Genomic DNA, 72,089 nt, shown 5'->3' on the forward strand with positions numbered 1-72,089 from the left:
TTAAATTGATCTTCTATGCATGGATGTGAGAAAAGAAAATGGATTTTAAGTTTTGGAAATAGTACATCATGTAACACATTTTGGACCGTCAATTTTCAAGATTTTCAAGTTTTCATAGATCTGTTCAATCTACATTATTTTTCAAGCTTTAAATTTTATAATTAAAGATAAAAATATATTTTATGACTATCACAAATATTTTCATTATTGAAACCATATTTCCCAACATTATTTGAAGATGCACTTTACTTTGATTGTTTAGAACCTCGGCTCTATACAAACTGTACCCTTTTTCAAAAGACAAGTTTCAAATTGCTAAAGAATCAATTGATTTTCTTGGTGTACATATCTCCAAAGGACAAATACAAATGCAACTCCATATTATCCAAAATACTGAAAATTTTCAGATAAACTGCAAGATAAATTACAATGCTACAAGTTTTTGGTTGTCTCAACTATATTCTAGGCTTTATTCCCAAGCTTTTTGAGAAAACCAAGAAAACATAGAAACACTATGAAAGAAGAACCATTCAGATGGACCAAAGAAGCTGCTCAAGAAATAAGACAACTCAAAGCAAAAGTACAAACTCTAGCCCCTCTGGCACCTGTATATGGCAGTCCATTTATCCTTGCTACTGATGCCTCATCTAATACATGGGTGGCTATACTATTAAAAAAGGAAAACATAGAAGAAAAAATATGTGCTTACACTAGCGGCCAATTAAAAAAGCATGACCGAACTATTGGCTCACAGAAAATGAAACTTTGGCTACAGTACGGGGAGTTGTCCAGTTTCACACTAGTTTAATAGTATAAACATTTATCTTTAGATCTGACTTTTCAAACTTGGTCAGTGTAATGAAAAAGAAAATTAATAGCATTCCAAAATTACAGAGGTATGCATGGTGGCAGGTCATCCTTTCCGAATATAATTTTTTAGTTGAGAAAGTCCTAGGAACAAAACATCATCTTCCAGATACCCTTACAAGAGAAATGAAGATGATAAGAACACTTCAAAACGATGAGTGGCTAGCATGGCCTCTAGAAACCCCAGAAGAAAAATATAAATTCTATCAAAAAATAAGGAATTATTTTCCTCCTGAACCTAAGAATATTGACTCAGCAGCAGAGTCTAACACGAACATAGATTGTTTTCACACTTTCACATGAAGAATCAATATAGTTATAAATAATTTCAGATGGTCATCCTTAAAACCTGAACTAATTGCCTGGATTATTAATAAAGAAGTCCCGGATGATTTGATAATATTTGGAAAACAGTTATATATTAATAACATTGCCTGAGATTTCATGAAAACATTATTAAGATATACAAATTGGGAAAATGATTTATGTAAATATTTTCAAAAGATTAATTTCACTAAGCGAAGAATTATTCAGAGATATAATGATGAATTACTTTATAGCCATGAAGCATCTAGCATAAGGCCACCTACAACAATACAACCATTGGATCGCTTCTAAAAAAGTGTTAAAACATGCTATAGTTGCCAATTCAGAGAACATTTCTGTGTATAACTTCATGGAGAATATTGTAGCATAATCAATTCTGAAGATGAACTGTAACAATCCTAAAGAAAAAAAACTCATGGTTTTCTTAGTGATATTAGTTTAAGAAAGTGGTACTTTTTACAAATAGTTTTGCTTTTTAAATAATGGATGTACTATTTGCTTTTTTAGTAGATAGAATTTGCTTTTTAAATGGATGTAAGAATAAGTGACAAGTGGATGTATTACAGTGAGGTTTTTCTTTATTTAAGGGTGGTATTACTTTTTGCCCATAGTTTAAGCTCGTTGTTTTGTAAACCACTGTGTGGTATTCTAGGCTACTTTTTGTTTTTCCTTTGCTATAAATATGTATCGCTTTTGCATGAAATGAGATAGCATTGAAGTTGTGTTTGTTTGTACAAAACAAATTGGATAACCAAGCCTGGTAGAGTCTTCGTGCTCTAATATTCCGTGGTGAACTTGTCAATCCCGTTCCGAGATGAAACTCAAGATATTGAAGCTCTTTTTTAATGTGAGTGTAATATCAACTATGAACATTGTCATGTATTGTTGAATGTTTAAGTTGCTGATTTGACTGAGAGGGCCAGCAAGCTACAGCCTTTAAAAAGATATCTCGGCTAGCTATTGGTAGTTGAGCACATTACTCAACCCCCTTCATCTATCTTCTTCCCATGTAATTTATTTCTACCTCACTTGTTGAACTCAAATCAGTAGGTAACCCCCTCAGACAAAAAAAAAGTAGAAAGATCAGTTTTTCTCCTCTCTCTTCAAAGTTCATCTTTCTCTTCGTCTATTGATTCATCCGAGAAGTCGCAAAATGGTTTTGACTCTCTTTCCCAAGTTCTTCTAATTGTGATTAAGGAATATTGATTAAGTAATAATCTTTAATCCTTAATCAAGTGATTATCCTACGTCGTCTATCTCTCTCGTGTTTCTCTCTCTTTTACTATATGTTTCTCTGTTTTTTTTTTCTTTTTTGAAAACTCTGTTTACCTTATCTCTTAGGACTATAAGTCTCTATCTCTTCTACTGAAGAAGAATGCTTAATATGTTAGCCCCTTTGCTTTAAAAAAATATGCTATATTACTATATATCTCTTTGAAAACTCTCTAGAGACAAAGGGAAACAGAAAGAAGAATGCTCAACATATGCTTTCTCTAAAAATTTGGTATGGGAAAAAGCCCTAGTATGTCCATTTATAAGATGTTTAAACAAATATAATATTTGCACAAGCTTTCCAAATTTTTCTTTAAGTCTTAATGATGAGTTTATTACTAAAGCATTCATGGTGTGTCTAGAAGTCAAAGGAATTGATTTATTACCAGGGTCTGTATATGCTACCATAACATCTAGATGCATTTTCAATTTAACCAACTCAGCAATTACTTGTTCAAAATTAGATTATGGTGTCAAATTTCAAAAAATCTAAAATTTTGTGTCTAATGTTAGTCTTTGTAAATATTCTGAAAGTTTTATAACCATTTCCTAGCTATTTCTGAATATCTAGAGTCATATAAGTTTCAGAAGAAAAAAGCCGGATTTTAAATTGTTTCCCAAAAGTCCATATAGAACACATGTAAAATATTCTACGATTACCATCAAACCTATGAATAAATCTCTCCCTCATACTAGCCAGAAAAATGATTTGCCTCTTATTTCCCATCAATACAGGTTGATCCACTAGCTAGAGAAGTTTCAAATTCTCTTCCCATTTAACCAAGTGAATTATCCGTTCGTCACCCTTATTGCCTCATAAAAAATACCTCATCATTCCTTCTAAAGTTTCACCACTTGATTTGGCATCCGAAATAAGAAAAGGTATTACATTGGGAGGTTGGACAACGTTGATTTGATCAAAGCAATCCTCCCTACCAATAATAAATATTTCATTTTTCACTCTGGTTCTCTCTCTGTCTCTCCTTATGTGGGTGATCAGCAAATTCGTTAACATGATAACAAAAAAACTGTATTCTATTGTAGGATTCTTCTCCCAAGTTGCAAATTCCGGTACGGATGGACCATGGCTGGGATCATAGACTGCAATTGTTAGGTTGGATCTGTAGTTGCAAAAGTTTTGTTAGCTAGAGAATGGGAACTTCATGGTGTTATGCTGCCAGGGAATAGGGAAGAATACGGGAAAGTAACGGGGTTAGTTTTCAGAAGAGCGCCAGTGGAATTGGTTTTGAGTCACCACTGAAAGAGTTCCATGTAGGCATTATCCTTGGTAGAAGAGCCACTGGAAAAGTCCATGAAATAAGGTGTTTTTTGACACCGTTTGAAAGAAGGTTTCAAGTGTCAATTTTCCTAGTAATTATAACAAGTGCAACTCCTCATTTGATGCTTTCTTTTTCTTTTCTTTTTTCCCAATATTTTGCTAGCCAGTTTAACAACGCAACATCTAGAGTTCAATGTTTCTATCAATACTTTCTTTTTTGGGAAAATTATAGATCCCCCCTTCCCCCTTTAAGCCATGTTTATAATGTGCTGATATCGCACAAAAATTTGTTAGACCGACTTGTACCGAACCGACAAACCTTATGAAAAAAGTGCCAACCCAAAACAAAATGTGCCGAACTGGCTTTCGATATTAAAATTCTGCCAATCCAATACAAAATGTACCAAACCAACTTATATTGAAATTACACAAATTGTGCCAAACTAGCTTGCATATTCAAGTTCTGCCAATCTAGCACATTTTGTGCCAACCCGGCATAGAGAGAACATGAAAAACATGGATTAAAATAAGGGCATTTAAGTCTAAAAAAATCATATTTTTTGCTTGAGGGTGGGTGCAAAAAAGAAAAGTGTTTTGAGTTAACAATTTGGCATCAGAAGTATCGTTTAAAAAGTCCAATTTCAGAGGTATCTATAATTTACACTTCCTATTTCAATAACTGACGGTCACGGTGGGGGATCCAACATTTTACCCAAAAAAACACGTAAGGGACTTGACTGGGAATCCGTCACCATCTTAAACTGCCTATTCATATTTAAAATGTATTCTTGATGAGCTGCCTAATTGATACGCATCACGGGCAAAATCATGCATGCTAGCTTTCATATTCATTTGCAATTTGTTCACAATGTCACCTTAAAACTTGGTGCACAAGTCTTGAAAATTAAATAACAAATCCTGTTTGAATTGCGCTCTGAAAATCACGTTTGCATTGCGCTCTGAAAATATTGCCGAATATTTTTTTGGAGTTCTACGATCTCCACTAGATTGAAGGTAATGAATCCCTCTTACCAACAAAGAAAGAAAGAAAACTTCGAATCTCCTTCAGGATGCATTTGGCATAGACAGTCAAGGGGGATATTTCAAGAGCCAAAACCAAAACAGAGACCGAAAGGTGACTAAGTTTAATGCTTCATGCGAACAGTTCCATATGCAAGTACATGAGAGCAAACTATGGATTGACTGGGTTTACCACCTCTAGTCCAAATGAGGAACTCACAAATATTCTGCATATGCGCAACTATGGGCACAAGCAAGCAGATATATGTTTTTAACTGAACTTTCCAAGCATGACGAAATGTAAGTCAGCTTCCTTGGTTTTTCTAGACATTTCCATATTTCAAACCTTTGACGTTCCTCATCCAAACCAGGATGTATACTACTAAGCCGAGGCTGATGGACCATGCGACAGGTCCTACCCACCAGTTGCACGTGTTTCAGCTCATTCTCCTTTTCGATATGGCCCGTAATTAACAAAATGAAAGCTAAGCCACAAAATGACAAAAAAAAAGAAAAAGAAGTCTTGAATAGAGCTACAACACCAATAATCAACAGAAAAATGCCCACAAGGCAGCTGAAATTCAAAGAGCCGGGTCTCTCATCCAAACAGGCCTCGTGGAGATATGTGAACCCAAGGAACAGGACCTGGCTATAGAATTTCTAGACTTCCCAAAGAGGCAGGCTAGGGATATAAATCAGCATGCACATCCTCACCATCATTAGTAATATGGTCAGCCATCTGCCATATCTGAATAATGTTATCTGCCGCTACGCTTGCAATGACCCAATCATGATGGGGATTCCATGAGAAGTCAGATATCTTGTCTGTGTGACCTCCATGAACAAATAGCAATTCAGGTGGTCCATCTTCAGCATCTTCAGCAGCCTGCTCCTCTCCAATCCTGAAAATGATAACTGGAGTTTATCAAAGTGCAAGCTATCAATAATCATAAAATCAATATTATACTACAAATGATGTGAAAAAACTATACGATATATGGTCCTGTTGGAAGATAATGAAACAAAATGGAGAATTCTAGTTACCAGTGGAAGTTTGCTCTAATTTCAGATGGCAATGGTCCAAATCAAGGAATACAACCAACCCAGTGATCACATACAAACAACTTGATCCTGTCGGAAAAGATTGGCCCTTAATTTAGAAATAAGTTGAATTCAGTCAAGGAATTAGATGAGACGGCTGCAACAGTAAAGTAAGGGACAGTCACGGTGGGGCATATCAGTCATTGCTCCAACCAGGCATATCAGTCATTGCTCCAACCAGACCTAAAAGAATGGGTGTGCAAAGAGTCACACTTTATATACAATCCAAAGAGTCCCTAGAAATATTGTGGATAAACACTCTACAACCAGGGGCAAATGAATGCCAGGTTAACTGTAAAATTCAAAGATTGATTGACTATGGGAGATGGATTTTCTTGTTTACCAGGTACCATCTAGCTCAGTACCCTCACCATCCAAAAGCCAAAACAAAGTTTAATGCACATGCGAACTAGCTAATGTCCATTTTTGAATAATACATGGCCTTTGGGAAAATTGTAGTATTAACATAGAATACCATGGGTTCTAAGACAACCAACTGTAGAGCCTTTAGCAAGCCCGACCACAAACTATATCCAATTAGAGTAATAAGGTAGGACCAGTGAGGAGATGGAGAATAAACTGATTGAAGCAGTCCGGAACAACATTCCATGTAATCATATTTGTATCTTAGTAAAGTTAAATGTTGCCAGACCCTAACCACGAGCTCCAAATCTTAAAACATCCCAAGTATTAAAGGGAATATTTATTTCATGAGAATTAATAAGAACTTTTGCTGCAAGAAATGTCTCACCGTACAAATTCATCAGAATACTGATTTTTCAATAACAGGGAACAACTAGCAAGAAATCCACCCTGGTGTGGCTTTACATTCGTATTAGTCGAGAAGGACCAATCCTGACCCATAGAAAGGTCAATTAATTCATGCCACATCGTGAGCTCAGAAATGCGTGAAACAAGGAGGAACTTCAGAGCCTCACTTCTTCACAATTTGATTACATTAAAGTCACACATAAAAATCCAAAGATCAATCAAATACTTAAGCAAAATTAAAAAAACGCTCATCATAACAGTAATAACAGCCGTACAAAGGAAAAACCCTCCTGCACATCATATAAAGGTAATGGGCAGGGATGTTAAACACGGTTTGTACTAAAAATAATGATCGTTATTCCTTTACAACAGCCATTATATAATGGCATAAAGGCCATCTTAATGGGTTTTCAATAGTAATGAGACATGAAAGCAACAGCCCTAAGAGAAAAAATAACAGCCTTCATAAAGCAAAAAAAGAGATATTTTTTAGAACAGATATTTCATGCATTTTTTTAAGAGGGGCAACAGATCAAATTGTCCTCTCTTGTAGGTCCAATTTCTTCTATTCCTGTTTCCCTGTAGCATTTGGTGATCTTGAACCCTAACATATGCGTTGTAAAGAGGGCATTCCCACCAGAGGGATTCTCGAGCCTTTCATGATCCCAACCACTATGCTCTCTCTCTCTCTCTCTCTCTCTCTCTCTCTCATCTGAGTAACCCTTTTTGCTCCCTCTCTCTCTCCCTTAGTGTACTGAGACTCAGATTCAGATTCGGCTGAGTCTAGAGCGAGTTCGAGGTCCTCCGAGCAACCTGTACACCCATGGCGAGTGCTCCATGTACTCGCTCGAGATTCAACAACTCGGCCAAGTATTATTGAACTAGGTACAAGGCTGAGGCAAGTTGCACCTCATCGCTCTCTCTCTCTCTCCTCTTTTCTCTCTCTAAAATGAGGCCAAACCCCCCTTTCATCTCGCCAGAAGCCAGGTACTTTTTCTTAGCTGAACTTGAGGAATGAGAAGACTCATTGATGTGATCGTTGGAAACCCAGTTGACATTTTAGAAGGAGACCCCTGTTATCAACTTCGCACAAAATCCTTTAACGAATCAATTGCCCAGGGAGTTCATCATGCTTAGGTAGAGGGAAAGAGTTAGTGCCCAGGATTCTCTTTCATGCTTGGATAGAGGTAGACACTAGGGAGAAGAGAGGGGATAAAAGGGGCATATTTGAGGTTTTATATCTCTCCATTCTAGAGAGAGAAAATGCCGAAGAGATTACCACTCTCCACTCCACAGAGAGTAAACGTGAAACCCTAATTTCACATAATTTTGCACTTAATCCCCCCACTCAAACCCTCAATCCAAGCCATGAGTTATGTGACTGGTGCTCAAAGAACTGGAGCTGGTTTGGTGTGCAAGGCTGGCACCAGGACTTGCAAGGTTTGGAGACCTGGTTATGGATATAGAAATGGATACTTAAAAAGGTGTGGCCACTAATGAAATTCATGATCCAGGTCCTGAAGATCCTCTTAGCAAAGTCACATTTAGGCATCCAATGTCTGTACAAGCTTCAAAGGGAGCTCCTTGTTGCACCAGAGGGCATATACAAGCATCAGTTTGTTTATTGATGAAAAAAAAGTGAAGGTAATGGCAGCAACTATACTTCCGTTGAGAGTGATATTAGAGGGCATGGTGGTATGTAATGTGGAGCAAAATGTTGGAGATTGAGGGGTTTTTGGTGGGGGCTTCAGGAAATATACACGATCATTATCAGTCATAACCTTGGTAATGGGGATACAAGGATCAAACATCACTCCAGCACAATGAAGGTGGTTTCAAGTGGGTGCAAGGCCATTATAAAGCAAGTAGCAGGAGAGAGGACAGAAATACCATTTTAAAGGCAGACAAAGCATAGTAGCATACCACAGAGTGATGAGGAGCCATCGACTGAAGGCTAGAGGTGTGGCCGTGAACCCAGTTGAACACTGTGGTAGCCATCAACACATAGGTCATGCAAGCACAATGAAAAGAGATGCAAATGCACCTTTGGGTCAGAAGGTTGGGCTCATTGCTGCCAGGAGGACTGCATGGATTTGAAGGCTGGCTGCTGGTTTGAAGTGGCAGAGAGAGAGAGAGAAAGAGTTTTAATTTCTTCTGTAAATTCATGACTTGCAGTAAGAAAAATTATGTGGTTTGAGAGAGGAGGGGGGGAGGGGGAAAGAGAGAGAGAAGAGTTTTAAATCTTTATGTGACCTAAAAGCATTTTTTGGTTCTTATTTATCTTGCAAATTCAGGAACTAGTGACAATGGTTCTAGAGATATAGAAAGTGGCATAGAGTCCAGAAAAAACAAATGGAAAGAGGGTCAATTAAGTCAAATTGCCCCTCTAAGACAATGACATAGGGGTGAGGATACCCTAAGTCAAAATGTAATAGCTAGGATATCCAATGTCTCAAGAAAAAAAAAATATTAAATATCTTTTCTTTAAAAAAGCCCAAAAAATTAAGTAAATATATCAAGTAGATATTACCTCATTTTCTTCTCCATTTTTTTGCAATTTCTGTTTTCTAATTTCTCCTTTTTTCTGTTTTTATCCACTTTGCTACTGTTTTCCTGTTTCTTTGGAGAAACACTCTTTTTCCTTTATAACGGTTGTTACCTTCATAAAACAGAACCGAACCAGCCAATTTCTTTTACTTGAATTTGCCCTAAGTGTATTTAAACATAAATTGGGGGCCATACATAATACATTGCTAAGAGGAACCACTAAGCAAAGCCAGACAAACAGTCTAAACTTAAGAGAAACAGAGAACCTCCAGGTAAAAGCATCCTAACTTCACATCGAACGATTGCCTAAAATAACAAGAAGCATTCAAACAATCCCATGTTTACTTCGAAATCCATTGCTCAGGGTGGAGTCCTAAATGAGAATTGTCCCAATTTCAGGTGTCCCAGCCAGCAATATCAATATTCTACAAAAACGTTTAGGTTCCATTTCTCTTATTGCCGTTAGCCCTTGAAATTCAATGAGTAATCATCTTTTTAACTAGAAGCTGTGAGCATACCAGGAGACCTAAAGACCAATGCTACTTCACCAAGCACTCATGGGATTCTCTCAGAAATAAGCAAGAAACCATATTCTAAATCACCCTTGATCCTCTGCCTCTCCCTAATCCCCGACCACTTCAGTGTCCCCTACCTCAGACCCTTTCACTTTCGAAACTAAGTATGAACTATAAAAACACCATTAAGAAGCAATCCTTTCCCCAGTCCTTAAGCAGAATAATCAGCTCAAGCACCTGCACCTGTTTACCCTGAGACCAAGCTGATCAGCATGATTCAAAATATTATCTTCTTTCGAAGCGGGCCTGGACTCCAAGGAGAGGGGATCCATGAGCCCCTCCCAAGAACCAATGGATTCTGCAGCAAACTCTATCAAAAAGCACCTAAGAGATGAACTATATAACAGCCCATCCAATTTTTAAATTTAATTTCAAAAACCCTATATTTAATTTCATATAGAAAGGACAATTCCAATTTTGCCCCCTCCTAAAATTAAGTGCCTCTTAAGAAACCATTTGTTTGGGCTGAAATGTATATTTGCTCCTTTACAATACCTTCACTCGGATCCTAACTTTTGGGACATGACTGACTCTACCTAGCAACCATCATCAAAAAAAAAAAAAAAAACATTCAGCACATACTTTGGAACGTTATGACAGAAAATCAAGCCACAGAATTGCACACAGACCATTTAAATTCAGAGTTTTAGGGACTCAAAAACTGTCTTCTTTTTATGGGAAATTAATAAAAAAAAGCACTCACGATGAGGAGAAACTTCCTCATAATCCCCACAACCCTAGTGTGTGATTTTTTTATCAAATATCAAAGTGTGCGTCGAAGTTCTTTTTTTTCCCAAAGTGATCGCTAGGTTGAGTAGGTCATGTCCCCAAAATTGTTGGGGTCCGTGGCCTTGCCACTTAGTTTTTTATTTCAGCTCATGCATAGTCATGTATGTTTAGGTAGTCATTTTTTTGTGATCCCATGAGTGTGGCTATACTTGGGCGGGTAAGACGAATCATTAGAGCGATGAGTATTGCTTCCAAGGATGAAAGAGGCCATTTGAGAAATTTCCATGGATGAAACGAGCCATGAGAGTGCTTTTAGTCATGCTTTTATGTGTTCGAACATCTCAGTTTGAGTGGGAGTGTTGCTGTCACATAGATGAAACATAACATTTAAGTTTACACTATGCTGAAGGGAAAGATGGATGCAGGGAAGATGGAAAGAAATAAATCATCATCATCATCATTATCATCAAAGCCTTTTTCCAACTAGTTAGGGGCAGCTACACGAATCCTGGCCCACCATTCTGCTCTATTACAGGTCATGCCGTCAATGAGGCCATAAGTCCCCATATCTTTTCTCACTACTTCCAACCATGTTCTTCTAGGCCTACCCCTTGCCATTTTTGAAATGGAAATAAATAAAAAAAATAAAAATATTAATTAAGGGATGAGAGAATATATCCTCTCTCAAGGTTTGCAACGAAGTCCACCCCAAAAATCTCTTCACAAGATCAAAACAACAGTTTCTTTACTAAAAAATATCCAAGCTCTCAAAAAGGGACAGCCTTCCCCTTTAAAAACAACTGAAAGAAATAATTAAAAAAAATATGATAAAGAAAAAAAACAACAAAAACCTCATTTCCCACAATTTTTTTTTATCTCCTCTTTAATTTTGATGGATTTCTCTTAAAATCTCATACAAATCTCTCTCTCTCTCTCTCTCTCTCTCTCTCTCTCTCTCTCGCTCTCTCAATCCAATGTGACGCCCCATAAAAATCTCTCTACGTCTTCCTCTCTTAATCTTCACCTAAATCTCTCCCTTATTGCATATTTAAAACCAAGTCTAACATAGCCTAACCAACCCAACCATGCTAATCCCTATTTATATCCTCCAACCCTTCATCTTTTAAAAGAAAATGAATTTTCCAATTCTACCCCAAAATCCATACAATCAATAAAAAGAAAAAATAACCCTAAACCTACAAAGTCTTTCAAAAAAAAAAAAAATTGGTTGCATCATTTTCCTGGGGTTGGTCGAAGTTCGACCTCAAGATTGTTGAATTCATATTGTTTAGAGGCCTCCTAAAAAATTGGTGATGAAGTTCCACCATTCATCTGGGTACTTTTTCTTCTTCAAATAAACAATTGATCAAACACTCAGGTATCCGGCTTTAGTAGGCATCTGGAACACCGAACTTAATCTTGATTTCTCTTTCGATATCAGAGGGTGATTTCTTGTTCTACAACCAGCGTATCTTCTTCTCCGTAACTTTCAACATGTTGTGCACTGAGATTTCCTTTTCATGTTCGTCTTCCTCTTGTTAGAATCTACTAAATAGATCTTGTAGACCTTGTTGCATTATTTTGTCAATACGTTTTATTAGGCCTTCTTTGAGTCTCTCGAATTTTTTATCCAATCTCTCAAATATTTGATCCAATCGATCCAAACGCTCCATAATTGGATCAGTAGATGTTTGCGTATGGATCTTAAGGCACGAATCTAAGGCTCTGATACCAATTGATGCAAGGAAAGATGGATGCAGGGAAGATGGAAAGAAATAAATAGAATAAAAATATTAATGCACGGAAGATGGAAAGAAATAAATAGAATAAAAATATTAATAAAAGGATGCGAGAAAACACCCAATCTCAAGGTATATAAGGGAGTCTACTTAAAGACCTCTTCACAAGATCAAAAAAATAATTACTGTACTAAAAAATAACCAAGTTCTTAAAACGTGACGGCCTTCCCCTTTAAATACAACTAAAAAGGGTCCCATTGCTTCTCCCAACCCAATCATATCAGTAGGTTGTTTATTAGGTACTTTAAGAATCTCTTTTCTAAACCTACCTATTAGCGCCCTACACTAGGAAACTTAACCTTCCTTAGCTTGTCCCCAGTAGAGGCAAATAGCCTCTAGAGGCCTTTCTCCTTGGTAGAAATACAAAGAGCAGTATTTGATCTTCACAAAGACAAGGCACCGGGTCCTGATGGATTCCCGATTGCTATTTTCCAGAATTTTTGGGAACCAACTTCCCATGACGTCAGTGTTTCAAAAAGCGTTACGCGGCTCCTAAGCAGTCGAGGGGGTCCAGGCTGCCCATTGCCTAGGTGGGTGCCCAGAACCTGGGCAGCCCAGTAGAATTTTTTTTTTTTTTTGGGTTTTATCTTTCTAAAATAGCCTCTAATGGGTTTTAGGTTTCAAATTAACCTAAACCCACAATTTTGCTTCTTTAGTATTAATAAAATGACCCAAAAATGCCCTCAAGGAGCCACAGTTCCGCCCATGGGTGGGGCGCAAGCTCTGGGCAGGCGCCTAGGCGGGTTCTGGAGAGCGCCTAGAAATCCACCTAGGCGGCCGCCCAAGCGCTGGGCGATCCGCTTTTTGAAACAATGCCTGACGTTTTGGCTCTCTTCGAAGAATTTTTTCAAAGAGGCTGTCTCCATGCTGCATTAAACTGTACCTTCATATTGTTAGTGCCCAAACTAGAAGGAGTTAATAGGTTGAGAGATTTTCGTCCCATAAGCTCCTTAACTCCTCTTGCAAAATCCTTTCAAAGGTCCTAGCTACTCTTCTTCAGGCAGTACTTAGCTCCATCATCTCTCCTACCCAATCTGCATCTGTGGCCAATAGGCAAATTTTGGATGGGGCTCTTACAGCACATGAGGCCATCCACTCCCGGTCCCTTTCAGGCCAAAAAGGGCTCATCATAAAACTAGATTGGGAGAAAGAGTACGATAGGGTAGATTGGGACCTCCAGGACCTAATCCAAGCTAAGATGGGTTTTGGGCCGCTCTGAAGGAAATGGATCCTAGCTTGCATATCCAATCCTTCCTTTTCTATTCTTATCAATGGTACCCCAGAAGGTTTTTTCAAGCAGGTAGAGGGCTTAGGCAAGGAGACGCCCTTTCGCCTTTCCTCTTCACCCTTATAAGAGAACTATTCTCCATATCCATCTCTAGGCTTTATGATAGAGGGCTCCTGTTGGGTTTTAGAACCTCCTCTCTTGGTCCCATCATCTAACACCTTTACGCAGATGATACTTTAATCTTCTGTGAGGCCAATTCTGATCAAGTCGATTGTCTTTGAAGATTTCTCAGAACCTTTGGGCTTCTCATAAGGATGAAAGTCAACCTTACCAAAACTAAAATGATAGGCATCCAAGTTCAAAATCCAAAACTGGAGAGTCTAGCCTAACGATTAGGTTACGTTGTTGAAACCCTCCTATCCTCCTAACTAGACCTTCCTTTGTGCTTAGGCAAATCTAGGAAGCACCTATGGGACCATCTGATAGAGAAATTCACTTGGAAGTTTGCCTCTTGGAAAGGGTGATTCTTGTCATTTGGGAGTAGAATCACACTCATTAGAGCCACTCTTGCCAGCATTACGATATACTATATGTCGCTCTTTCAAATCCCTATGTCGGTCATCCGAAAATTGGAAAAATTAATGAGGGATTTCTTATGGTCTGGATCTGATGGCCCCAAAAAATATCATCTTATTGCTTGGGATAAGGTTTGTGTTCCAAAAAAATTTGGGGGATTGGAGATTAAAAACCTTAGGACTTTGAACCTTGCACTCTTAGGGAAGTGGTGTTGGAAATTCTCCTCTTCCCAGCCTCTATTATGGAAACAGGTAATTAGGGACAAGTATGGTATGGGTTCTGATGATTGGCTACCTAGAACTCCACCTCATAGGTCTTCAGGTGTTTGGCACTAAGAATGCATTTTGGAGTCGTACTGACTCAACCTAGGTAATGGTTACTGTATTAAGTTTTGGACTGACCTATGGATAGGTCACACGCCTATTAATATCACCTTTCCCTCTCTTTATGGTTTGGCCTGCAATCAATCGACATCTATAGCTGAATATGTAGAACTTGGCATGTTCAATCTTGTCTGGACACCCATTTTTTGCAAAAATCTCTCAGAGCAAGAAACTACCTCCCTGACCTCCTTACTCCAACTTTTGCCCCCGGTCTTCAATAGTCTTAACAGTCCAGATGCCCTTATATGGTTTGTATCCCCTTCAGATAGTTTCTCTATGTCCTCTTTCTACAACTCTGTGCTTCAAAACCCCACCTGCCAACCTTTGACCAACAAGTCTTCGTCCCTTCCTATAACCCATAAAGCCTTCATTTAGAAGCTCCTTCACGGGAAAACCCTAACCTTAGATCAAGTGCAACGTCGTGGAGCGTCCTTCCCCATTAGATGTATTCTTTGCCATCTACATGAAGAGACTATTCCACGTTTATTTATACACTGCAATATCACCTTTGGGCTTCGGTCATCCCTTTTAAACCCCTTTGGTCTTCTTTGGGTCACACCTCCATCTCTGGAAAACCTTTTTGAGTCTCTTTACTCCCCCCTTTCTCCTCCCCTAGAAAGCAACTTTGGCGTATCTCAGTTGCGACCCTACTGTGGAGTGATTGGATGGAGAGGAACGCAAGGACATTTAGAGGTGTTCTCAAACCACAAAAGTCCAGTTTTGATACTATCGCCTACCTAATTTCCTTCTGAGCCAAAAACATACCTACCTTTGCAGACCTCCCTATTTCTCACTTCCTAAATAACTTGGCCAGCTTGCTTAACCTGTCACCCCCCTCGCTTAGACCTCGGCTTGCATGGGCACCACCACCTCCAGGTTTTCTAAAATTAAAGACAGATGGTTCTTCCTTAGGTAACCCCGGTCCCTCTGGCATTGGTGGGATCCTCTCAAACTCAGACTTAACCCTTTGGACTTTCTAAGAGTCCATAGGAATTAGAGATTCCACGGAAGCAACGGCCATTGCTCTACTAGAAGGATTAAAAAAGGTGGCTCTTATGGAAGACTATTCAGGTGGGCTGATAGTAGAGTCGGACTCTAAGAATACTATTCTATGCGTGCAGGTACTCTGCTAGCTCCTTGAGATATCACTGCCATCTCTCTCCCTCTAATTCTCTTTCTATCTTCCCATCCACCCTCCTCTAGGGAAAAAAAAATAAGGAAAAAAAATATTGTTGTGTTTCTCTCTATCTACTTACTTTGAGGTGTTGGAAAAGAAGAAATTTCTCATCCTCTTCTTTCTCACTCTCTCATAGTCTGCTACTCATTTCCACTCCCTCCCTTCTTCTTTTGTTTTTACACTAATCATCTCTTCGCCTCATTCTCTACCTTCTCCTCTATACAATCATCTTACTTCGCCCCCTCTCTTTCGCCTCTTTATTTCTGGTCTGTCTTACCAGTTTACCTTAATTACCTTCATCATTCTCCCCCATGTCCGTCACCTCTTGGTACCCATTTCTCTCCTTTCTCAGTCTTCATTATCTTACCCCTTTTCTGCTTTCTCTCTCTCTCTCTTAGACCTCTCCTTCTTATTCTACCTCTTCCTTCTCCCTCTCTTGTCATTCTCCTCCTCTAACTCTCATTCATGAGAATTTCTGGGGAAATCCCAGTTCCCTGCAAACTTTATTTTAGTTCTACCCTTCCTTCACAGTGGTTGCAATGGCCCATAGCCTTAGGCTACACAACTAGCATTCGCTCACGGTGCAACGGTCCTTGGCAAAAGCAGAAGCTTTAGCATGATATCTGTGCAACGGCCCTTATCAAAAGCAGAAAGCCGTTTGCAAGGGCAGACCATCACCCAACTCCCCTCGCGATTCAATTCAATGGTAGTGGGCCCCTTCATCGAGAAGCTTGGTGGTGAAACCTGTTTAGCACTTCCCTCCAGGGTTATAATGGTAGTCACTGCCTACTTTGCCTGGCCGCTGCTAATCTCACAGTTCATCGGGAAGCTTGGTGGTGAAACCTGTTTAGCACTTCTCTTCAGGGTTACAACAATAGTCACCGCCTACTCTGCCTGGTCGCTGCTAATCTCATTGACCATCAGTATCTCGAATTATCATCCTCTTACCTTCTGGTGGTTCCCAGTCTGCTCGAAGGCGTTGATTTCTAAGCCCCCTGAAGATTCTCTGTCCTTTAGGTTTTTTTATTTTTCTTTTTTCCTTTTCTTTTCTTTTCTTTTCTTTACTTGTAAGAGCACTCGACTTGTGGGTTGCCTTTTTTTTGGATAGATTCAGTTTATGTAATTATTTAGCATATATATAATATAAGTCAACATATTCCTCAAAACAAAATAATAATAAACAAACAAGATTAAAAAAAACCAACAAAAACCTTATCTCCCCACATTTTTTATCTCTCTCCTCTCTTTACTTCTCGTGGATTTCTCTTCAAATCTCATATAAATCTCTCTCAATCCAACATGAGCACCCATAAAATCTCTCTGCATTTTCCTCTCATAAACTTCACCAAAACCTCTCCCTTATTGCATGTTTAATACCAAGTCTAACATATCCTAACCAACCAAACCATGCGAAACCCTATCCATATCCTTCAACCCTTCATCTTATAAATAAAAAAAGCTTACCAATTCTACCCTTAAAATCCCTAACCCAATAAAGACAAAAATAACCCTAAACCTAAAAAAAATCTAAATATTAAAAAAATACAATAAAAAAAACTCAGTGCATCACATTACTTGCATCTCAAGGTGGTGAGATTTGCAAGTCATGATGGCTACCTTTGGGAAGAGGTTAGAGAAGATATGGCCTTGATGAGTCAGGCTGGCTCCCCAAGGGCCATGTAAGTGCTCATCCATCAGGCACACGCTTGGAGGGCTATTTTATCAGTTTGCAACGAGTTCACAACTACATTTCTTATGTAACAAGAACGGTAACGTAAGAATGTCTAAAGATCTTTGAGTAGGGACAAATATCATCGAATGGCAGCACTCAGGCCTTTTCTCCATCACAGCAAAACCCAATCTCCTGGTTTCCCAGTCCTATGAAGTGATTGGAGGCAAACTGGTTTCGGCTCTAAAATTTAGGAGAAACTTCGTAAACCCAAGAGCCCCCCCTTGACCTCAACACTAGGACTCCTTAAGAAGCAATTCATCCAAGAATGGGTTTTACAAGTTGCTTTGGTTCATTGTCTCGTCAGAGTGTTTCTCAGTATCCGTCATGCACTTTTATCTCTTCAACAACTCCGCCATTTGCTAGAGGTCCTGGGACACTCTGGTTCCATTAAAGATTCAAGCTTTTATTTGGTTGGTCTTTTAAGAAAGACCTCTCACGATATATCATATCCAAAGAAGGGGTGTATCTATTCCCAATAAATGTGTCGTGCACAATAGAGGAAACCATCTACCATCTGTTTGTGCACTGTTCAGTGGCAACAAGTATATTTGGGCCTTGTGGATCACATATAATTTACTAAATTCTGAGTATAAGGAAATAGGCCTAGAAGCCTTGCAAGACAATATAAGGCTATGGTGGTGTTTTGGGCTCATAAGCTGTAACAAATCTTGGGTTTCTCTGGCTCTGAGTTTACTTAAATTAGGGTTCCTTCATGTTTGCTCGGCCGATCGCAATACCTAGGCAGGGCATTTGGACACCACAACCCACTGGAACCATCAAACTGAATTTGATGGTTGCTCCCTGGGCAACTCAGGCAGATGGGGAGTTGGGGCACCATTTAGAAATAGTGTTTTGCCTTCTCCCTTTTCCAGGGTTCATCATAATCATGGTCTCCACCAAGGCTGGGCCTAGGGGCTCTTCCTGAGGGCCTAAGAACTTTATGATTAAAGTTGGGAGCTCGGGGCCCCGTACTTTGGGTGGAAGGGGATTGCATGAACATGATTCAATGGGCCTCCAAAGAGGTCCCCCGTGCCTGGTATTAAACAGCTCTTTGGTCAACTGGCGGCACTATTCAATAACCTCATCTAGAACCATATCTGGTGAAAGCCAACTCAGAAGCTGATTTCCTTGCCAATGATGGGGCAGCCAGTTGCACCTTTGCCATCAACACACATGCTTCCTAAGAACGTTTTCATTTACTTTTGTTGGCAAGTGTCAAAGCTTTACTGTATGAAGCTTAATGTTGGTTCTTTGAGCAGCTCTTTGGGCTATTGTTATATATACAAATGTCATTTATCCTCAAAATAATAATTGAAATTGGTAACCAAGCTCAGAAAAAAAAAAAAAGAGTACATGCCATTTATGCACATTTATGCTTCCAGTGTGTGTGAAGAGATGAAGCCTGCTGGGAAATTTTACATTCATATCATGGAGACCATTACGCTAATCCATGGCCAAATCCTGATGGTAATTGACAGAATCTCCAAATCAACAATTAGACATGCCAAAACTTCTAGAGAGCCATCCACATGCCCTCTCCTTAACCACAGCGAAAAACTCCCAAAACAAGGACATGGAAACCAAAAGATTTCAGGAAGGACCTGTCCTCACAACCTCCTCAAACTACAACAAGCATAACTTAGATATGGTAAGACAACTCCAACCCCAACACACACACCCTCCTCCGCCCCATCCCCCCAAAAAAATATAAAAAAAAGAGAAAAACCTCAGCATATAATTGAAGCAAATTTTTTTTTCCAGAGAATCTACAGTAAATTAAAAAGTTGAAAAAATCAAATAAATCATTATTGATTATGTTAGACCAGATAAATATGTACCTATCAAAGAAGAAGTCATCAGTATATGATGTTTGATGTATTCTTTTAAAGGAATTCAACCAATTTGACTACCCATGGCTATATTTGAAAAGTCAGATCAAAACATACAAATTAGATATGGCAAGACAACTCCATTTATTGATAACATAGAATATTCAAGCAAACACAATGGCGGCAACCATGGGGATCAGTACACTCAAGATTTATTAAATGACAAACAAGCTATAAGTGAAATACCTGTCCAGATCCCAAACCATTACACGTCTGTCGGCACCAGAAGATGCTAAAATGGTTTCAGACTTAGGATTCCATGCTACTTCATACACTTCTCCCCTGCAAATCAAAATCTCTATGAGATTAGCACAACTTCCATATGGCATGAAATTATCAAGCATTTGTCACCAAGAATGAGATATCGATCTCTGGAACTGAAGACCATCGGGAATTGGGCAGTAATGTATGATTCAATACAGACCAAATAAATTCCCTCATAAGTTGTGTAAGTAATGGCACAGGATAAGATCAAATAGAATGATATTAGTGGAACATTGGAAATTGTCCTAACATGTGTATACAACAGTGTTCAATAGCTCAGCTGCATTACTCAGTTTCCATAAACCACTCAGGTACATGGAAAAACGAGCCCCTTTTTCCCTCCTAAAAGGGGGAGGATCAGCCCCGCTTTTTCATCTCTCTCTCTCTCTCTCTGAACCAATACCAAATTTGGAATCTCTTTCTCTCTCTATCCATATCTCTCTCAGGGTGTGGAACAGCTTCACCGACGAGAACCCCATCTTTAGCAAAGTTCAAATCTTGTTCTGAAAATAAGGTTTGTATTGATCCCCCTTATTTCCCATAATATCCATTTTTCCTTTCTCTCCACTGAAATTTATTGTTTCTAATGGGATTTCTTTTCATAATCTTAGATCTGCATGATATCTGTTGGATTTCATTTCTACCCCTTTTCATCTCTCTCTCTCTCTCTCTCACTTCCCAGATGGCCTCTCTCGCCTCCCCAACCATTTTCCATTTTTTGCAATTTTTTTTCCTTTCCTTTCCTGTTTTCTCCAATGTGTACAATTCTTGACCGAGTTCACTTAGGCCCGACCAAGTAACTCAGCTCAGGCGGGGGCCAAGCACGAGGTCCGAGCGGAGTTATGGAACACTGATATACAAGGAAGAAAAGGCCATGGGAAATTTGGGCAATACATTAACAGTACACAACAAGGAACACATGACAATAGATACTATTAGCACCCTCAATCAAGTGGACCAACATTCAATATGAGTTCTTGATGGAAACAAACAGCAACAAGTCCTTTGCACTTTTTGTATGTAAATACCAAACGGGATTTCACGATAAACTTTACTAAAACTGACCTGCATATTCTTACCTAATGGAGAAACATTCATTATCCATTGGATATCAGAAAAAGACTACCCACCAATAAATAAGTCTCAAATGTTGTATTTTTGGCTCTTGTATGTAAATACCAAACAGGATTTCACGATAAAAGTCTACTAAAACTGACCCACATATTCTTACCTAACGGAGGACCATTCAATTTGCATCTTTAAAGAGTAACTTTCACAAGTTACATCAATAAAATCGACACTCTAGTAGAAGCAGTCATACAAGGTATACATCCTGTTTCCTCCAAACGTTAATTTCCTAAGAGGAACAACTATCGACATTCAGGTGAATGCATTTCATGTGCTTTCTGAAGTCTACATGTTCTTCCTTCAAAGTCTGACATTAATACACAGGAAGGATGACTTCTAGGCAAATTACTCAATCATTACAAATCTAAGGAAAATTAGTGCAATGCAAGAATTTTTAAACTTGGTTATAACCACCTGATTATGATCATTATTAAAGATCCTTGCAATGAATATAGGTTGGAGTAAATTCACAGCACTAAAGTTCAATAGCAACTATAAGTAGATTCCTTCCAAGTAAGAAACAAGAAAACTCTAATATATGCCTAACAAACACAATAGACAAAAAGAAACAAAGTAGAGATGGGCGCACAGCTCCATAAATGACAAGCATACTACAACCATGGTAAAGACATGACTCCTGAGAGTTTGAATTAAACAGTGTTATCTAGACTAGACCGCCGGGACCAGCCGGTCTGAACTCAAAAGCAAAGAACCGGTGGAAAAAACCAATCTGGTCGAAACCCTTGGACTTGAATGTCCAATGAACCAATGGACCAAACGTTTTTTTCGTTTTTTGTAAAAGGAAAAAACTCCCACAATTTTTCTGTGTTTTTCATGCCTTAACCCATTTTAAAAGGGGTTTCTTGGTCATTTTGAATATAATGAGGGGCGCTTTGGTAAATGAAAGCACCAGGGTGGGTTTTAAGGTTCTTTAAAGGACATTGGTCTTAAAGAGAGAGAAACACATCGGTGATTCTCTCTCTCAGTCATTCAAACTTAAAAAACCATAGAAATTGGGCGACCTTCACGCAACTCTTCCAAATGTTATCAAGACACTCAATCCAAAGTTTTCAACCCACAAGTAAGCCCATTTGATCTATTCGGTGTTCTATTTTCTTTAGTTTTAAAATCAGTAAGGAAATTTGAATAATTTTTTTCACATTTAGGGTATTTACATATAATGAAGTTTTCTTATTTCAAGTAGCATACGTTCTTTCTCGCATTCATTCTTAAGATTTTTAAAAATTTGATGTTAAATGATGTACGTATTACCGGTCATTTTTACGGTTACTTATTTTCAATTACTTGTCTCTTGAAATTTTGGGTTATTTAATAGGGAAAATATCTTCGTAGCCCATATTTTTGGTTTCTATTTCTCAAGAGACCCAAGAACTTAAACTATTTCTTGTAGCATAAAGTCTGTATCTTTTCTATCTTCCTACCCCCTTAGACCCTTTTGACCATACATTATTGATATAAACATTTTGTAAAATGACTCCATCTCTATCTCTCTCAAAACTCAGTATCTCTCTCTTTTCTCTCTCAAAACTCCATCTCTCACCTCTCTCATCCTCTCTTTCTCTCTAGCATTCAGAAAGACACGTAATTCAGTACTTTGTTGATGCGCTTGGTAAGGCTGGCTTTCGAATTCATAATTGAATTTCTCAGGAGCTCGAGGGATAGGCGACGCTGCCTGGTAAAGCAGTAGAGCGTCATTGGGGAAATTGAGCTTAGCACGAGCTCCTATGTACTCCACAGCCTCTGCATGGTAAGCCCTAGCCGCCTCCTCCGATGTCCCGAAAGTGCCCAACCATACCCTTATGGCTCTGTGAGGGTCTCGAAACTCGACTGCCCATTTCCCCATGGCCTCTGTTTCATTCCCCTGTACTTCCTCTTCTTACTTGAGCTCGAAACTGCAAAATCACATAGTTCCGTCAAGGTCAAGAAAGAGAGAACCAATCAAAGTTTGAGAGGGATGTAGATGTTAAGGAATGAGGTTGAAGAGGATCACTTGCCTTGTGGACTGGGGTCCGCTGGGGGTTCTACTACTGAGGAAGAGCTCCCACTGTAGGTCTCAGAGAGGATGAGAGAGGTGAGAGATGGAGTTTTCATAGAGAGAGCGAGAGAGATACGAAGTTTTCATATAGAGAGAGAGATACATGAAGTTTTCATAAAGAGAGAGGAGAGATACAGAGTTTTGAGAGAGATAGAGATGGAGTCATTTTACAAAATGTCTAAGTCAATAATGTACAGTCAAAGGGGTCTAAGGGGTAGAAAGATAGAAAAGATAGAGACTTTATACCGTAAGAAATAGTTTAAAGTCTTGGGTCTCTTGAGAAATGGAAGCCAAAAATAGTGGGTACAAAGATATTTTCCCTATTTAATATTTCGGTTGAATTATTGAGAGTGTGCATACATGAAGATTGTTCCATAATTAAAATTTTGTGCATTTTTTTAAAAAAATTCTTGGTTTTATTTTTTTTCCTAATATTTTTCTCAAATATTTCTATAATTCTACATTTTGTGATTTTCATATATTTTCTCATTGTTATTCAATTTGTTCTGTATTTTCCTCTTTTAATTATCTTATGACTGGTCTGACCGGTGAACTAATTCAGACCAGCTAGTTCAACAGGACCGGTGCCCTCACCAGGTCTTCCACCGGTCCACTCTTAACAAGATCTTATAAGAGATCCAATATATGATGATAATCAAGATTTCATGGTTAAACCGATTTTTTACAGAGAAAAAGATGAATATCTTATAGATATCGAAGACGTGGAGCCTTTAGGAGATTAGGGCATTAGAATTAGAGTAGTGAAGTGGAAGCATGGTTGACTCATAATCTGTAAATTGTGGCCCTGATTTCAAAGAATAATGAGCTAGATGTCGATAAAGCCTCTAAAGTACAAAAAATTGGGTTTGAAGTTTCTCACACGAGTTTCAATAGAAGCTCAAGAATACTCGAATTTGATAAATTTGTATCGAGGATCCATTTCTTGAGAAATTCTTTTTACCACGAGTAATATTTGAGCCGACAAATAAAAAGAAGGTTGTAAGAAGGTGGTTTTGATGCTGAACTTATCTTAGCACACTTTAAATTTCGATGACGAGGTTTCTCCACCTAGAAGAGAATGATGAAGGGTAAAATTGTCCTTATTTTTTATTATTATAGTTTTAGTTTTACAATTTATTTCCAGGGGTTTTGGGTTTTTAGGAACTCTAGGGTTTTTATATGTTATTTATTTATTTCATGAGTACTATTTACAAGTACTACTCATGAGTATTATTCATGAGTACTGTTCACAAGGGTAACATTGTCATTACGAAATTTAAATTTAAGTTTACAGATCATTTTAGTCATTATATGGACATGTAATGTTGAATTATAATATATAAGAGGTGTGTGGGGTCTTGAGAGGGTTAATTCCACATGATTTTTAGAAATTGAAAGAGTAAAAAGCTTAGGCTTTGGAATCCTAGCTTGGGGTGTGGAGAAGAGCCTTAGGTTTCTTGAATTGTGCTTGTGTTTGGCTTTGTTTCTTGCTGATTTTATTGCTCCCTTATATTTGCTTACATCAGACAGCTGCAAAGAATTTGGATGATTTGGCCATCGTTTGGAGCCTATTTGCGATCTATGCGGTACCTATGAGGTGCGGATCCAACAACTTCATGTTGATTTGGGATCCTATCGTTAGTGTTGGTGATTTGGCCAGCTCAAAAGGTGTGGGGATGGTTTATTTTTGTATTCTAAGGTAGAGTTTGATAACTAGAACTTTCAGCAGCTAGCATTGAAATTTCCAAGTCATTGTAGCAGCTCTCAACTAGGAAATGCGACAGGAGAGGTAACCCACAAAAATGAGAGCGGCTTTGGAGGGGGGGGGCGGTGCAAAAGAATGAAACACTCATGGGAGCTCACCCATTACCCTATCCCCCTTTTGGAATGAAGGCTCATTTTGTACATTGTTGAATGAATTTTTATATTTTATTTTTTCTCAAACTCATATTTAAATGAAATTTGGGGGATACGGGCTCCTCATTGGAGCTGTTAAAATGGGCTCCACATTTGGGTGTATTTTGGTCATTTTGAATTGGCACCCCATGGGGAGGGGGGGAAGGGGAAGAGGGGGAGAGAGAGAGAGAGAGAGAGAGGGAGAGAGACCCTAAGTGTGAGAACTAGAGAGAAATCAAGGCCAGGATGAATAAGAGAGAAACAAGAGAGAGAGAGAGAGAGGCATGATTTCTCCATACCCCTCTCTGAATTTTCTTCCGAATCAAGGAAAGGAAGAGGACTTTGCCTTCAAAGATTGGCGACCATTGATCCAGGAAAACCATGTGGGGTGTGAGAAGTCCTAAGAAGTGATCCTAGGCAAATTTCAGGTTTGTAGTTGATACCAGTATTTTCCATTTCTTTGAGCCTAGTTTTGGGAAGATGGCAGTAAGCCTTTCCTTGGGAATTCCTTTTGTATCATTCTTCTTCTATATTGTGCTGATTTCATTGTTGAAAGAAAGGGCAAAAACCGCCAATGTGGAAACATGGTAAGCCAAAATACTAGAACTGCTGAATTTTTTTTTAAAATCCTTATTACCATTGCTCACAGTTTTAAAATATGAAATCCCTACATCTGTGAAAATTGAGACCCCATAGGGAGCCCAACATGTTTCTCTTCATTGTGCACTAATTTTCAACAATAGACACCAAAAATGTTAAGCTACAAAAACTTTGAAAACAATTCTACAGCAGCTAACCCATAAAGATATAAGTTCCATAAAAGTCCATCATTTTACAGAAAGATTACATAAAATTTGTATTTCAGCCATAGTATAAGAACTCAACTCCCAAAATGCAGTTCATAGAATCTCAAGACAAATAGATGCCATAATATATATTCACACATGAAACACAGATGTTATTTAACAAGCCTGCTGCAAAGAAGATTAGATCAAAACAGGATGGAAGATACATACGTGTGACTCAAGAAAGTATGTAAAGTTGAAGACAACTTTCGAAGGTCAAACAAGTTTATTGCTTTGTCTGCAGACCCTGTAACCAGAATCCATTCATTGAATGGACTGAATGAGAGACAGTTGATCTGGAAAGAGAACACCACAAAAGGCAACTAAATTACAATGATCATCCCTTGGCAGGGAACATTTCAAACAAAAATCTCAATAATAACATAACTCTAAATAGTCAAAGCATTTTGAAAGTGCTGTTTACATGAAACATTGAAAAACTATGCAAGAAATAGGAAAAAAAAACAAAATAATACTGTCATGATTATAATAGTGGAGTCATAGTCATTGGAAGCAAGAGTGGGAATGGGAATGGGAACAAGAGAGCAAGGGCAAAAGATCAGCGGTTGTGTGTGATATATATATATGGAAAAGTCTTCCCAACACCTATAGACGAAAAATGAACAGTGACTTCGCTTACCCTCATCACCGTTCAAAGTTCATCGCACGGTCACGATTGTCCAGTAATATTTCATTCTTCATTTTTTTTCTACAAGTTATAATGACTTGAAATTTGGAGCGTATGTACATCTTAGTGAGGTGCACCTAATAAAAATATAAAAACAAATAATTCGCATAAAAAATTTGACCAAAATACCCCTGAAACTTTTCGAGGGTATTTTGGTTAATGTTTTTCATGTAAAATAGTTTTTTGATATTTTTCGTAGATTCGAATATTTTTTTTGAACACACGCTCCAAATTTCAGGTCATTTTGATTTGTAGAAAAAAAAAGGAAAAATAAAACACTATCGAACAATCGTGACCGTGTGATGAATTTTGGTAGGTGATGAGGGTAGGCGAAATCGCTGTTGATTTTCACCTATAGGAGTTATATAGTATCTTCTTATATATATATATATAGTTTTAAACAATCCAATTAAGGTGCATCTCCAAATTTTATCATAACATGTAATTTTGGTGTAACTTTAGGACCAGATTTGGAAGTGCATGGGGGAGATTGGCATTGATTGGCTGACAAAATTATTCAACAAGGTGCTGAGAACAAAGAAAACGCCAGACGAATGGAGAAAAACTATTGTGGTACCTATTTACAAGAACAAAGGAGACATACAGAATTGTGCGAACTATCGCGGGATCAAGCTTATGAGCCACACTATGAAGCTCTAGGAGAGAGTGATTGAGCAACAACTAAGGCATGAAATGAGTGTATCTGAGAACCAATTTGGTTTTATGCTAGGAAGGTCAATGACCTAGGCTATTTTCCTACTTAGGCAACTAATTGAGAAGTTTAGGGTGAACGAAAAGAGCTCCACATGGTCTTTATTGACCTAGAAAAAGCTTATGATAAAGTACCTCAAGATTTGATTTGGAGGTGTTGGAAAAGAAAGGAGTCTTCGAACATTACATCGACTTGGTGAGAGATATGTACGATGGAGAGTGTTAACTAGTGTGCGAACAACTAATGGAGAGATGTGAGTTTTCAATGACAATAGATCTACATCAAGGGTCAGCATTGAGCCCGTACCTCTTTGTCTTAGTTATAGACGACTTAACTAAGCACCTGCAGGATGAGGTACCGTAGTGTATGTTGTTCGCAGATGATATAGTTTTGATCGATAAGACCCGAAACGGCGTCAACACAAAGTTAAAACTTTGAAATGATGCTCTAGAATCCAAAGGTTTTAAAATTATCCGGACTAAGACAGAGTATATGGAATGCAAGTTTAGTAGTAATAGGAATAAAGACGAGGAAGTAGTTAAGATTGATAGCCAAGAAGTACAAAAAAGACCGCACTTTTGATACCTTGCGTCGACAATTCTGGTAAATGGAGAGATTGAGGAAGATGTCACACATAGAATTAGAGCTGGGTGAGCGAAATAGAGATGTGTAACTGGAATTTTATGTGATCGTCGTATACCAATGAAGCTAAAGGGTAAGTTCTATTGGACAATTGTGAGACCAGCTTTGATTTATGGGGTAGAATGGTGCACAGACAAAAACAATATACACATAAAACGAGTATAGCGGAGATGAGGATGTTGAAATGGATGAGTGGCAAGACAAGAAGGGAGAGAATCCTAAATGAAACCATTCGAGAAAGTTTAGGTGTGGCACCAATAGGCGATAAGATGAGAGAGAGTAGATTTAGGTGGGCTGGCCATGTGTGGTGTTGACCCAGTACACACCTGTTAGAAGGTGCGAGTTAGTTCAAGTAGAAGGATTGAAAAGGGCAAGGGGTAGGTCCAAAAGGACGTGGTTGGAAGCAGTCGGAAAAGATATGGTAACTTATGGCCTCACTAAAGCTATGACCTTAAATAGAGCAGAATGGCAGAGCACCTCCATATTTTTTTTCTATGCATTCACCTATTTTTTTAGATTTATTAGAATATTTTTATATCTATTGACCGCATCGCGGTGATGCACACACATCTAGACCACATCGAGCCGTATTGGCCCCCCCAAAGCATCATGTCACATCCCGCATTTTAAAACATTGGCATTTGGACATCACATCTATGCACATATATGCACGTGACACCTCAAGTGAAACCTAAGGTTCTAGGAGGCCCGCTTAAGCAGTTGGCGGCGCCCTACACCCCCTTGGGTGCCTAGGACGCCAAGCTTTTTAAGAAACTTAACATTCAAAATGAAGCCAAAAACAATATCAAACAATCCACCAAATATTCAAAAACAAACCCCAATTACTTTTCAAAATTTTTGGAAGAATGATTTATTTTTTTTAATTTGAATTGCCTGTTATTTTTTTTAATTTGAATTGCCTGTTATTTTTTTTAATTTGAATTGCCTGTAGAGCCATGAAAGTATGGCTCTAGGGTTATATAAACACCCCAACCCCCACCCCGCTGAAAACTTAACATTCAAAATGAAGCCAAAAACAATATCAAACAATCCACCAAATATTCAAAAACAAACCCCAATTACTTTTCAAAATTTTTGGAAGAATGATTTAATTTTTTTAATTTGAATTGCCTTTAGGGCCATGAAAGTATGGCTCTAGGGTTATATAAAACACCCCAACCCCCACCCCGCCCAACAAACAAAAAAATCCGTTCCCTTCCTTTTCGAGGGGGATTACAATTTTGCTAATGCATGTGGGCAAAATTTCCACCCACGAGAAGGCGCATGTGCGAATGTGTCACCTCTGATGCGATGTGCCCATATATGCAATCTATGGGCCACATAACACATCTCAAATTTCAGCATGCGCAGGTGGCAGCGATGCACCAGGGCTGCACAACACAATATGGCTCTGCATTTGATAACAGGGCATATTTGTAAAGAAAATCAGGAGGAAATGGGGCAATTCAGATTCTTTTTTTGGTGGGGGGAGGGCAGGGGGGTTTGAGTTGGTGGTGGCCAAGCTAACACGATAATTTCTCTATAATGTATTAGAGCATGTCATTTTTATCTATTTGAGGACATACTCATCCATTCTTCTAAACTATCCAAATATATAGAATGAGAAAAATCCAAATTCAATCAAGACACTCAAACATTACCCAACATTTGAATGCACTCAAATAATAAATAAGTACACAAAAAAAAAACAGATATCGTATTAATAAATCCTCTTCTAGGGGTATACCCAGTGATATAGTTCTTGAGAGATTTTGAAAATTTTGGGTTACTTGTAAATTATTTGAGAAAAAAAAAAAATTAAAAAAAGGAAAAGTACAAGTTTTAATTTAACAAGGAATTTCAAAACAGAAATATATAACTTCAGGCACCTGAAAAATAAGAAAAAGGCGAGAGAAAATAATGAAACTAAGATAAAAATGAAACACATACAAAATTAAAAATTTCCGAGAGAGATAAAATGCAAAATAGAATAATTACACAAAAAAAACGCAAAACAGAAAAGTAAAGCAAACCAAATGGCAAACACAAACAAATTCCATGTCATGATAGTTAAAGCCTTTTTCCAACTAATTGGGGGTAGCTACACGAATCATGGTCCTCCATTCTACTATACTAAGGACCATATCCTCAAAGAGGCCATAAGCCTCCATATTTTTTCTCATTACTTCAAACCATGTCCTTTAGATCCTATCCCTTGCCCTTTTTGAGCCTTCTACTTGAACTAACTCGCACATTTTAACAGGTGTTGTACTGGGTATGCGCCATACATGGCCAGCACACCTAAGTCTACTCTCTCTCATCTTTTCATATGTGAGGAGTCTTAAATCTAGGGAAAATTTATGTACGTACCAAATTTAAGTATGGTAACTTTGAGGAGGTCCAAAATTTACCAATTTGTCTTATGTTCCAAATATTGGACCGTTACTTTTTTCGCCTTTTCTAGTTTTAACTTTTTCCAATTTTCCCCTCAGCCCAATGTTATAAACCTCGGACCGCTTTTTTATATTTTTGTTTTTATTTCAACTATAAGGACTGGTCGAAGGGATGGATTCTTGGACCACCTTTTCATTTGATGCTTTTGTTTGAAGTGTAAAGACCGGTTTGAGATCTGGAACCTCAGACTGCTTGGCTTCTATGAAGATTGTAAAAGTTGAGTAGTCCGAGGCATAGAACCTTAAACTAATCCCTGGATTGTGAATTCCACGGTCCAAGTACCGGTCCAAGGTCCCTTGACTTTAAATGAAATAGTCCGAAGACCGGTCCTAGGTTCCAAACATAGGACCACTTGGCTTGTACAATCTTCACAAAAGCCAAGTTGTTTGACAATCCAAAACTCAGACCATTCCTTGCACTTCAAAAAAAATCTAAAAAATAAAAAAGCAGTCTAATGCTAGGAACATAAGACTGAGGGGCAATGGGGGAGGAAAAAAAGAGCATGCGGGTGGATGTCCATGTAAAATTTACAATAATTTGGATCTCTGTGTAATTTCTTATTTTGTTTATGGTACAGAGGTAGTTTGTCCTCAATCTAATGATACCTAACAAAATAAAATACCACAATAACTTAATAACAAGATAATCTAAAGGTTTATACCATCCATTAGTCGAAAATTATAATTTAAGCTTGATTGATTGTAGGCACTAAAGTATTGAGTTCAGATCAATTAATTATTTTATATTTTATTTTATTTTTTAGCAGAATGGAAGGTCAGTTTATTAGACAGAAGGCCACGACCTGGGTTAGCTGCCATTACTATGAAGTTCATCAAATTTTAAATTCCTCACAAGCAACAAATAGCAGATATAGCCACATATAAATAATGGTGAATATTAATTTCCATTTTCAAGCAAATATTTGTTAAAAAGAACCTATGTTTTGACAGAAATTCTTAGTTGAGGCAGTAAACCAAGTGTCCTCTATCCCAACTTAAATTCATTCCAATAGAAAAATCAATTATCACATTCTATCTTCATGTGTATGTTCTCTACATGGTCTATCATATCAGCACCCATCTTTACTATAAATCAATAACTGACAATTAGGTCCTCCAAACCTACTTCGCAGGGCAAGTCTCTTTAAAGTGGCAAATCATTTATGTAGAAAATTCAAAAGATTGAGTTCCATATCTCAATATGTAGAATTGATGTTTTCAGCAAGAAAAATCTAATTCCAGCACGGCAATAGTTTATTATTATATATGTCATTTATTATAAGAAGAACTGCTAGCAAACAAATAAACTCATCTCATACAATTACATAACTACATAATTAGTTCGAACCCAATAAACACAAAATCATCAAAAGATGATGATATCTGTGTCATTCAGTCCACAGTCACAGTCCTTGTTTCTTTCCATCTCTACCATTTAGATTGGTCATTGAGCTTTTCAACAAGATCAGATATTTGGTGGGATCATATGTATGTCAAATGCTAACTCTTTCCCACTCTAAATAAAAACCAAAACATTTCCACATGGAAAAACAAGGTTAGCAGGCATAACCATATTTTTGCTCTACATAAATAATAGATTATCCCACAAAAGTACTAGCTATATGGATGAACAAATAATAGTTGTCATAGCCTAACCGTAGATCTCCTCACCTCAGCCTGATGTGCAAGAATGGACTGCAGAGGCTTTTTGGGTAGAGAAGAGCGCAAGTCCCAGATGTTTAACCGACAATCTTCTCCTACAGATCCAAATAGATATTCATGCTTTAAGTGCCAAGAAAGATCTCCAACCACGCCCTCATGAACCTGAAATAACATTTTCTTCATAATGCTGCATGTCTAGATATATATACAGACTGCTTCCTTTTGCATGGGGAACAGAAGTGCTTCACGACTTCAGCAAATTCCGGAAAAGTCTTTGGTTTTATTTTATACTAACAAAGAAATAACAAAATTTTCAATATAAACAAATATATATAAGTAGTACATTTAAAAAAATCCAAATTTTTACAAAAATATCTTCAAAATATCAAAACAATGAGGTTATTTTAATGGTGTTTCCCAATTTTTTCAAAATATCAACAATATTTTTTAAACAACCAAGGTGATACAGCATCGGTGCAAACTCTAGCCATTAGCAATTGAAAGAGTTAAGATCATATACCATTCACAAACAGTTGGTTATAATCCACGATACTTCTGGAAAACATGATACTTACATCGTACACTTCTTTCGCCTCAAGCACCTGCTGCTGTGGCATAGTAGAGATATCCCACAAGCAAATAAGGGAATCATCAGAACCACTCAACAGGTAACCCTCCTTATGAGGGTTCCAAGACAACCCATACCCTTCCATGGTATGACCTCTCAATCGTAAATCAGGACTGCATGAACCCCCAGGAGGAGTTCTAGAAGGATGCTTGCCATAGTCAAAGACAAAAACATCAGAATGAATTGTTTTGGTGGCAATAATGCGAGAATTTTGGGGCATATACCGAGCCCGATTAACTTCACCATCATGACATATTTCTTTTTCTATCAAAACCTGCAACCAAAGCACAAACTTTTGTATCTTTAAGAATTCATATAACAAAAAGACAATCAGCCAACCATTCTCAAAAAACAAAACAATACTCAGCCAATAAAGAAATAATGAGAAGAAGCATATGCTGAACCACTTTGTCTATGATTAGTCACATACGAGAACCCAATTTTTTTGTGATTTATTGCATGGTCATATGAGCAAACGACCATGACATATTCAAAATATTCCAATTTTTGAACCATTTTTTTATCCCCAAGCTACTTTGTCAGCGCATCGGATTCAAAGATGCAAATGGCCTCAAGAAAGATTCTGAAAAAATGCCTGCAATGGTGAATGCCATGTAATCAAGTAAGCAAAGCTGGGTAAATTTCATTGTGGTAAGAAACCGAATAACAAATACGAGCTATATTTGGTTGCAAGTAAAATCATATAAGCTAGAATTACCCTCTAAGATATAGACTCCAGCCTCCTCTAGAGGGAGACATATGTCTTGTATGCAAGGGGGAACCAAAGCTCTGTCTTTAAGGATGCAAGGACCACCTCTTGTGGTCCTATACAGACTATTCATTATATTTGTAAGGGTTTGCATGGTATTCAATTTGACAAGATAGGAATAGAAACAAAGATTTGCATCATACTAGGCTTAAGATGTATCTCATTTATGGATATGCCATTTACAAATACACCTTAATCTAATGTATTTAAATTTTGCCTTGTACCATCATCAGGAAAACACATGTCCCCTTACATGCTCCTCTTTCCTGCAATATGGTTCCTTGCTTGCTCACTCACCAAATCAGACTTCACCAAACCTTTGCCCATCCAACCATGTATACCAAAATCACCCTCAGTTATGCTCCAAATATTCTCGGCTAGTCCACACTAGAAAGATTGAGGCCTCCATCCAGTTCATTGACACATCATCCAAATAGTATTGTTTCCACCAATCTGTCTCTTTGTCACTTGGTAGATTTCAACACACAAACAATCCAAGACCTGTTTATAAAAGCAGGAATCAGATACAAGAAAGCCCGCTTGTCCCGAACTATTTCCATCGACCGCTTGCCTAAGAAGGGAATCTCAGATTTATAGGCAATTTCACGCACACGTGCAGGAACGTGGGAGCATGCGCTGTGTGCACACAGACGCATGCACGGTCGCACGCACACACGTATGTGCATATATGTGTGTGTTTATATATGCACTCTAACTCTTATTTTGCATAAGGGTCCGTTTTTGGGGTACCCATGGCCACGCCAAGATCAGTGCAGCCATGCATTAAAATCATTTTATTTCATTATTTGAGGAACCAAAAGTGGTTGTAAACATCTGCAAACAATCTCCATCACAAAATAAAATGCAAAATAAAAAGGATTTCAACCTCATAAGATGTTCCACATCATACCAATCAACTGTCCATACAAATGGGTGGTTTTAATCAGATTTTGAGACTTCAGCAGAGATCAAGCAGTGTTAAGGGTTCCAAACCCCTTTTCTAAGGAAATTGATCTTGAAGAATTAACAGAATGACTCCCAATTGTTCTATGGGTCCCCCAACATCCAAAAAACATGGCAACTGAGGGGCACCTTTGGTGTAAACAACGCGGCACCAAAACATTTTCCTATACGATGATGTAGATAATAACTGTCTTTCTTTTTCACATATAAACTACTTCATTTTGTATTAATATCATGACTATGTTTCTTTTTAAAACATAAATTATACCTTCTTTTGTATTGATATCATGACTTGCAGAGCATATACATACATTATCAATGTAGCCTCTTAGTTATCGTTATACTATTTATGCATATTGTTTTCATTTCTATCTCAAAGTTTTTTAAGTAACATTCAAGCACAGATGCTACAAATTCACACATTATCATCTAAGATAAACATGTTTGAGTCCTGCTCAAACACCATGGATCAATATGTTCAGAGAGGGTCTCATACAAGCCAACTATTTATTTCAAGGATGGACCATACCACTAAATGAGCCTGTTCCAATCCAACCGCCGAGGCTCAAAATTCATCCAAAGCTATTCACTTAGTTCGGGGAATAGAAAAAACATAACAAAAAACATGAGATCGAAGGAAGTTCTAGGGGGATGATTTTTGCAAAGGATAATCATAAAACATCACAAACTTCTAATAGAGCGGAAGGTAAGGGTTAATCAAAGAATGGATATGAAATCCAATAAGGAAAATAAGCAAGTAAAATGTACCTTGGGTATGGAGAGGGAGGTTGAGGTTTGTTTTGGAGGGAGGTGAGCTTGGGCGATGATGAGGGAGTTGGGCTCGCCGCAGGAGGTGTGGGTGCCGAGGATTAGGGGGAAGACGGCATCGTCGTCATGGTCATTGGGAGGAAGCCATTGCACGGTTAGGGAGGGCCAGTCGAGGGCATGGGAGAGGACCATGTCGTAAAGGAGGGGGCTGTTCTTCTTCCAAATCTTGAACTCCTCCTCCTCCTCTTCCTCCTCCTCCACCTCTGCCTCCCACGTCGATGATCCATCTTCCTTCGCAGCCATCTGCTCTCTGTCTCTCTCCACCACTCTGAACTCTCTACAGTCTCCACCTCTTATGTAATCTCATTCGTTCGAGCTTCAAACTTCCCTCCCTGTCCCCCTGTCCCCCTCTCTCTTTCTCTCTCATCGAGACTCCTCGCGTGGTATTTTCGCTAGCGTACACCACGAGGAAAAAGTCTGGACTATGGAGCACGTATACTGTGTTCCCTCATAGCATAGAAATATTTGGAAGGATTTCTTTCAATACGAAAATTTGGGAATGATGAGTTAATTGATGATTAGCTTCAAAAATAAATTTAAAATTTGAGTTTTCTAATAAGAAAAATTAGGTAAATATTTGTTCTAGTTTTTGTTATTACCAAAATACTGAATACTTTTCATTATTACTCATATATACGTTTTTTTTGGATTTCATAATAATTTTAAAAAAAAAAAAAATATGAAATGACCCATTTTCAATTTTTCAAAAACGAAAATCAAGCCAATTTCGATTTTTGAAAAATTGAAAATTTTAAATTTTTGGTTTTCTCCCTTGAGGGTCCTCTGCATATTCTCTCTCTACCTATCTCTCACTACCAATGGGAAATTTTACTTTTGAGATGCCCTTCTTAGTGGAAGGAAGCACTAAAGGAAAAATTGCAGAGAGAGAATAAAAAAGGGAAATTATTAGATATATACTTTAATTTTAGGTTAATTAAAAAAAAAAAAAAAAACCTCAACTTTCGTAAACTTTGTCTACACTCTTTATCCTTATTTTCACTTTTTTTTTTTATCTATCAAAATAACATTTCATTAGTCATATTACCATACTATATTTTGTATTTTATGTGGCATTTCAAATACTGTAATAAATTGAAGTACTATTACGGTACTTTAAGTACCGTAAAATCTAACCATATTATACAACATTTTTATTACCGTAAGAAGTCGAATTTGTATTACTGTCACAAACTCACCCCCGATCCCTTTACCGTACGCGATGGAGGTGTGATCCTAATGGTAGTGTTTGTCACTCAGGTCGGAGTGGACTCAACGCTTTTATCTTGATGATCAAAGCAAACCATGAAAATAACTCAATTGAAAATTCCAAGTACAGATGAATAATTAGAAACTTGGGAAAATCCATACATCAATAAAAGGCACTACATAACATTACTTCCAAAATATTACAATTGAGTCTGGGGCACCAGGGCCCAATAGTACATATTTCCCAAAATAAACAAGATTCAGGGCTAACTGCCCAACCACATACAAGATCTGAACTTCTTCTTAACCGAATATGGCTTTGGCCCCTAGCTGCAAACCCGCACTTTTGACTTTTGATCTGCCACTATCAGTTAACAAGGAGGGGAAAAACACTGGGATGAGCTATAAAGCCCAATAAGTGGACCTAGGTGCTATGCATTATTATTGAGTCTATTCATGCATCATACGCAGTTCATTCAACTATAAGAAGTCACAATGCAGCAGTCATGTAAATCAGTAATTAGGTCAGCGCATCAATTACAGGCATTATATCCACATGATAGTTATCATTCAATCATTGCAATCATCGACATTCATATTCACTATTCAAATGTTACCCACTCACTCCTTAGATTATCTACTCCCGAAGTAGGGGCTCTATTCACGAAATAGGGGCTCTATCCATCAGGCTAACCCAATCCCATTACTTAGGTCCTCTACCATCTCTTAGGAAGGAGGGCAATGACAAGTGGGGAAATCCACTTCGTAATGCCCTCATGCTCACACACACGGTCCCCAGCGCGTATTAAAGGTTTCGATAGTCACTTGCCTTGCAAGGCATCAGTCATTAGTCTCATCTCAGTAATTTCAGGGGGTGTGACCCTCCCATTTCACTTTCCCCTAACTCCATCCTATCATTCAGCAACTTAAGGGACATGGTCGTCATCACTTTTCTCAGTATAATATTACCCACTACTGATGGGCGCCCCATCACGTAGCGGTCCGTATTAGTAAAATAGCATCCACTACCGATGAGTGCCCCATCATGTAGTGGTCAGTATCACAGTATCATAACAGAAACAATATCCACTACCAATGGGTGCTCCATTGCGTAGTGGTCAGTATTACAACATCTTGTCATGCTCAAGCATTTAATTCATTCATGCTAAATCATAGCCTTATGACAGATAATTCATATTTTCTTTATGCAAGAGTTGAGTCTTACTCAAAACTATCCAGCAGTCACATAACATTATGACATTTAGCATAAAGCATCCATTCAAAGTGAGTTATCACACGACATTTACGCTTAGCAATCAATATTAACATTAAGGTACTTATCATACAATACTCGTCATGGAAGTATCACATTAGCAGGGCATTTATCAATTTTTCACATAATGCATAGTTGCATAACACTGTCCACATAACACTATGGCATTCAATATTCATCACATGAAAATTATCACATATCACTCACACTTATCACTTATCAAAGATGATACATTGCTACTTGAATTTCTTAGTGAGTAATTCAGAAAAGGGTAACACAAGGCGAGCATAACACAAATTTCTGTGACATGCAACAGTGACGTACCCCTCTTCTTGGGGGCGTAACTCCCAATCTAGGGAGAATTTTGAAATGCCTCAAACATGAAAACTTTAATTTTACACGCGGATCTTTAAAATGACGGTGATTTGCAGGAATTTGGATGACGTTTGATAAGTCAAAAGCTCAGAACAAAGTGAGTGGTGGTTGCTGGAAATTTCCTGCATCTATGGACAGTGATGTGCCCCCATATTTCGAGACATAACTCTCAAACTATGGGGAATTTCAAAATACTTCAAACATGCAATTTTAATAACATTCATAGATCTTTCAAATGGTGGCAGGTTGAAGGTGTTTGGGCGTCGTTTGATTGGTCAAAGGCTCGGCAAAATATAGGTGACAGTCACTGGAAATTTCAGTGACTGTAGACAGCGATATACCCCGGCAGTTTAGGGCATACATTTTGATCCATACAAAATTTTAAATGGTGTAAAAATAAAACTTAGAATAGACACACATATCTTTAATTCAAGAATGATTTGAGCCCATTTGGATACCATTTGGTTACTGAAATTTTCAATATAAAAGCCCTTGTAGTACCTAGAAATTTCCCCTTTCAAATTGTAGCATGCTTTCAAATATAACACACCATTTCACAAGCCAATGTAAACTTCAATGCAAAACCTTGTTCATGTTAAGCAAATTTTGCAAGGAAACTACTCCAAAGGTTTATCAAGTTCATTCACAATACTCATTCAACTTCATTTTAATTCATTTACATTCATACACTTCATTCTATTATTTTACCTATCATATCTACCCAAATTTGATCCCTATCAATTAAGTAATGCACCAACACTAAACCCACTTACTTGGCTTCTCACGGTGTCTTCAAACCTTCACTCATGGGCCTCCTCGAGCTTCACAAGGTGGCTCCCTTCAAGGGCAGTAGTAAGCTCCTACTTAGCTCCTTGGGGGGAGAGAGAGAGAGAGAGAGAGAGAGGCAAATGGAGAAACAACATTACAAAAGGGAAGGGGAGAGGGCTTAAGTATCCATGGTGGTTGAAAAACATTGTGGCTGACACTGCCATGCACGGCGCTGACAGGTACGGTGTGGTGCTGACATGTTCGATGATCATACGGTTGGACCAAAGCACTCACGACGCTACTCTCTTTCATGCACGTCATTGCTCATTCTCTACCTTCACAGGAGGCGATAGTCACATAGGCACGTGGCGTTGCTCCCATTCACACGCAGTGTTACCCTTATGTGCAGCTGTACCTCCTTACATGTGCGGTGTTGATCCAACTCACACATGGTGTTACTCCCTTGTTTAACATGCAGCGATGTACAAACGACACTACATGAAGTTCACGCGCGGCATTAGTCCTCCACATGCAGCATTGCGTCTCACATTCATGGCAATGCTCAAACGACACTACTTCGAGTTCACGCGCAGTTCTTTGAACATATTTTTCAGCACCTTGGTCCTTGATGCGGAATAAAGAGGAAGTAGGTTAATAAAGCCTACAAAATCAGTGGAAATTTTGACAGTTTCAGAATGGCCCCAGAATTGGTTAAGATCTTCATCAACACTCTAAAAGCCCACCTGCCAAGTTTTATCGCGATCAAATATGTCTAAGGCAGTGAACACAAAGAAACAATTTCGGAAATATTGGCCTCTAGCACCTTGAAATGGATCCTGTAACGAGAACTATATTTTTGGTATGTCAAATAGCTATGAGACCACCGCCATTAGATTCGACATGGTCGAAAACCCCTATGGGTCAAGTTTCGACTTAATTGGGCACTCCAGGACAAAGTTAAGGGTAAAATACCGAAAAGGGGTAGGCCGCACACTATTCCCGAGTGGCGACCCAACACTAAAACACCATTAAAGGTGGTTATTTTCACAGTCACGATCAGTGACTTTTGGGGCCTATATCTCACTTGATCCGAGTCAGATCGTGCTCAAATTTGGTGAGCGTGTTCGTCTCATCGAGAAGAGCGTTTCGATAGGTGGTACACCCGTGACGATGCCCTAGCAAGGATAAGAACTTGAGAGAAGTTGCTGATTCGTGAAGAAAGTTGTAGAAAATTCAGCAGCAGCACTCCGCACTCTGGCTGCCAAATCACGATGCTCATGTACCTGATCGATACGAACCCAATTGCATTATGTGCGTAAGGTCCGTAGCTATCTCTAGTCTGAACCTCATGTATGAAGAATAGTTGGATTTCACACACGAAGGCATCGAAGCTGCTATAAATTTCGGCCATCGGATTTCAAGATTCCGGCCAAAACTTCAAGACAAGAAAATATTCATCCGGACACAAAATCGAGCTACATTTGCTGCAACGTGATCGTGATGGCATTCTCAGTGTGATTCAGTGAAGAAACGGAAGAAAAACATCAAGGATGAGAGCACTATCGATCCGAAGTTTTTAAGATTCATCCAAATTTCAAGTCTCATGATCATGGCTCAAAAACATGATTCATAGCTCAAAGTTGGCATCAAATCGATCGCAATGCTGAGCCCTATAAGAAAACAATCATTTTTCGATCAAACGGGCATCATAACAACCCCCATCGGTCATCGAAGATCATGTAAGTTCTTGGGCAGCAGCAGGGACTATTATAAAATTCCACACATTGTTAGGCAGCGCCAAAACAGTCTTTTTGTACCTATTTTTAGAATTTCTTTTAATTCAATTAAACTGTAATTCTCTTCAATTTTAGGTAGTTTTTGGACGTCCACCCATGTTTGGGCCAAATTCTATTTAAACATGCAAAGCCAAATTGTAAAAAGCAAGGAGAGACCTTCGATGATTCAATAAAATTTCAATTTCTAGCTTAAGTTTGTGAGTGCATCTTAGAGAGAGAGAGAAGAGAGAGAAGAAAATGGCTGGTAGTATTCGATAAGGTAACTTTCTCTCTCCTCCCCTCTTTCTCTCTCCTATCCTCTTCTTTCTCTTTCTCTTTCTCTCTTCTCCCCTCTTTCTCTCTCCTCTTCTTTCTCTTTCTCTCTCCGTTGCTCTTTTCTCATCCATATCTCTCTTTCTCTCTCTTCTCATCTCTATCTCTCTTTCTTTCTTCTTCTCATCTCTATCTCTCTTTCTCTCTTCTCATCTTTATCTCTTTCTTCTTCTCATCTATATCTCTGTCTCTCTCTTCTTCTCATCTATATCTCTATCTCTCTTTTTCTCATCTCTATCTCTCTCTTATTTTCCTAACACGGTCGACGATGCTCAATGCCGACTGTATTCTCTCTCTTCTTTTCTTAACACGATCGGCGACGCTCAGTGTCAACTGTGTTTTCTCTCTCTTTTTTGTCTAACGCAACGGGTGACGCTCATCACCGACTATGTTCTCTCTCTCTTCTTTTCCTAACACAACCGACGACGATCAGCGTCGATTGTGTTCTCTCTCTCTCTTCTTTGTCTAGCACAGTTGGTGACGTTTAGCACCGATTGTGTTCTCTCTCTTCTTTGTCTAACACAATTGGTGACGCTCAATGCTGACTATGTTCTCTCTCTCTTCTTTATCTAACACAATCGACGATGCTCTGTGCCGACTGTGTTCTCTCTCTCTTCTTTGTTTAACAAAGTCGACGACGCTCAGCATCGACTGTGTTCTCTCTCTCTTCTTTGTCTAACACAGTCGACAATGCTCAGCGTCGACTGTGTTCTCTCTCTCTTTGTCTAACACAGCCGACGACGCTCAACATCGACTGTATTCTCTCTCTCTTCTTTGTCTAACACAACTGGCGATGCTCATCGCCGACTGTGTGCTCTCTCTCTTCTTTGTCTAACACAACAGGTGATGCTCAACGCCGACTGTGTTCTCTCTCTCTTCTTTGTCTAACACAGCCAGCGATGCTTAGCATCAACTGTGCCCTCTTCCTCATCTTTGTCTACCACAGCCGGCGACGCTCAGCATCGATTGTGTCCTCTTCCTCGTCTTTGCCTAATACAGCCAGTGGCGTTTAGCACCGTATGTGTTGTTCTCTTTTCTCACACACTCATCTCCTTCTTTCTTTCTCTTCCTCTCCTTTTTTCTATTCTCTTCTTCTTCTGTTATCTTACTTCTTATTCTTTCTTTATGATCTCCACTCTTTCTGTTATTCTTCCATTTGATTAAGAGGGGTTGAGATTAGCCTATCATGTGTGGTATAACAGTAATGTTGTTATGCCAGAATTATTGTCCTCGCTTTATTGTCACGACAAACTAACCATCGTATCTAGCTAGTTAGTATGGGTATTGACGTCTAGTGGTAATTCTGTTGAGCTGGTCTGAGTTACTGAGCCCGTTTTATTACCACATCAGGCCAATTATCCACCAGCTTAGTCAATGTGTCGATCTCCCCGCTTGGGTCAAATTCTTCTGTCTCCCAACTTCCTTCTCTTATTCTTCTCTTCTTCTTATGAATGTGCACGCTTGTGTACGTTCACCAAAGAGGCAAGGTGAGGTATGTTGACTCACCTGTCCTATAACATTTGTCATATGTCTGTGATTGTAGAAAACAAGAGAATATAGACCAAGAGAGGCGATTTCGAACCAGTTTTATGACTAGGGGGCTTTCTTCGTGATCTAAGAGGGCGTCCACACGAGCCAGCCTGATTAAGTCCTGAACCCACCTTAAATTCATCTCTCATCTGTTGGTAATACCTGCCCTTGTTCTCGAATGAGGTTCTCGGGAGAGCGATCTCAAAGTCCCGAGTCTCCCTTGAAACCCGAGATGCGTGTCGCTCGATCATCCTGATCGGGAGGGCGAGGTCGAGGCACCTAACCAACGACGTTACTACATTTCACGCACGGCATTGGACCAATTCATGCACAAAGTTAGTCTTTCATCTTATACGCGTGCTGGTGAGTCTTCTTCCTTAGCATCAGGCGTGTGCCTCCTTCATCTATCTCTATTATTGTGAGCGTCTCAAGTTCATGAAAATTTGTGGTCCTTACATCATCCCCCCTTAAAAAAGGATTTTGTCCTCAAAATCATATTCGTGTCAATAAAAAAGGTAGGGGTATTTCTCCCGAATTTCATCCTCTCTTTCCCATGTTGATTATTCTCTTGTGTGATATTGTCATTGCACCCAGACTAGGGGGATTTCTTTATTACGTAGCACAGGTATTCTCCAGTCTAATATCCCAATTGGCCGTTCAACATAGGTCAAGTCTTCCTTGAGCGGGATTGGTTCGTACTTCAAAACATGAGATGGGTCAGCTTGGTATTTTCTTAGCAGTGATACATAAAAAATGTTGTGAATGTTAGTCAATTCAGGTGGCAGGGCAAGCCAGTATGCTATGTTTCCAACTCTTTCCAGAATATCAAAAGGCCCAATAAACCGCCGGCTCAACTTTCCTTTCCTACCGAATCTCATTATGCCCTTGGTCGGCGATACTTTTAAGAAGACTCGATCACCTACTTCAAACTTGAGGTCTCTCATGTGGTTATCGGTGTATCTCTGTTGCCGACTCTGGGCGGTCCTGAGCCGTTCTTGAATTAAGGCATTCTTCTCGGAAGTTATTTGGACAATTTCAGGATCCAATAATTTCCTTTCGCCCACTTCATCCCAGCAGATGGGCGACCTACACTTTCTTCCGTATGGGGCCTCAAAAGGCATCATTTGAATACTGGCTTAGAAGCTGTTGTTGTAGGCAAACTCTATCAGAGGTAGATGGTCCTCCCAACTTCCCTTAAAATTAGTGACACACGCCCTTAGCATGTCCTCTAATCTTTGAATGGTCCTTTCTGATTACCCATCTGTCTGGGGGTGAAAGGTGGTGCTAAAGGTAAGTCTGGTTCCCAGAGTTGATTGCAGGCTAGCCCAGAATCTAGAGGTAAACCTAGTGTCTCTGTCGGACACGATGCTGATAGGTATACCATGTAACCTTACAATTTCTCTAATGTACAACTGGGCCAGCTTATCCGGGGTATGAGTTGCGCGGACCGGTAAGAAATGAGCGACCTTAGGTAATCGGTCCACAATGACCCAAATACTATCGTGTCCGGCATTCGACCTAGGCAATCCAGACACAAAATCCATTATGATGTGTTCTCATTTCCACTACGGTATGAGTAATGTCTGTAATAGTCTGGTGGGTCTCTGATGTTCCACCTTCATTTGCTGACACATCAAGCACTTAGCGACAAATTGTGCTACCTCCCTCTCAATGGTGTTCCACCAGAAGACCTTTTTCAGGTCCTAGTACATCTATGTACTCCTTGGGTGTACCATATACAGGGAATGGTGCACCTCTTCAAAAATGACCCTCTTTATATTTTCATCACTAGAAACACATACTCAACCTTTAAAACTTAACAATTCATCACTGCCCATAGTGAAATCCTCTTTTTCCTTCCTTATCATTTCTTCAAGGATTTTCATAAGCTGAGGATCTTCTTTTTTACGCTACTCGGATATGTTGAAAGAGCTGAGGCTCCATCCTTAGACACGAAAGCATTCCTACCCCATCACTAAGGGGCCGAGATGGGTGCCACTCCACCACATCTTCTAATAGTTTCATCTCTCAAACCATCTGATGTGCCACTAAGACCACGGCTTTCCAGCTTAAGGCTTCGGCTACTATGTTAGTCTTGCCTGGATGGTAATCTATTGTACAATCATAATCATTCAATAAGTTCATCCATCTTCTTTGTCTCATATTCAACTCCTTTTGGGAAAATAGGTATTTGAGGCTCTTGTGATCCGTGAACACCTTAAATTAGGCCCCATAGAGGTAGTGTTCCCAAATCTTTAAGGCAAATATTATGGCCGTAAGATCCAAGTCATGAGTTGGATATTTTTGCTCATACGACTTCAACTGTCTGGAGGCATAAGCAATGACCTTACCTCTTTGCATGAGTACACATCCGAGCCCTCTATGGGATGCATCGGTATAAACCACAAAGTCTTCATTCCCTTTGGTCAATGTCAGTATTGGGGCTGTGATCAGTCTCTTCTTAAGTTCCTAGAGGCTTCTCTCACAGTCCTCTGGCCATACAAATCTCACGTTCTTCTAGGTTAGCCAAGTAAGGGGAAGCGCTATCTTTGAGAATCGCTCTATAAACCACCTGTAGTATCTTGTTAACCCCAGAAAACTACAAACTTCAATCACATTTGTTGGTTTCTCCCACTTAAGTATGGCTTCAATCTTAGAGGGAGACCGTGATCCCATCCTTAGAAATGATGTGACCTAAGAAGGCTACGCAGGGGAGCCAAAATTCACTCTTGCTTAATTTGACATATAATCTGTTTTACTTCAAAGTTTGCAACATAGTTCTTAGATGCTGCTCATGTAGTTCCCTGCTTTTCGAATACACCAAAATATCTTCAATGAAGACCATTACAAATCATCCAGAAAAGGTCAGAACACTCTATTCATCAAATCCATAAACACAGTAGGGGCATTGGTTAACCCGAACGACATCACGAGGAACTCATAATGACCATATCGAGTTTTGAAAGCGGTCTTTGGGATGTCTCCCTCCTTGACTCGTAGACGGTGATGACCCGATCGAAGGTCAATCTTTGAAAACATCTGTGCCCCCTGGAGCTGATCAAAGAGGTCGCCAATTCTAGGCAGTTGGTACTTATTCTTCACTGTCACTTGGTTTAACTGGCTATAGTCAATACATAGCCTCAAGGACCCATCCTTCTTCTTCACAAACAGGAATGGTGCACCCTAGGGTGACACACTGGGTCAGATGAATCCATTATCCAACAATTCCTGCAACTGTTCTTTACACTCCTTCAACTCTGCTGGAGCCATTTTATACAGGGCTTTAGAGATGGAAACAGTGTCAGGGACTACATCTATCTCAAATTCAATTTCCCTTACTGGAGGCAGGGATGTCGACTCTTCTGGGAATACCTCTGGGTACTCCCTTACTATTGGTATCCCTTCTAGCTGGGACTGGATGTCACGATTCTCTACTACATAGGCTAGATACCCTTCACACTTCTTAGCCAGGAGGCGAGAGGCCCGAAGAGCAGAAATAAAATGCAGAGGGGGAGTATCCCTAGTGCCCTCAAAGTGTAACTCTGCTTAGTCAGGACATTTAAAGGTTACCGTCTTTTCATTGAAATGGATGGTGGCATGGTGGGCGTATAGCCAATCCATGCTTATAATAACATCAAAGGCTTGAATATCTAGGTGAATCAGATCTACTGGTAGGTCACACCCATCAATTGAAATTTTACACTGTCTATATACTCTATCCGTTTCCATAGAATCCCTCACAAGTGTGCATACCACTAAAGTATAATTGAGACTTGCAGGTGGAACATTCAAATAGCAAGCAAAATGGGGTGCAATAAAAGAGTAAGATGAGCCAGGGTCAATCAAAACTCTTGTAACTTTAACACCACAAATGGAAAGCATACCTCTGATTACTGAGGTGGATGCCTTAGCCTCTTGTTCGGTGAGGGCAAATACTTGTCCTTGCATCTTCGGTCGATCCTCTGTCTTTGCCATAGGGCACTCCTTAACCTAGTGATCGAGCTTGCCACACCGAAGGCACACTTACGCTTCTTGTAGCACTGGGTGGCAGTGTGGTTATCCTTCCCACAATGAGTACAGACTAGGCGTCGATCACTGTCCATGTTGCTCGGAAGATTCTTCTTAGCCCTCTGGTTTCGCTGGTAAGGCCTTCCTCTAACATCCCTCCTTGGGACTTGTCAGGGCTTCTTCTCAAACTTCCCCGATGGCACGACCTTCATTTTTTCTTCCCTCCTTGCCTTGTGGTCCTCGCAGTCCCTCTCAATCTATAGGGCGAGGTTTACCAATGGGGCGTACGACTTCAAGTTGGCCGACAGTACTCTCCCCCTGATATTCGACTGAAGGCCCCTCTCAAATTTAGCCGCTTTTGTGCCTCGGTGTTAATAATGTGAGGGCCGTACCTTGACAGCTCTGCGAATTTAGCAGAATATTGTTCCACTGTCATACTTCCTTGCTGAAGTTCAATAAACTCTGCTTCTTTTCTCTCCCTGAAGGAGTTTGGAAAATACTTCTCGTCAAATGCTGCCAGGAAGTTTTCCCATATGGTCTCGGTCCCTAACTCCCTCCAAGATTGCTTCATCGTGCTCGGCTTCTCCATCCAGCATAAAGGTTCCTAATATAACTTTCTGCTCATCCTAGCAGTGCAATACTTCTAGGATCTTTTCTATTTGTCTCTTCCACCTCTTTCTACTCCTCCCTGCCCCAAAAAAGGTTCAAGGTGCCAGCCTTTTAAACCTTTCTATTAGGCTACTGTCACTCTGCTTAGGGGTAGGGGTAGACGAAGCTGGCATCGACTCCTTCATCATTTGGGTCATCGTCCCCAGAGTCCTATAAAACTCACTGAGTGCCTTGATGTCCTTATTGCTAGAACTCGCATTGTGGGTACGAGCCATCAGGATCTTCAACCTAGTCACAGAAGCACCCAGTTACTAATCTATCCCAAGAATATTCTAAGGACTCTTCTAAAACTCCCTAAGCCAAGAATCCTATCCTGGATACTCTGATACCATAACTGTCACGACTCTACCCTCGACCCCTATACCGTACGCGACGGAGGTGACCGAGTGCGGGATTCGTGATCCTAATGGTAACATTTGTCACTCAGTTCAGAGTGAACTCAAGGCTTTTATCTCAGTGATCAAAGCAAACCATGAAAATAACTCAATTGAAAATTCCAAGTACAGATGAATAATTAGAAACTTGGGAAAATCCATACATCATTAAAAGGCACTACATAGCATTCCTTCCAAAATATTACAATTGAGTCTTGGGCACCAGAGCCTAATAGTACATATTTCCCAAATAAACAAGATTCAGGGCTAACTGCCCAACCACATACAAGATCTGAACCTCTTCTTAACCGAATATGGCTTTAGCCCCTAGCTGCAAACCCGCATTTTTGACTTTTGATCTGCCACTATCAGTCTACAAGGAGGCGAAAAACAATGGGATGAGCTATAAAGACCAGTAACTGGATCTAGGTGTTATGCATTATTATTGAGCCTATTCATGCATCATACGCAGTTCATTCAACTATAAGAAGTCACAGTGCAGCAGTCATGTAAATCAGTAATCAGGTCAGCTCATCAATTACAGGCATTATATCCACATGGCAGTTATCATTCAATCAATGCAATCATCAACATTTATATTCATTATTCAAATATTACCCACTCACTCCTTAGTTCACCTACGCCCAAAGTAGAGGCCCTATCCATCAGGTTAAGCTAATCCCATTGCTTAGGTCCTATACCATCTCTTAGGAGGGAGGGCAATGACTAGTGGAGAAATCCACTTCGTAATGCCCTCATGCTCACACACACGGTCCCCAGTGTGCATTGGGGGTTTTGATAGGCACTTACCTTGCAGGGCATCAGTCACTAGTCTCATCTCACTAATTTTGAGGGGTGTGACCCTCCCATTTCACTTTCCCTTAACTCCATCTTATCAGCGAGTTGGGGAACATGTCGGCATCACTTTTCCTAGTATAACATTACCCACTACCGATGGGTGCCCCATAGCGTAGCGGGCAGTATCAATAAAACAACATCCACTACCGATGGGTGCCACATCGTGTAGTGGTCAGTATCATAGTATCATAACAGAACAATACCCACTAACAATGGCTGCCCCATTGCGTAGTGGTTAGTATTACGACATCTTATCATGCTCAGGCATTTAATTCATCCATGCTAAATCAGTGCCCTATGATAGATAATTCATATTTTCATTATGCAAGAATTGAGTCTTACTCAGAACTATCCGGCAGTCACATAACATTATGACATTTAGCATAAAGCATCAATTCAAAGAGAGTTATCACATGACATTTATGCTTAGCAATTAGTATTAGCATTAAGGTACTTATCATACAATACTCGTCATGGAATTATCACATTAGCAGGGCATTTATCAATTTTTCACGTAAGGTATAGCTGTATAGCACCGTCCACATAACACTGTGGCATTCAGTATTCATCACATGAAAATTATTACATATCACTCACACTTTGCTTCTTGGATTGCTTAGTGAGTAATTCAGAAAAAGGTAACATAAGGCGAGCGTAGCACAAATATATGTGATGTGCAATAGTGACGTGCCCCTCTTCTCGGGGCCATAACTCCCAATCTAGGGAGAATTTCGAAATGTCTCAGACATGAAACTTTAAGGTTACACATGGATATTTAAAATAGCGATGATTTGCAGGAATTTGGACTACTTTTGATAGGTCAAAAGCTCAGCATAAAATGAGTGGTGGTTGTTAGAAATTTCCTGCATCTATGGACAATGATGTGCCCCCATATTTCAGAGCATAGCTCTCAAACTATGGGGAATTTCTAATTACTTAAAACATGAAATTTAAAGAACATTCATAGATATTTCAAATGGTATCAGTTTGAAGGCATTTGGCTATCATTTGATTGGCCAAAACCGCGACACAAAATAGGTGATAGTCACTGGAAATTTCAGTGACTGTAGACAGCGATATACCCTGGCATTTTAGGGCAAACCTTTTGATCCCTACAAAATTTTAAACATGGTGTAAAATTAAAACTTAGAGTAGACACACATATCTTTCATTTAACACCCATTTAAGCCCATTTGGACACTGTTTGGTCACTGAAAAGTTCAATACAAAAGCCCTTGTAGTTCCTAGAAATTTCCTCTTTTTCAAATTTTAACATGCTTTCAAATATAACGCACCATTTCACAAGCCAAGGTAAACTTCAATGCAAAACCTTGTTCTTGTTAAGCAAATTTTGCAAGGAAACTACTCCAAAAGTTTATCAAGTTCATTCACAATACTCAATCACTTATTCAACTTCATTTACATTCATACACTTCATTTTATCATTTTACCTATCATATCTACTCAAATTTGATCCCTATCAATTAAGTAATGCATAAACACTAAACCCACTTACTTGGCTTCTCACGAAGTCTTCAAACCTTCACTCATGGGCCTCCTCGAGCTTCACAAGGTGGCTCTCTTCAAGGACAGTAGTAAGCTCCTACTTAGCTCCTTGGGGGGAGAGAGAGAGAGAGAGAAATGGGGAAACGACATTGTAAAAGGGGAGGGGAGAGGACTTAAGTATCCATGGTGGTTGAAAAACACTGTGGTTGGCGCTGCCATGCACGACACTGACTGGTACGACGCTGCGTTGACACCTACGATGGCCATATGATTTGACCGAAGCACTCACAACGCTACTCTGTTTGATGCACATTGTTGCTCATTCTCTGCCTTCACAGGCGGCGATAGTCACTTACACGCGTGACGTTGCCCCCATTCACGTGCGGCGTTACCCTTCTGCGCGTCGATACCTCCTTATGAGTGTGGCATTGATCCAACTCATGCACGATGTTACTCCCTTGTTTCACACTCAGCGATGCACAAACTTTGCTACACCAAGTTTACGTGTGGCGTTAGTCCTTGACACGCGGGGTTGCCTCTCGCACGTGCGGCGATGTGCCAATGGTGCTACTTCGAGTTCACGCGCTGTGTTACCACAATTCACGCACGACGCTGGAACAATTCACGCACGATGTTAGTCTTTACGCACGCAGCGTTCGTCTTTACTCTTATATGCGCGGCGGTGAGTCTTCTGCCTTAGCACCAAGCGTGTGCCTCGTTTATCTATCTCTTTTGCCGTGAGCGTCTTAAGTTCAGGAAAATTTGTGGTCTTTACAATTACGACACTTGAAATGCCCTTATAAACCCTAACCTGAAACCATTTTCTTTTTTACAGTTATGTTTCTACCGTTTTATGGCTCTATTCTTCTTCTCCACCTCAAGATTTGTGGCGCTCAATCTCTCACGGCTCTCTCTCTCTCGCATTTCTGTCACCTCATCAGATCTTTGAGGTAAGAAATAGTTCCCCAATTTTAGTTTTTTGAATACTTTGTAGCATTTCAACCAATTTAAGATAAATACGTCATATATTGCCAATTTTTGGTTTATTTCTTTCCCTTTCATGGTTTCTTATAGGATTTGGTGCTCTCTCTCTATACAAGGTTCACTTGAAGTGGTAAATTGACATGAATCTTCATGATTGATTTTTTTTTATTGCTTTGTTTTGGAAAATTAATGATATCTAAGGAAATATGCCTGACAAGAGCTTCAATAGTATCATGCACATGTATCTGGACCCTCGAGAGTCTCCAAAAACCTTGAAAAGTTTCAGAATGAGAAGACAAATGTTGCACTGGATGAAATTTTGGCAAATTTGACGATTTCAAAGAAAAAAAAAAAGTGAAATTTGGGTTCTTTTTAATTTATGTTTTTTTATTACTTGTTTGTTATCTATCAAAAAGTTCTGTTTAGGGAATTTATTTGCTTTTCTTATTCATTGTTTCTTGAGCAATTGCAGTTGTTCTTCTATTTTGATATTTACGAGAAAAAAATCCAAAAAAAAAAGAGGAAAGAAGTAAAGTCCTAATTGTTTCAAGATGATCTCTGTTTGTGTCTGTGTTAGAGAGAGAGAGAGAGAGAGAGAGAGAGAGAGAGAGAGATAGAGAGAGAGAGAGAGAATGAGAGAGAGAGAGAGCGAGAGAGAGAGCGAGAGAGAGAGAGTTATCTATTGTTTTTTAGCCTTTTTTGAATTAGGATTTTGGTGTTGGCATTGCTGAAATAATTGCTCGATACTGTTTTAGGTTGATATGGTTTTGAGTAAGAGTTAAAAATAAGCATAAAATTACTCCACTTTGAAATTTCTTGTTTATTCAATTATTCTCTCTCTACCTTTCTCTCTCTACAAATGGAAAATTTTACTTTTGAGATGCCCTTTTTAGTGGAACGAAGCATGATAGGAAAAATTGTAGACAGAGAATAAAGAAGGGAAATATCATAAATATACCTTAATTTTGGGTTAATTGAAAAAAAACCTCAACTTTCGTAAACCACGCCTATTCTTTTTCCTCTTTTTCAGTTCTTTTTTTACCAAAATAACCTTCACGTTAGTCATATTAACGTAATACATATCGTATTTTATGTGGTACTTCAAATACTGTAATAACTTGAAGTAATATTATGGTACTTTAAATACCATGAAATCTAACCATATTATACGGTATTTTTATTACTGTAAGAAGTTGAATATGTATTACGACACTCAAAATGCCGCAATACTATCGACCCTTATAAACCCTAACCCGAAACTATTTTCTCCTTTACGGTTCTGTTTCTACCGTTTTATGGATTTATTCTTTTTCTCCACCTCAAGATTTTTATTGCTCAATCTCTTACGGGTCTCTCTCTCCCTCGTTTCCATCACCTCATCAGATCTTTAAGGTAAAAATCTTTTCCCAATTTTATTTTTTTGAGTACTTTGTAGCATTTCAACCAATTTAGGATAAGTACGTCATATATTTCCAATTTTAGATTTATTTCTCTCCCTTTCATAGTTTCTTAAGGGATTTGGTGCTCTCTCTCTATACAATGTTCACATGAAGTGGTAAATTGATATGAATCTTCATGACTGATTTTTTTTTTTTAATTACTTTGTTTCAAAAAATTAATGATATCTAAGGAAATATGCATGATAATTGCTGTAAATAGTATTATATACAAGTGTCTGGACCCTTTAGAGTCTCTAGAAACCTTGAAAAGTTTCAGAATGAGATGACAAATGTTGCATTGGATGAAATTTTAGTAAATTTGACGATTTCAAAGAAGGAAAAATAATGAAATTTGGGTTCTTTTTAATGTATTCTTTTTTATTACTTGTTTGTTATCAATCAAAAAGTTATGTTGAGGGAATTTATTTGTTTTTCTTATTCATTGTTTCTTTAGCAATTGCAGTCGTTCTTCTATTTTGATATCTACGAGTGCAAAATCCCAAAAAAAAATTTTTTAGTAAAATCCTAATTGTTTCAAGATGCTCTCAATTTGGCTCAAGATGGCCTTGGGTCCAAGGCTCGATCCTGATAGGATTGTGATGGCCTTGGGGCCATATCTCCTTTTGTTGTGGCTCAAGACAACCTTGGGGCGATGGTTTAATTTGATCACATTCCTCTTCTCGCACCAACAACTGAGCATTGAATAGTGCCGCTCATTTCAGGTTCCACTGCTGTTCGCAGTGGGTAAAGCAGGTTCCTCTTTAATAAGTCTTCTGAGGTTGAAGACTCTGACTTACTTTTTATGAGCGGCACTTTCATACCTTTCTGTTGTTTGATTCGTAGGCTTCAGTAAATCCGCTCCCAAAACTAGAATTGAGTATGGAACCCTGATTGATTGACCTAACTCAAGGAGAATAGAGAGAAGTCAATCAACTCAGGTAAAGTATGGTGCCGCGGGAGTGGGGAGCTTGGGGTCGACCTTGGAAGCTTAGTTTTGTTTGAAGAAGGGATGGGTTGCTCCATTGGCTTTGGGGATGTAATCTTGCCCCGAGTCCAACCTCAACGGCTGGTTAGTCCATATGAAGAAGAGGGAGTAGACAAGAGTGTAGTCAGAGGGAACTTCTTCGAGTACCACATTGTCATGGGTTTTGAGGTAGAAGAGAGCATGTGTTGTTGTCCTATCCCCTTGAACCAGTGACATCATTGGACCTGCTGTGTGTGCACGATCCATAGAAGTGTTGGGGATGGCTTGGGAGCCAATCCTTAGTGAAAAAGTGGTTTGGCATTTGAAATGCTACCATTTTTGGCTTGAGTGGCCTTAAGGCCATTTGCATGCATGTGCATATTTATTTGTGCCCTACGACTGAGTCGCAAATTGTGTGCTCCTTTGGGTGCAATATGTGGTTTTCCTCGAGTCAGATGAATATTATGTAATGTTGTGCGAGTGACTTGAGTGCCACTCTTGGTCCGGGTCCGAAAAGACCCGAAGTAGGTGAGGTGGCCGGGGGTAGCTTTTGCTTGCCCCGATTCATCCCAGCGATGGCTGAACCATTTGCTATGACATGTGTAAGTGTGTGTTGAATGGTTTTGGAGCCATTTAAGTGAAACCGCTAGCATGATATGTGTGGGGCAACATACCCATACAAGTAGTGCCAATGTAGAGTGAAGATGGGGTAACCTTGTGGTTACCCATTGAAGTGGTGGTTTTAAAAGAACCAACCATAAGAGGAGAGGGAGTGGTTTTAGAGCCACTATTGAGTTTATGACTGGTGGAGAGTCCACCAGTAGTAGTGTGCGCATGAAGGGTGGCAGTTTTAGAATAGCTCATGCAATTGACACCAATGGGCTTGCCTTTGGTGTTGATAAAGAGAGAGTAAGGGGTTTGAGGTCCCTTTCTCGAGTTTCCCTGAGCCTAAGCTCGGGTGGTAGGGTTAGAGAGACCACTCAAGAGATACATGGGAGTAGTAAATTGAAGAATCTTACTTCCCATTGGTACGTGGAGATAATGAAATCCCCAATTCGGATGAGAGAGGAATAATTATACTTCATAGCAGTTTTTAAGAAAGAGTGAGATGGAATGTTTATATGAGAATGGATCGAACCAACTATAGGGTGGCTTGTTCCCATTAGAGTCGTCAATTGGTCGGGCTTGGATCCGCCTCGCCCGGGCTCCCTTGGGGACTTGGGTCTGACAGATCCCCTCTCGAACAACCGCTTGACTTCCACGAGCGTGTGTGCGGCTTGTGTGTCACATGCAAATAGGTATGTCCAACTATGAGAGGATTTTAATGCGATGAAGGAGATGGACTCGAGCACCTACCTCACCACAGTTGTGAGTTCATAAGATAAGCCCCAGCTATTGCCCTCTTAGATCAATGAACGAAAGCCCTCCTGCTGTCCAGCAGTGCGGTATGGATGCATCCCCCTCTCTAAACTCAACACTTCAAGTAAAATCTCACTTGAAATACTGCTAATGGAATCCAAATAATGTACTCCTCTCTAATGTACCTTTTTATGTTTGAATGGCTCTAGTTTTGGGAGTGCAGTGGTTAAAGAGATAAGAAATAAGAGAGAGGAAGAAGAAGAGAATAAGGATGAGAATTTATATGTGAGAAGAAAGAGGAGAAGACGCAAGAAGTGAAGAGATGACCCAAATAAAATAGGGCAGCCTCCCGATGTAACCTCTCCCAAGTGGTATTATCGGAGACAAGGAAGGCATCGGTCTTGAAGCCTTGGTACCCGGAGGGAAAGTGGAGTTACATGACTGAGCCTATAACTATGTCACTAAACTAAAGAGCGCCCTAAAAGTGGTCAAATGAGAGAAGAAAGCAGAAGGAAAGGAAGCTTTTCACAACCCAAGCACTATGTGATTTGGTGAATAGAGTAGTGAAAGGGTCATAACTCTAAAGAATGCCGGCTTAGGATGACCCCAACCCGAGAGTAAGAGAATCAACGTTTCCTACGACTTGACTTCACTATACGAGATGGTGGTTAGAGTGGCAAACCAAGAGTTAAAACCTTAAAGCACTATCTTAGGATGACCCCAAGTTGAGTGTTCAAGAAGCGAAAGAAGCAACAAGTACAGAGAGAAATATAGAAGGATTATAGAATGAAAATAAAAGAAAGACAATGAGGAATTAAAGAGGTATGATTTGAAGAGAAGAGAGTGACAGAAAGGTTAATGGGCTCTAAGGGGTGATAGAGGTGATGAAAATATAAAGGGTAGTTACAGGTAGTGTGAATACAGGTGCAGATAAAGGTTAGTGAGGATATATGGGCAGATAAAGGTGTGAGGATATAGGGGCAGATAGAGGTGTGAAGATATAGGGGCGTGCAAGATGTAAGGGCGGACAAGGATGTGTAGGATGTTAGGGTGGACATAGATGAGAGTGCTGGGCAAGAACAGATAGAGTGGGTTCGAGATGAGGGTGGACGAAGGTGTGGGAGTGGATGGAGGTGTGGATGTAAGGGCGCAGATTGACATGTAGGTGTAAGGGAGGATGGAGGTGTAGGTCTTAAGGGTAGATGGAGGTGTGGGTTCAAGGGTGGATGGAATGGATGAGAGATGAGGGCGGATGGAGGTGTAGGTGTTAAGGGCGGATGGAGGTGTGGGTGTTAAGGGTGGATGGAGTGGATGAGAGATGAGGGCGGATGGAGGTGCATGTGTTATGGGGGCGGATGGGAGCGTAAGGGTGAGTAGGGCAGATGGGAGTGTGAGGTAGAGAGGGGCAGATGGGAGTGTGAGGTAGAGAGGGGCAGATGGGAGTGTGAGGGTGAGTAGGGCGGATGGGAGTGTGAGGTAGAGAGGAGTGGATGGATAGTGAGATAGAGAGGGGCAGATGGGAGTGTAAAGGGGAGTAGGGCGGATGGGAGTGTGAGGAAGAGAGAAGCAGATGGAGAGTGAGGGTGAGAGAGTTAAGCGGACCTGCCGTAGGTCTATCACTTGATAAGATAGTGAGAGAGAGAGACGAGAGAAAAAAGGAGGGGGAAAGCTGGGCCTGCCCTAGGTGCGAGTGTTGTACGTCATTTTTGATGTACCTACATCACTGACACAAATAACAAGAGAGTCAGTGACAACCTGGGCCTGTTGGTGCTCAAGACACCGCTAGACCAAGGGAACACTACAAAATAAGCATAACATTGAGTAACCTTGGAAAAGGTACCATCACATCACAAAGATACCTTACAACTACAACCCTATGCTAAAAGGGTTCGAAACAGTAACTGACCATCATCGTTGCATCCAGAACATCGAAAAACCCTTAGGGACTAAATTTGGGCTCAATTAGACCCCTCAAGAACATTTTAGTCTCAAATTACCTCAAAGGGGTAAGTCGTACCCTATTGCAGTGGGGCCTAACCAAAACCAGTCCCCAATCATAGAGGCTGTGATCTTCACCTCTTAGGATGACCTGCAAATACCCACATGTCACTCGATTGAGTCGGATCAAGCTCAACTTTGGACACAAGATATGTCTCGACGGCCCGGTCATTTTGACATATGGCAAGCATCGTAACATGACCCAAAATCAAAGTATTTTCTAGAGAGAAGATGTCGCCCCCTGTCCCCTACCATCCCAAACCAGAGGGTGACAAAGTGCGGGATCGCGACCGGAGGTCGCAATCGTCACTCAGGTGGGAGTGGCTCAACGCTTGCTATAAATGCAGAATCAAAGCAAACCACGAAGCTTAAAATAAAACTCATCCATCAAGCACTACAAACTGAATAACTTAAAGCCATTAAATTTTCATTCAACTCCAAAATTCTTTACAACATAGTTCAAGGTCTACAAGCCTGGCATTTCATTACATCAAACAGAACAACACGTGGCAACGCTACCAAACACTTACTATGCCAAAAATGAATCCTGGACAAGTCTGAACTCCAAGTACCTACTATCATCGATCAGTTGTTCACCACTCATAGTCAGGCACTATCACTATACACAGATGAAAATAGATGGAATGAGCTTAAGAGCCCAGTAAGTAGATCACCATCCTTGTATTCCTGCCTATAAATACATACATGATAACATGGTCTATGGTTCAACAGAATTCATAAGGGCATCATAGGGTAAGGTCATGCATCAGAGTACATATGTTTGTTGTATAGAGAAAATAACATTCAGTTAACAGAGTACCACTTGTTCTTGAGAAAGAAATCACATTCATGTTTATCACTATTACAACCAGATGTTCATACAAAATGCTTAATTTAGACATACAAAAACGATCTATTTACTCCCGAAGTAGAAGCCACATCGGTTAGGCTAAGCCAATCTTATAACTTGGGACTTCTGCCCTCCTTCGGAAGGGAGAACAATGACAAGTTGAGGCCTCACTTTGTAATGTCCTCACTCACATGCACAATCCCCAGCGTACTTTGGAGTTTTCGATAGGCTATGGCCTTGCAAGACATGACCCTCTCCTTACGCCCTTAGGAGAGAGGGTGTTACACTACCATTGGAGGACCCAATGCGTAGTGCCCATAACAATTCAGGGGGCGTGACCCTCCCTATTATATTTATAGTCACCTCTCGACTTCACTCCCATCATAGGAGTCGAGGTATGGTTTACCCAACTACCAATGGAGGACCCATTACGTAGTGGTCATATCACAGATATCAGTCTCAAAGTAGCAGAGTCAATCATCCAATTATCAATGGAGGATCCATTGCGTAGTGGTCATATTACAGATATCGGTATTCATGTAACAGAATCAGAATGTTCACTACCAATAGAGGACCCATTGCATAACGGTCATATCACATATGTCACAGTATGACAATATCAATACCACATAGTGACAGTATAAGTATCACCAAATGACAATGTCAATATCACAGAATAACAGTATCAGTATCACATAGTGACAGTATCAGTATCACAGAATGACAATGTCAATATCACAGAATAACAATATCAGTATCAGTTTCACATAATGATAATGTCAATATCACAGAATAACAGTATCAGTATCATATAGTGACAGTATCAGTATCACAAAATGACAATGTCACAGCTCACATTTCCTGCAATTTCATGCAGTGATGTCCAATTGAAATTAGGGTCATAACTTTTGGTTCATTTGGAATTTAAAGACAATTCAAAACCCAATTTTACACTAGACACATCTATCTTTCAAATGGGGGTGGTTTGAATGTAATTGGACCCTGTTTGGCCCCTCAAAATTTCAAAAGAATAGAAACATATCATCTGAAATCTGTTATGCAGTAAAGTAAGTGACATGTCTTCACAAATAATTACATATTTCCCAAATCAAGGAGGAATTTCGAAATGTGTTCAAAATGTGATTTCAAACACACAGAGATATTTCAAATGGCGGTAGTTTAAAAGAAAATGGATTCCATTTGGTCAGTCAAAGTCCATGACAACAGAGATTCTGCACTTTTACTAAAACTATCCACAGTGACCTATTGACATATTTTGAAGCTTAATTCTTCATGCATACATAATTTGAACAAGATTTGAACATGAACGTTTTAATCAAGATTTGGAAATGAACATTTTAATGACACAAATATCTTTCCAATGGCAGTGGTTTGAGGTCAATTGGACCTCGTTTGATAGGCCAAAAGTGAACTACGAATGCATAGAATCTTCCTGGAATTTATAGGATAGTCAAATGTAACCCAACATGATACTCATTTAGGTTCTAATTGAGCTAATTCTTAACATAAACCTTCCACTTTCCAATAGATATGCAAGAACACAAAATTACGGACTTTTCATGAAAAACAAGGAAGATTTGATGCTCATTGTGATCATGAAAATGCAAGTTAAATTGCTGGAAATTAATTGTATAACGGTGGGCATAGCCCTTCATCAATCATACCACCACTCATACTCATTTTTCATTCTAAATTCATGATCAATTCATGCTTAAGAACCTACAAGGTGGTTAATCCACTTACTCAAACTGCAATGGTGCCTTCCAAGTCTTCCTTTACAGTCTTCTTTAACCTTAAATAATGGCTGCTCCAACAGTGAGGTAGTGAACTTCACCAAGTTTTTTCTTAGAGAAAGACATATGAGGATGAGAAAAGGTGGCGTGATAGATAAGAGAGAGGGAATGCTTAAGTACTGCTGGTTGGGTGGCTGGACAAGTGGCAAATATGAGGACAAGTGGTGCGTGTGTGGCAGGCAGGTGGCAGTCTTTCTTCATGCACGGTAGTGCCACACACAGCATTGCTATTTTTGTCACAGACGGCGATGCCCTTCATGCCACAGACGATGATACTCTTCATGCCACAGATGGCGATGCCATAGACGGTGATGCCCCTCATGCCACAGACGGCGATGCCACAGACAACAATGGCACAGACGGCGATGCCACAGATATGTTGCCACAGACGGCGATGCCACAGACGCCGATCCCCTTCATGCCACAGATGGCGATGCAACAGACGTCGATGCCACAGACAGCGATCCCCTTCATGCCACAGATGGCGATGCAACAGATGATGATGCCACAGACAACGATGCTCTTCATGCCACAGATGGTGACGATGCTCTTCACTCTCTCTTGCTCCACGCACGACGTTACCCCTTCTTATCAGACTCCTACCACTGTGCGTGTCTCCATGGCTAGGAAAACCTTAGTCCTTATAGAAGATGAGCCCGAAACCATGGAAAACAGAGCTTTGAAGAAAAAAGCATCTCGAACATTATGAAACAATAAACTCGAGAACTTTACATCGGATCATCAAAAAGATAGGTCCGATGGGACCATATCACGAAGGGCTACAAACTTGTATCACGCTTACATTCAATCCAAGGTTAGACAAGCCACAATTCCCAAGGAAGAAGAAAATAAGATCTCCCCAATCACCGGAATCCCTTTATTTGGTGATCCCCCGACAACAGAAAGTAAGAATTGACCAAAACAAATAGAAATTGGTGCAAAAAAGACTGTGGAAGTCTCCTATTTTATTTGCAATCAAAAGAAAGACTAGAAACATCATAAATTGCACTGCAGCGATGGCCAAAAAGTCCACGACCTAGCCGGGTTTCCACCGCTGAAGAAAGAGTCCACCGCAAGATGATCAAAAGACGTCAAAATCTTCAGAATCAAACAAGTTTCATGACTATGATGACCAATTGTCTCAAACACCATCACAACCATCCAAAAAAAGCATCCAAGATCTGGCAATGGTGAAAGGCCCCTCAGAGATGGTTGGTTTTGTCATTAGCACAAAAAGTTTAAGGGGCATTTTAGTCTTTATTCCTAAATTCAGGATTTTATTATTTCTTTTAATTGTAATTAGGCTTAGTTTTGAGCATCCACCCCTATTTTGTGGATCCTCTTTAAATATAAGCTTAGGGCGATTGTAGAAGGGTCGGATCATTCATTAATTAAATAGAGGCATTAAGCTCGTTTCTACTTGTCATTTACTCCTAAGTCTTGGATCTAGTGCCAAAGAGAGAGAAAAATTTTCAAAAAGAGAAACTACCCCTAGCCCTCGCTAGTCACGTGGTTTCATTCCCTCTCTCCCTCTTCTTTCTTTCTTTCCTCTCTCTCTCTCTTCCCTTGTTACTTGCCCCGCGCAGTAACTCGTGCCAGTGGAGGATGCATGACCACATCTCTCTCCACTCGCATCTCTTGCATAGACGCAACAAGCCTGTGGTACCATATAGCACCCTGTTATCCGACATACGATCGACCCCATACCTCTCAAAGTCAACCTAGGATTCCAACCCTCAGATCATCGCTGTAACTTCCTCTCTATACAGTCGAGTTGAGTCGTGAGTGATGAAAATGCTCATCCCTTAGTCACTTGGGAGGAGTCTTCCTGAGCCAATAAGTCAAGAGGAGCGTATAATGTTTGTGCAAAGAGGGGAACCTTCATCGCCTGTCTCCCTTATTCCTTCCTTTTATTAGCCAGCCCTCGTTCGAGCAAGCCATTATAGAGGACTACAACCGAGTCCATATTGCCGTTTCATGAGAGAGAGAACAAATCAACGAGTTGCAAAGTCTGAAGAGAGACTGTGTCCAAACCACGCTGGCAGATAGCTGGAGGGCTTCGTAATTGTTCTAAGAGGGAAAACTACCCGGGTGTGTCCTAAACCCCAAATGACAAGGTAAGCGCCGAAATGCCCCTATTGCAAATCTCTCTCTTTGTTGGTTCCGATCCGCACGTAGGAGAGCATGCGCCTAACGCGTGCGAACCCTCTACAGTTGTTTGAGAGAGGAATTTTTCTTCGTCTACGTGAAGAAAAATCAGGTCTGACCAACTGATGACTCCACTAGGGACACGCCACCCTATAGTTTTCTCGGTCTGTTCTCAGGCAAACATCTCTTCTTTCTCTCTCTCTCTTTAAAACTGCAATGAAGTCTTATTACTCCTCTTTTGTCCAAGTTGGGGACTTCATCATCCCCATATTTGCGACCCCGCCCACAGAGAGCAGAATGACCAATCATGCTTCTCCGTTGTGCTCCTTAAGTGGCCTAGCTAGCCCTACCATCCTAGCTTAGGCTAGGAAGACTAGGGGAAAAGGTGCTCAAACTCCTTCTTCCCCCTTTCCGATATCAAAGGAAAATCCATTGATGTCATCTGCATGGGTGGCTCTGAAGCCACTTTTTCTCATAAGCACTCTGTTACTAGTGGGTATCCCATCGGGTCCACTCCTTCCCTTCACTCAGTGGGTCTTGATAGGGTCACCGTCTCAGCCGGTAACCAAAAGGTGATCCCACCTGCACTTCACAAAGGTGACACTGCTACTAGCACACATCTGCACACACAACACTCTGGAGTCCGAGCAGCCGCAAAGCCACCGTGCGCACATTCACACACATCACGGCTGACAGTCTAACCATCACCATGATAAGAAAGGAAAGGAAAAACCTTACCTCGTGCTCCTCACCTGCTTCGGGCCTCTTGAGGCCTAGACCTATCACAAGTGGTATTCAGGCCACTAATGCACCGCATGATAATCTTGTAGCTCCGGGTAGCCCAAAGGCTAGAACGAAGCGAGCACACGACTTTTGAGACAATCAAAAGTCTTCCAAAATAATGCACACGCATGCTAAAGGCCCTAAGGCCTCTCCAACTGAATAGGTGGGTATTTCAAATGCATGGCCTCCCACTTCACTAGGGGTTGGGACACAAACCACCCCAAACACTATTGTGAACCATGCACACACTTGTAGGTCCAATAACTCTACCAATGAAAAAGGGAAAGGAGGGCCAAACATGCCCCTCACATGGTACTTGAAGAAATTCCCTTGGAGCACCATATTGTCTACTCCTGCATCTTTACACACACAAGCTAGCCCCTGGGGCAGCGTCCGAGGCAAGATACTCTCAAGAATGACCAGTCATCACTCCTCTTTTCAAGCAAGCATCTTCCTTCAAAATTGAGCACGAGTTCCCTCCTTCCTGGATGTCATACGTTGTAGGAATTGGTCAATTTTGCACTCATCTCTGCATGGCAAGCTAGTCGGGAAGGAAACTGAGATTGATTTCAATTGTGAGAAAAGATCCACTGGAGCTCTAGAATTAAATAAACGAGAGAGATGAGGGTGCCACTTAAAAAATAAAAAGCAAATTCTTCAGCCTCAGAAGACTTACCAGAACAAAATCGGTTCTACTTGTTGCAAGCCACGGAAGAACCAACAATGAACGACACCGTTCACAGTTACGTCGTCGAAGTACAAGAAGAGGAACCCACTCCTTCCGATTCGCGGCCCCAAGGCCGTCACGAGCAAGCAGACGAGATAGGGCTCCAAGGCCATCTCAAGCCCATTCAGGTTGGACATTGGCCTCAAGGTCTTCAAGCGCCAAGGTCGATAGTGATCTGCCTCCAAGGTCGACTGGAGCCAGTGCTTACTCACGCTGTAAGGCAATCTCAATCCCAACTCGGGCAAGCTCAACCCCTGTTGCATGAGTTTCCATATAGAGGCATGAAGAGGACCGGAATCACCATTGCTACTGAATTACCCAAACAAGGTGAATGAGTCAAGGCAATGGTAGTAAGTCATGAAGAGGACGACCTTGTGAAGCCAATGGCCTGTTTCGAGGATCTGTTGAACAACCTTTTAGATAGGCTCAAGGGAATCAAAGATGCTCGACCAACAACGTCTTCTCATCAAGAAGAAAACTTCCCTCTTGAGCCCCAACATGGAGAGGAAGAGAGACCTCGGCTTCCTCATACGGCCTAAACGTCAAGGCATCTAAACCCTCCTACCTCCTTTGACGACCAGCCCAATCGTCAAGAAGACGTCTAGAGGATGATCAACAAAAGCATCCAAGGATAACAAACGTAGAAGACACAAGAGAGCGTCCAATATAAAAAACCTTATGCGCCTTTTGTTGATCAAATCCCCTTCCCTATCGGATATCAAAAGGGAAGATTACCAGTCTTCGATGGCATGTCAGGAATCAGCTTCAGACTCCAGACTGTTTCTTCGGCCAACCTTTAAATGGTACGTGCACCTACCCCCAGACTCCGTTCATCCCTTAGCAGGAAATGGAGCAATTGTTTTACAAGCACTTTTATGAAGTGGAGTTGGATGTTCAAGCAATAGAACTCCTCACAATGTCTCAGGACATGGATGAGTCAGTGGGTGAGTACATCCAGAGATGGAGGGACCTTGCCATGTGCCAGAGCAATCCCATGACTGAGATTGATGCTATACAAACATGTATAAGGAACATGAAGAAGGAAATCTCCTTGCATGTTGAAGCCTCTAATCCTACCTCTTTAAGGCAGCTTAAATTGAAAGCTTGTTAAGGCATCATGGAGGAAATTGAACTCAGACCGCCCCGGGGGGGATCATATTCGCAACTCCTCTAATAACAAAACTAACCCTCGGGTTAGTCAATAAAGGAATTCAGTCAGCGCGGCGGTCACTACTACGCCCCTTCATCCTAAGTCCCCAGCTAATGCTACTCATCTCTAGACATTAGACACCTCTCGAGGGCTACAACCCAGGGGTCAAGGTGATGTTCAGTAACAAAAACCTCAAACACAGAATTACAATAGAGTGCCTCTGCCAAAAAGCTACTATCAGACTGAACAATTCATATGAAGGCTAAACCAGCTGTGCAACTTCAACAAGGTATGGGTACTAACTCTCTTGAAAATATTGATCGAACAAGGCATGGTGAACCTTCCAGACATCAAACGTCCAGAAAATGGCAGGACTCACAAGTCATGCCAACTATTGTGGTTATCACCGAGTGTTAGGCCACCCTGTGCAAGATTGCCTCCAGCTCAAAGAGCACATCGAAGCCTTAATTCAAAAGGGGGAAATCAACTTGGAGAGCCTCAAGAAGGCTTTCGAAACTCCAGATGACATATGGTCACTGTTCAAGAAGAATCGACTGATGGTTCCCCTTAGCCAAGCTATCTCCTCGCATGTTCCCTGTCCTCTTTGTTGTAATGGTACGTCACAAAACGATCGCTCCCTACGTACCCAAGAAACAAAAACGAGTGGTAGAAAAAAATCAGGACTTGTGGTGCTGATACCCTAAGCAGAGAGGGCATGACTTGTGTCACTATTTCGAATTCCGATCTGGTTTGGAAAGGTACATATGAAATAGTGAGTTAATCATAAAGGACGCACCATCATCACCTCTAGAGGAAGCTCACGAGGTCGAGGTCCCACGACAGGAGGACTTCAAGCATATTAAATTTTTTTTCCCTAGTTCCCCAAAAACACTTACTCTTCATAACCTCGCAGGAACATCCAAATCACGGAAAGTATAACATGGTAGAGGAAAAATGAAATGCTTAAGGAGAGAAGCTATTCATCAAGCGAACGCGATGCCATCCCGAGCTCAAGAACCCCATCTGCCCAAAAGAAAAGAAGAAAACAAAAAGGTTGCATGAGCTCAACCTTACAAGCGAAAACCCCCTCAATACCCATTCAACACGGTCCCTCTTCCTTCTCTGCCTAGGCTATGCGACTTCATCCCAAGGCAAGTTCTTTTTATGGAGAGCGGTCAATACATGACTGTGAGGACCATCCATGACATGTCCCATACAGGGGAGGATACAATGAAGGCCCTCATCGTGGGCTGATAAAGGTACTATTCCTAAAAAAAAGGTCCAAGCTACATGACCGCTAAACTGCTAGCGCACGTCTTGATGTTATGATTCTAAAACTATACCACCCATGGTCACAGAGGTATGACTTTAAATCTACATCCCAAAAAAAAACATGGGGATTCAAAAAAGAGAAAAGAATCATTCCATATATACGTTGAAAGCATTACAAAAATTTAGACGGGCCTCAAAAGTTTGCAAAATGGAATGAAAACCCTAAAAAATGGTCAAGAGCCTCATGCCTCTTCCCCTTCCCCTTCAGCTCCTATGCACACTCTAGCGTAGCTTGCTTTTGCTCCTCAAAATAGGCAATGTCCTTAGTGATTGCCTTGAACAAATCAAGGACAACCCTTACCGTGGAACTCAGCTACTCTAGTCTTCGAGACCTCACGAGTATCATCTCCTAGTGCTGACTCTGTCGGGACTTCAAATCGATCCGGTGGATTTGCATTAATGCATCTCATCTTCTATGGCCAGAATCTCACGAGAGAAATCCACCTCTTCCTCCACAAGGCAAGCTTGGCGAGAAGTGAGTCGCTCCATCTTTTCCTCGTGGCCCTTCACAAGAGCCTGCTGCTTAGCCAATCTCTCCCGTAAAGAAGCTAGGCGTGTATCATGAGACTCCTACTCCGAAGTCTCACATAGAAGAGCCTTGGCTACCTAATCCGCAAGACTCCGCAGCAACCCCTTTAGCTGGTCGAAGGTCTCTTCATCATAATACATGGTCTTTAAGCTAGCTGTGCAAGCCTCAACAGCCTCAATATCCCCTTTGAGGTCAGAAAGGGCGCACTCCCTAACCCCTTGAAGTCCCAATTGAAGCATGCGTCTCACAGCAAGCACCTTAAAACTCGGTGCTAATGAAGGCAGCGTCGAAGAACCAATTGTACAAAGAAGGGGGACATCAAGTGCGGAATCCTCGACCATGAGAGCCAAAGATTCAGGAAGGACAGTGGAAGGCTCATATGGAGACTCCTCAGCCTATGTCCTTGGAGCAGACACCTTCGGACCCAATGGTGCCACTGGCACTGAAGAAGGAACCTTCGAGCTAGATTTAGCCCTTAACTCCGCTTTTGAAACAGCTAGAGTAGAAGTCGTCGAAGTTTCCATGCCAGCACTTGGGACCTCATCCACGATCTCGACATCAATCGGTGTCAACATCATGGGAGGCAGAGTTGAGACTGTACAAATTTCCACCTTCGCAGGTTTAATGGGAGGAGCTGCTGGTGTCGCACCTGCGGTGGACGAACCCCTCCTTTTTGGGTGGGTGCTTTTCTTTAAGATCGTGGGGGCCGACTGGGGACCCTTTGATCCTTTCCTCTTTTCTCCCTCTTACCTCTTCTCCCCCACTCCTAGGGGAACACTCCTCAGCCATGCACTTGTTGGAATCCTTTAGCCATGCTCGGGCCTAGTGGTTAGGCCAAAGCCTCACCCACATTCTTATCGGAGTGTTCAGGCTCCAGACCAATCTTCCTTCATGGCTCGAGATCGCGTCTCCCTTAGCACATCGAAAGATGGAGCCGAGGTCATCAAACAAGGACTTTGTCTAGCCTTGTAGGGACAAATATTCCTGGCCAACATCATCCTTGTCCAAAGAACGAGGCTAGGTAAGCTCCCTCCAGTTAGCAGGATACTGGCTCAATTCAAAAGTCTTGGAGAAAGAAGGGGGAGCGAAGAGTTTTTCAGCCCGGCCGTTGCGCTTGGCATTGTGGATAGCCTACCATGGGTGGTCGTAACATCAGTACATGCGGTTGTTGGTATCCCACCACCGTCGATAACTTTCTATCGCGTGACCCACATGAACAAAATGAGGGATCATGAACTTGCTCAGCCCCGCGAGGAACAAGCAAGTCTCCCATACCATCCTAATGTCGAGCTCGCTCCACGCTTCATGACTTGCACCAGGGGCCTCATGATCTTGCAGCGCCCCTTTTCTGCCATACTTCTTCCCAAAGAGGACAGTAAAGCAGCACCCTTGGTCTAGGCCATGCTGATGGGCGAAGCGATGGGGAAAATAACCCTCTAGTTTTCTATCTGCCATGCCTTTATATGGGAGAATGCAACCCGTCACGCTTATGAGGTACATGGCCTCCTTTGTCTTCGTGGTCACCCCATTGAGGACCCCATGTTCGTAGGGCAACCTACCAGAAAAGGACTCCCATTGATAAAGAAAGGGGCAATGATCAGAAGTTCACAGGTCTCTCTTGGCTCCCAAAACACAACCTTTGTCTCAATAATTCTTAGCATGTGGGGACAGGTGGCATCTACGAGACTTTCATTAGTCTCATACTTCCTATGGAAGGATGTCGAAAGCCATCCAAAGACATAATGGACTGGGAAACTTGTCATGAAACACCCGAGAAGGCCCTCGCTTACTAGGACCTCTCTCTTATTCTCCTTCATGGGATCCCTGCCGCGCGCAATGGATCTCAGCCCGTGATAGATACTACACAGAACAGGCTGTGATAATGCAAAAATCTCCCCCTGAACCATCCTACAAGATGCATAAAAGCAACCCGGTCGGATGATGTAGCCCCTCACCCCTGATAGAGGAAACTTGCACAAGAAGAGGACTAAGTAAGCAGTCATGTACACATGGTCCTACTCCCCTCGCCTGGGAGGAGTAATTGTTCTCTTTGAGGCCTTAATACCTCGTCCTTCCATGAGGCACCTGAACTGGCATCTTTTCCATTCTGACGGCCACCATCAAAATAGTCTCTCCATGCTTCAAAATGCACCCTCCTTGGTCGGAGCGGGTTCTCGGGGGTCGAGAGAGAACCCTCTCTCGGACGACCACGAGGTCGCCGGCGTGAGGACGTGGGGTGCGCGTGGGAACGGGGGATCTTGGATGCGGATAGGTACCAACAATGAGAAAGATTTTCGATGGCAGAGGAGCTTTAGGATGCTAGCCTCATTGCTTGGGGTTCGAGGGACACGTCTAGGCAGTCAGCCCTCTTAGAACAGTCATGGAGGCCTCTGCCTGTGTGTCAGCACGGTTTGGACAAAGACTCTCTTCATGCTTGCAACCTCTTTACTCTCTCTCTGTAGCTTAGGACCGGCACAAGATTCGGCTGTCCCTCCTTATGGCTATGGTCTCGAGGGGGTTGGCTGCCCGATGGAGGGATGCGAGAGGACTCGAGGGTTGAGGCCCGTGGGTTCGCTCATGTTCACGCATCTATTGTGTTGCGTAAGGGAGGGAGAGAGAGAGAGAGAGAGAGAGAGAGAGAGAGAGAGAGAGAGAGAGAGAGAGAGAGAAGGGTTGGGGTGTGTCTCGATTTAGGAATGGGGAAGGAGGAGTATGCGCACTCGGAGGCTTCTATGGACCCACGTGCTAAGGGGTATTTTCTCTCCCTCAAAGTTTTCTCTCTCCTCTCGATGGAACTAAGGACTCGGAAGAAAACAACAAGAGGGACAAATGTAATGCCTCTATTTTATAATGAGTAAATACCCTACTCAAAGGATTTCCAGTCCATTTACAAGTGACTTAAGCTTGATTATATGGAGGATTCATCGAACAGAGGTGAATGCTTAAAAACAACTCTTAATTACAATTTAAGAAATTAGAGATAAATCCCGAAATTAGGCACAATCACCAAACTATCACTAAGATCTTTTCCTCTAATGATGAAGCTGTCTCTGCATGAAGGTCATTCCGCCATGACCAGATCTTAGAAGCTTTTTCTGTAACTTGTGGCGATGGTTCAGATGATTTGTTAGCATATATTCAATGTCCTTGTGATTCTTAGGATTTTGATGCCTTTTAGTCGTGCTGGGGTGACCTTTTTCCCACGGGGTGGAAGTTTGGCCAGATTCGTGAACTTTGCTCTCCAATGCAGTTTGACTCACAATGTTTTGGCTCCTGGCTCTACTTGCAAACGAGAGAGGAGATAGTCGCAGTCATTTTGCACAAAGTTTGGGTTGATTTGACTCTAGTTTGTGCTTTTGCCTCATTTGGGAGGTCACCGGATAGAGGGATTCTGACAACCGAGCAGATTTACTTCTTCTGTGACTTGGGGACATGCATTCATCAGACCTTGGATTAAATGCAAGAGTTATATCAGTTTGTCGCTCTTCGCGAGGTGGTTGCATTGAACTCATCCCCATGATGATCCGATGCTTGGATGTCGAGCTATGCTTCACTAGATTCGAGGCTTCTTCTTCTTTAACCGTTTTTTTTCTGGTTTTCTGGGCACCTTCTTTCTAGGAGAAGTTTGACTCTAGATCGCTCCACAATGCATGCCTTCAGTCAAAATGACGAGGCTGGTGTGATCTAGAAAATTTTTGGATCTAAGCTTTTCTTGGTTTCAATAGAAAGTTCCATGGATGCTTCCGAAGCACGATGTCGCAGTCGCCATGTTTGGGGACTAGTTTGGTGAAGCCGCACCGTGCTAATGTGAAACCCGCCTGTTGCGAGACCGTATGGGTGTAGACCCCTTTTGGTTGGTCCGATTGAACCCAAATTTGGTCCTCATGGCTTTTTCGACATTTTGAATGTGATGGCGATAGTCTGGCGTAGTTTTGAAGCCACTATCATAGGGCTACGATTGTAAGGTCCTCCCTTGGTGCGATGGCGCCATACTCAGGTGGTATGTCTCGAGGCTTTATTTAAGACACAACTTTGGTCTGCCGATTTCTTGTGTACCTGTAGGACCAGGCTATTGCCAGCTCTCTCCTTGTTCATGTGGGAAGAGAAAGTATGTCAAAAATGATGTACAACAACTTGCCCTGACGGATGTTGCGCTTCGAGAGAAGCGAGAAGTGCAACAATTGGAATGAAAAGTTTATCGTCGAAGTTCTTCTGGCTAATCCTCACTAAGACATGTTTATTTCCTCCCAGCAAATATTTTTTTTATTAATCATCGGCATCGACACTGTCCTTGAGGGGTAGACCTTGCTGAGCTTTTCCTTTGACTGGGGGGGACCAAAGTGGTTTCTAGCGAACTGGTGCCTTATTGAGGGGCTTTCTTCGGGTTATACCAGAATCCGTTTTCTGGGAGATCGCACTAATAGACTGCCTTGTGGGGGCTTACGACTCCTTATCAATGAGAACTCCTGGTTCTCCCACTGGTGAGTGCCTTTATTTGTGGGCTTTATCCCTAACCAACGGAAACTCCTGATGGTGGTATGTTTTGACAAGCAAGGCACCTATTTGGTTCCAATCTTATCTGGTCCAGTCGGGGGCTTGTAGTTGGCTTGTCCCGAAAAGTCTAAGCTTAATAGGTAGGGGTTTTGAGGCGGTCTCTTTGTTGTGGAGACTTCACCCTGCATGTTGGTGATTGATGTTGGTGGGTGGCCCTGGGGATCGAAATTTTTTTTGATGGCACAGGGGTTCGAATTTTTTTGGTTGGCACAAGGGTCCGAATTTTTTTTGATGGCACATGGGCCGAAATGTTTTGTGGATAGCACAGGGGCTAGAATGTTTTTTTGGAGGTGGCACAAGGGCCGAAATGTTTATTATGGCACAAGGGTCAGAATTTTTAAGATGGCACAGGGGCTGAATTTTTTTTTGGATGGCATAGGGGCTTGAAGTTTTTTGGTTGGCACAGGGGTCAAAATTTTTTTGATGGCACAAGGGCCCAAGTATTTTTGATGGCATAAGGGTCAAAATTTTTTTTGGGGGTGGCATAAGGGCTGGACTTTTTTGGATGGCACAGGGGCCAGAATAGTTTTTGATGGCACAGGGGCCAGAAATTTTTTGGATGGCACATGGGCTAAAATGATTTGGATGGCACAGGGGTCGGAATTTTTTGGATGGCACTGAGGCCGGAATTTTTTGGATGGCACAGGGGCCGAAGTTTAGAGGGTGGCACAGGGGCCAGAGTTTGGAGGTGGCACAGGGGCTGGAGTTTAGATGGTGGTGCAAGGGTCGGAGTTTAGATGGTGGCGCAGGGTCAAAGTTTAGAAGGTGGCACAGGGGCTAGAATTTGGAGTGTGGTTCAAGAACCCTTGCGGGTTTTCACTTGTACTAGGTGGGAGTGGCGCTACAAAGAGTGGTTTTCACCAGTCGTTTTGTTGAGGCATTTTTACCCATGATCGTGGGGGCAGCTTGTGACCTAAGTGGGATGTGCCTGCTCAGGGTAGAGTGTTGATGCCCACGGGGGTGACTTGTGACGACAACGTACGGTTGATGAAGTGTCTTCAGTCTGACATGAGGTCAAAGAGAGAGTGACACTTGGAAGATGGGGCGGCAGAAGATATCCATCGTGCGATTCGTTAATGATGATTTATTGGCAGCAGGACTGCGGAAGGTTTGACCATGATACTTCGATAATGACACTTGGGAGGTGAGGAGTTAGAAGATTTAAATGGCCATAGAACGAGGTGCCGTTGTGATGACGCATTTCCGTGCGGTTGGATGACGTGCTGCTTGGGAGGCGGCCAGGTTTGATGATGGGGCTTCCATAAAAAGGTCATAGGTCAGAGGGCGTGAGGGCAGCTTTTTTCCCTTGTCTTTGTAAAGTTTCTTTCTTGCAACTCATGTTGGTGGAGAACGCATGGAGACTTTTCTTTCTTTTGTGCTTCGCCGAGAGGCCAGGTCCTATGTTGGGGATGGCTATTAGGTCCCAGCTTTTGGGGTGCGCCCGAGCGTTAGGCGTCTGGGTGAAGACGTTCGACCCAACGGAAGGCGGCACTGGATCCGTGCTAGATGACGGGCCTGTGGCTTTAGGGCCCCTCCGTTTGTACGGAATCCATGGCGCAAGGTCCAAGGCTGCGTGTAAGCACTTGGATGAACCTTTGCTACAGCTTACGGGAGCATTTTGCTTAGGCTTTCAGCGTATACTTTCTCTTTTAACTGAGTCTTGGTTCTTCACCTTGGCTCCATGGTGGGAAATAGAGAGCAGTTTCTTTCTGGGCATTTCAAGCTCTGTTTGGAGTGAAGAATGCCACCCCTTTGAAGAGAGAAGACACAACTGCCCTGAGGAAATAGAGGTGCTCCTTGGGGAGCGGCACCCGAGGATGAAGACATATTTTAGATTCGCCTGGTTTTGTAGGGAATTACATATTTAATGTAAACATAATCTTGTATCCCTTTTAGGTTCATGAAATACAATCTTCTCCTTGGTTTGTATTTTTTCACCCGCTTTGTGGTTCGTTGCCTTTTTCTTCCACCTCGACC

The 72,089-nt window shown here is 40.8% G+C and overlaps 1 protein-coding gene and 1 pseudogene across 4 annotated transcripts; one reads left to right on the forward strand and one right to left on the reverse strand.

The window, feature by feature from the left end:
- Positions 1-4,869: 4,869 nt before the first annotated feature.
- Positions 4,870-35,076, reverse strand: LOC18428510 (histone-binding protein MSI1). 3 transcript variants are annotated; one of them, XM_088846767.1, is made up of 6 exons: positions 34,747-35,076; positions 32,194-32,520; positions 31,628-31,780; positions 25,633-25,757; positions 19,459-19,554; positions 4,870-5,667 (listed from the first exon to the last, which is right to left on the reverse strand). In XM_088846767.1, exons 1-6 carry the CDS (start codon positions 35,047-35,049, stop codon positions 5,448-5,450), a joined length of 1,224 nt encoding a protein of 407 aa, XP_088702893.1. In that variant the 5' UTR covers positions 35,050-35,076; the 3' UTR covers positions 4,870-5,447. The 3 variants fall into 3 exon arrangements, with proteins under 3 accessions (XP_088702893.1, XP_088702894.1, XP_088702895.1); XM_088846768.1 differs by having other exon boundaries at positions 4,870-5,680; XM_088846769.1 differs by lacking the exon at positions 34,747-35,076 and adding an exon at positions 33,240-33,516.
- Positions 8,006-8,910, forward strand: LOC110006759 (large ribosomal subunit protein uL2 pseudogene; annotated as a pseudogene). Its single transcript, XR_016040096.1, has one exon. The product of XR_016040096.1 is annotated as a large ribosomal subunit protein uL2 pseudogene (transcript).
- Positions 35,077-72,089: the final 37,013 nt, after the last annotated feature.

Source organism: Amborella trichopoda, chromosome 9 (genome assembly GCF_054954075.1).
Source record: "Amborella trichopoda isolate Santa Cruz 75 chromosome 9, AtrichopodaSantaCruz75HAP2 v2.0, whole genome shotgun sequence".
Taxonomy (NCBI): Eukaryota; Viridiplantae; Streptophyta; class Magnoliopsida; order Amborellales; family Amborellaceae; genus Amborella; species Amborella trichopoda.

Coding starts and splice junctions, on each gene's coding strand:
- LOC18428510 (XM_088846767.1), bottom strand. CDS start 35,049: ATGGCTGCGAAGGAAGATGGATCATCGACGTGGGAGGCAGAGGTGGAG. Junction 19,555..25,632: donor CATACTTTCTTGAGTCACAC/GTATGTATCTTC, acceptor TTTGATTTGCAG/GGGAGAAGTGTATGAAGTAG. Junction 5,668..19,458: donor ATGGTTTGGGATCTGGACAG/GTATTTCACTTA, acceptor TATCATTTTCAG/GATTGGAGAGGAGCAGGCTG.